At 43.5% G+C, this 71,445-nt stretch overlaps 2 protein-coding genes and 1 long non-coding RNA gene across 9 annotated transcripts in view; 1 reads left to right on the top strand and 2 right to left on the bottom strand.

Moving 5' to 3' along the window:
* Window positions 1-28,129: 28,129 nt before the first annotated feature.
* Window positions 28,130-45,671, bottom strand: F2R (coagulation factor II thrombin receptor). 3 transcript variants are annotated; one of them, XM_035014680.1, is made up of 2 exons: window positions 45,407-45,671; window positions 28,130-31,272 (listed from the first exon to the last, which is right to left on the bottom strand). In XM_035014680.1, exons 1-2 carry the CDS (start codon window positions 45,492-45,494, stop codon window positions 30,077-30,079), a joined length of 1,284 nt encoding a protein of 427 aa, XP_034870571.1. In that variant the 5' UTR covers window positions 45,495-45,671; the 3' UTR covers window positions 28,130-30,076. The 3 variants fall into 3 exon arrangements, with proteins under 3 accessions (XP_034870571.1, XP_034870572.1, XP_034870573.1); XM_035014681.1 differs by lacking the exon at window positions 45,407-45,671 and adding an exon at window positions 43,226-44,800; XM_035014682.1 differs by lacking the exon at window positions 45,407-45,671 and adding an exon at window positions 41,029-41,116.
* Window positions 32,191-43,956, top strand: LOC118016917. Of its 2 annotated transcripts, none has more exons than XR_004680975.1 (3): window positions 32,191-32,352; window positions 41,008-41,142; window positions 43,906-43,956. It is a non-coding gene; the product is annotated as an uncharacterized LOC118016917 (long non-coding RNA). The 2 variants fall into 2 exon arrangements; XR_004680974.1 differs by lacking the exon at window positions 32,191-32,352 and adding an exon at window positions 34,635-34,707.
* Window positions 45,672-54,745: 9,074 nt separating the features above from the next.
* The window catches only part of IQGAP2 (IQ motif containing GTPase activating protein 2), a 289,919-nt gene continuing 273,219 nt past the window's right edge, over window positions 54,746-71,445 (bottom strand). For 2 of the 4 annotated variants that reach the window (XM_035014677.1, XM_035014676.1), the window contains exons 30-35: window positions 68,183-68,270; window positions 65,659-65,871; window positions 63,464-63,624; window positions 61,290-61,427; window positions 60,013-60,121; window positions 54,746-55,813 (exon numbers count right to left, since the gene is read on the bottom strand). In XM_035014677.1, the coding sequence (XP_034870568.1) occupies window positions 55,700-55,813; window positions 60,013-60,121; window positions 61,290-61,427; window positions 63,464-63,624; window positions 65,659-65,871; window positions 68,183-68,270 (823 nt within the window). In that variant the 3' untranslated portion in view covers window positions 54,746-55,699. The remainder of the gene's footprint in view (window positions 55,814-60,012; window positions 60,122-61,289; window positions 61,428-63,463; window positions 63,625-65,658; window positions 65,872-68,182; window positions 68,271-71,445) is intronic. The other 2 variants (XM_035014674.1, XM_035014675.1) reach the window with 1 other exon arrangement.

The raw sequence follows: 71,445 nt of genomic DNA, 5'->3' as shown, positions 1-71,445 counted from the left end.
TTCAATTTCCTTAGTAGTTATAGGTCTGTTCAGGTTTTCTATTTCTTCCTGGTTCAGTTTTGATAGTTGATACATCTCTAGGAATGCATCCATTTCTTCCAGGTTATCTAATTTGCTGGCATAGAGTTGCTCATAATATGTTCTTATAATTGTTTGTATTTCTTTGGTGTTGGTTGTGATCTCTCCTCTTTCATTCATGATTTTGTTGATTTGGGTCCTTTCTCTTTTTTTTTTTTTGATAAGTCTGGCCAGGGGTTTATCAATCTTGTTCATTTTTTCAAAGAACCAGCTCCTAGTTTCATTGATCTGTTCTACTGTTCTTTTAGTTTCTATTTCATTGATTTCTGCCCTGATCTTTATTATTTCTCTTCTCCTGCTGGGTTTAGGCTTTATTTGCTGTTCTTTCTCCAGCTCCTTTAGGTGTAGGGTTAGGTTGTATACTTGAAACCTTTCTTGTTTCTGGAGAAAGGCTTGTATTGCTATATACTTTCCTCTTAGGACTGCCTTTGCTGCATCCCAAAGATTTTGAACAGTTGTGTTTTCATTTTCATTGGTTTCCATGTATTTTTTAATTCTTCTTTAATTTCCTGGTTGACCCATTCATTCTTCAGTAGGATGCTCTTTAGCCTCCATGTATTTGAGTTCTTTCCGACTTTCCTCTTGTGATTGAGTTCTAGTTTCAAAGCATTGTGGTCTGAAAATAGGCAGGGAATGATCCCAATCTTTTGGTACCGGTTGAGACCTGATTTATGACCTAGGATGTGATCTATTCTGGAAAATGTTCCATGGGGACTAGAGAAGAATGTGTATTCTGTTGCTTTGGGATGGAATGTTCTGAATATGTCTGTGAAGTCCATTTGGTCCAGTGTGTCATTTAAAGTCTTTATTTCCTTTTTGATCTTTTGCTTAGATGGTCTGTCCATTTCAGTGAGGGGGGTGTTAAAGTCCCCCACTATTATTGTATTGTTCCTGATGTGTTTCTTTGCTTTTGTTATTAATTGCCTTACATAATTGGCTGCTCCCATGTTAGGGGCATAGATATTTACAATTGTTAGATCTTCTTGTTGGATAGACCCTTTAAATAGGATATAGTGTCCTTCCTCATCTCTTATTACAGTCTTTGGCTTAAAATCTAATTTGTCTGATATAAGGATTGCCACCCCAGCTTTCTTTTGGTGTCCATTAGCATGGTAAATGGTTTTCCACCCCCTCACTTTCAATCTGGGGGTGTCTTTGGGTCTAAAATGAGTCTCTTGCAGACAGCATATCGATGGGTCTTGTTTTTTATCCAATCTGATAGCCTGTGTCTTTTGATTGGGGCATTTAGCCCATTTACATTCAGGGTAACTACTGAAAGATATGAATTTAGTACCATTGTATTGCCTGTAAGGTGACTGTTACTGCATATTGTCTGTGTTCCTTCCTGGTCTATGTTGCTTTTAGGCTCTCTCTTTGTTTAGAGGACCCCTTTCAAGATTTCTTGTAGGGCTGGTTTCGTGTTTGCAAATTCCTTTAGTTTTTGTTTGTCCTGGAAGCTTTTTATCTCTCCTTCTATTGTCAATGACAGCCTAGCTGGATATAGTATTCTTGGCTGCATATTTTTCTCATTTAGTGCTCTGAATATATCATGCCAGTCCTTTCTGGCCTGCCAGGTCTCTGTGGATAGGTCTGTTGCCAATCTAATGTTTCTACCATTGTAGGTTACAGATCTCTTCTCCCGAGCTGCTTTCAGGATTTTCTCTTTGTCTATGAGACTCGAAAGTTTTACTATTAGATGTCGGGTGTTTGTTTGTTTTTTAAAGATTTTATTTATTTATTTGACAGAGAGAGAGCTCGCACAAGCCGGGAGGAGCAGGAGAGGGAGAAGCAGGCTCCCTGCTCAGCAGGGAGCCCCACATGGGGCTGGATCCCAGGACCCTGGGATCATGACCTGAGCTGAAGGCAGATGCTTAACGGACTGAGCCACCCAGGTGCCCCTGAGTATCATGTTTTTACATTGATAATAATCTTAACATAGTGTACACCCATTGTAAATTGTTGGAATGACCACATTTTAATTGAGTTCTACCCAGAGGCTGCTGGTCCCACCTTTCCTTCTGTGTTTTGATTCCTTGGGCTCCCAACTGTACTTCGAGTGGATTAGAGAGGAGCCAGGGGGATTTCATAGGTAAATGATGGGATTCTGCCACGTGATGCCAGGGCAAGCTGCCCAAGTGTGGGCTTGGACAGGGTTCCAGTAGAGGAAAAAGGGTAGGAGAACAAAGTCATTACATGGCCTGTGGTGGGACAGACGTGCTGAACTCAAACAAGAACCTGCCTTATGGCAGTCAGTGCCCAGAATACTTCAGTTTGTCCAGAAGAGAAGCCCTGGGTTAGGCTTCCTGGTATCAAAGCTGGTCCCCCATCCCCTTGAAACCTGTCTCCTTAGCAAGTGTATTAACTTTTCTGGGCCCACTGTCCTTCTCCGCACTATGGGAATAGTAACAGTACTTATACTCTGGGCTGTTGTGGGGTTGAACGAAGTCATGTGAAGCCCTTGAGCCAGTACTCTGTTATTCTTTTAACCAGATCCTTCTCGCCTTAGCAATCTCACCCATAAATTAATTGGGATTGGCACCCTTAGAGGGTATGAGTGGGGTAGAAACGCATGTCACTTTTTGAGGAATGTGGACATTGCATTGCGAGGAAAGGAAAGAAAAATTGGGCTAAGTGATGTAGACAATTTTTGAATTGCCTCTATCAGTGGAAGGTACAAGCCCTTTCAGAGGCTGGTTAAGGAAGACCACGGATATCAGCTTCACTAAACCCTTCTAGGCTCCGTCTCGGACTGAAGACTAAAAATCTGAAAATGCCTTGCTGGTTCCTAGGTTATAATACCTCTGGTACACTCCTGTCTCTCTCCTTTTATAGAGTTCTGTTCTGCTCTGTGGAAGGGGAAACTGGTCCTTCCATAGTCAGTCACTCTTCCATTTTGGTCATTTGTGAGGTATCTTAGGTACTGCTCAGGTCTTAATCCTGGAACAAGGGGCCATTTTTTAAAGGCTGTGCTCATGACACCAGTCTCCTCAGACAAGAATCACCCCTCCGCACACCCACTGTGGCTCCCGGCCAACTCTAGGAAGGTACCATGTATGAGGAAAGAAAACCAAGCAAGTGAACATAAATCACCCCCTCACCCTAGACCCATGCAATGAACAAACCCAGGTTCTGGCTAGTTGCCAACACTTGCAAATTCTACAGTCTGGCACTCTTTGGCCAAAAATTTTGCCTTCTGTCATTTCATCTGGGTGGGTGGGGGGGGGGGGGGTAGGGGCACAATGGTGCTTGCACACTTGCAGTTTTCAGCAGCCAGAGTGTGCAGGGAGGCAGAGAGCCCCAGGATTCCGCACCCATCCTGAGAACCTAACAGAGGGCCTCCAAGGTTAGACTAACACCCTGAACAACCCAGAGTCCAGAACAGACCAGAGGCCAATGTTAAACCACTGCCCCTCCTGGGAAGCCAGCTCATTCAAATGCTAAGTAAATGTTCCCTGAAAGAAACTGACCCCAGGCATGAGATTCTTTCCTACGTTAGGTCATCAGCAAAGTGGTTTAGAGAAAGCCAAGTGGCCTCTGGACATGAATGGATGACCTTTTGAATAATATGCAGTTTGTGCGACAGAAACCCGTTCCTTTAAAAACGAATTTTGGCAGAGCTTTCCGTGTTAGCGCTATCTTACCTTGGCCTGAGTCGTCAGATGCGCAACCAGAAACCCCATCCTTATCCTACCACAGAGCAGGTGGACCTCTCCGGAGAACTCAGGAGATCACTTTCTTTTTATTTTAAGAATTTATTTGACAGAGAGAGACACAGCGAGGGAGGGAACACAAGCAGGGGGAGTGGGAGAGGGAGAAGCGGGCTTCCTGCTGAGCAGGGAGCCGGATGTGGGACTCGATCCCAGGACCCCAGGATCACGACCTGAGCTGAAGGCAGACGCTCAACAACTGAGCCATCCAGGCGCCCCTAAGAGATCACTTTCAACGACAGCTAAGCTGCAACTGGATGTCGAGCTCTTTGTGGATGTCAAAAAGTAAATCAGATTTTAGGTGCTTCTGATGCTTGGTCCTTTGTTTTACTTGACAGTTTGCCAAGTGCAAAGTGTGTGAAGTGTTATGTGAAACTAAACCTACATACCAGGTCCTATCTGTCAGGGGTTTACAGTCTCACTAACAAAAGTTGCTATCTTCCCGCTCTTGCTTCCTCCCAGGTGGTTTTACTAAGTCTTAGTGGAAGCAGGAAGGAGGATGAAATAAATCACATTCTTTAATGTGTGGTTCTTTTTAAAAAAAATTTATTTATTTATTTGAGAGAGAGAAAAGAGAGCATGACTGGGGGGAGGGGAGAAGGGAGGAGAAGCAGATTCCCCGATGAGCAGGGAACCGGATATGGGACTTGATCCCAGGACCCTGAGATCAGGACCTGAGCCGAAGGCAGATGCCTAATCAACTGAGCCACCCAGGTGCCCCTGGATTCAGTCTTTAAAAAGAAGAAACTGAGGGCCCGGGGTGTCGGGGTGGCTCAGTCATTAAGCGTCTGCCTTTGGCTCAGGTCATGGTCCCAGGGTCCTGGGATCAAGCCCTGCATCGGGCTCCCTGCTCATCGGGGAGCCTGCTTCTCCCTCTCCCACTCCCCCTGCTCGTGGGTGCTCTCTCTGTGTCACATCAATAAATAAAATCTTAAAAAAAAATGAAGAAACTGAAAGCAGTTTATGAAAGTACAGCCTTTACATCCACATAATCTGGAGGAAGAGAAAATCTCTCTTCCTTTTAAAATCCAGGAAACTTCTTTCCCAGAAATTTCTAGGACACCTCCCTTGTATATCATTGGCCTGAATCAGGGCACACACCTATTCCTGAATAGCTCCTGGGTCCAGGGGACTGGATTACTTTCAGGTTTACCAGGCCCACTTCTGGGTCTGGGGGTGGAGGGAATCAGTCTTCCTTAAAACACACAGGCTGTGTGCGGTGGGGAGAGCTTTGTGAAACTTGGTAAGAATCAGACAACTATTAGGAAGGAAAAGAAGATGAACAGATGTGGGGCTGGTGACCAAAACTGTCCACCACGGTTTTCTTAGATAACTTTTCCGAACATTTTATCTGGTGTTTCTTAGGCGATGGGGCAGGGAAAGGAAGCCCACACTACCAGCAGTATTTATCACATCTGACTATTGGCTAGGTGCTGTGTATTACAGATACCTTCTCATTTTAATCCTCAAAGCAGTGGGCAGGAAGCACTTACTGTGCTCCCTTTTTTTAAAAAAATTATTTATTTATTTATTCATGAGAGACAGAGAGAGAGAGGCAGAGGGAGAAGCAGGCTCCCTGCTGAGCAGAGAGCCCGATGTGGGACTCGATCCCAGGACCCTGGGATCATGACCTGAGCCGAAGGCAGACGCTTAACCATCTGAGCCACCCAGGCGCCCTGTGCTCCCATTTTATAGATGAGGAAGCCAAGGCCCAGTGAACTTCAGTGACTTGCCTGAAGACTCAGGACTAGTCAAAATGGAGATGAAATTCACAGTGTGGGCCCTGTGGGTGTGAAGAACGTTTAACTACCACCCGCACTGTTTTCCTGTGCACCCACCGCTGGGTGCACAGCCTTCTGGTCCTTCCCTGCTTCTGGCCTTTCACCTCAGCTCCCCTCAATATCCCACTCCTGGGTCCACCATGCCGCCTTGTTGTGTCCCCGACAGCCCCACCTCTGAAACATGGGACTCCTCCTTCTGCCTTTGTTGTTCGCACTGTCCTTCTTCCCCATCAAATCCCCTCTTTGACCCTGCAGTTACCACGTGTCCCTTGCCTCCTGCCCATCCTCCTAGTCTGTCAGCCCTCCTGCTTCATTCCCTTGTCCAACTGGTTCAGACTCCGTGGCAACTCTCTCACTGACCCCTCTCACGCACCCCTCCATTTCCTCACACCCGCTTGGCCCAGGGCCCTGGCCTTGCTAATCCCCACCCATGAAGGCCTCCCACCTGAAATTCCTGCCCTCGAGTGTCTTTCTTCATGCCGTGGGAGAAGAGTCAAAATTCCTGCTTCCAGGTCCAGCTGGACGCTTGGGGCGCTGGATGGAGGATCCCTGGTCGGGAGGCTCTCCATAAGCCCCTTCCCCGCCGCTGTCCCTCCCAGCACAGAGGGGAACACTGGGCCTTCTGCTTTAGTGAGAAGCGGGGCCCTCAGGGGTGAAGACACCCGGAGCAAATGTGCCCCCCGGGCACACACACCTTCACTTCAGGCAGGAGCTGGGTGCCCGCAGGCTTGACTGAGAAAAGGCCTGGGGCTGTGATGTTGGGGTGCTGCCCACTTAGGAACCAGGCAAGCAGATTCTAAGGTGTACAGTTCCCAAGAGAAACAACAAAAATAAAAGCCCAGAGAGCACCTCCTCCACTAGGTCACTAATCCTTGTGGCTGGGCAGGTGGTGAGAGCTGAGGCCTGGAGCCAAAATGGGGTCGGGGCGGTGGGGGGGGGGGGGGGGGGGGGGGGCGGCACAGCACCAGAACAGCCAAGCAGGGCGAGTATTAGGGGCGGGGAGGGTTGGTGGAGCAGAGTGGGGACGCCTGCAGCATTTTCCAGGGCCCGGGCTTGTGCCACAGGTTGGTTTAAGGGCAGCGCAGACGGTCTTCCTCAGGTCCATTCTGTGTTCTCCTCAGGGCATGTCCTCCCTCCTCGGAGGAAGCCACAGTCTTCCACCCGATTTCCTCACTCCTTCAAAGCTTCCTCCTTCCCTTGGTCCGCGTTCTTTTTCTTTTCACAGACGTGTTCAGAGCTTTTTCACGCTGAAGTATGTTATGATCTCAATTCAACTGTCTCTTTTCCAGCACCTTCTCTCCTTCCCGTGAGAGTGGTCACCAGGAGCTGCTGACCGTCCCTCCCCCAGGGCCTCCCCATGCCTACCTCGCTTTCACTCCTCTCACAGGTCCAGCGGACGGCACACCCCAAGTCCCGTGGCCCAACCCAGTGCCTCTTCCTGGATGGCGTCCTACCTGAATCTTCTAGAGTGTCTGACATCCTCTCTTGGAAACTTGTCTGTCTTGGCTTTATCACTGCCCTGCCTTCTGGAAGTTTTCTTCCTTCCTCGCTGACTACAGGTCTCCCTTATGGATTTTCTTTTTCCTTCTGCTCTTCTACTGACTCTTAAATGCACATGTCCCCCACCAAATTCTGGCCTGATACTCTCTCTCTTCTACTCTACATCCCCTCCCCCTGCAATCTCATTCACATCTATGGTTTCAACTCACCCGTAAGCTGAGGACTCCCTACATCTATTTCCTTCAGCCCCAGGGTTGGGATCAGCATGCAAAATTTAAGGGAGTGCTAAAAAACTCAGTAATCACACTAAATATGTCAATATAACGTAAAAAATCCAAAAAAAAATCACAATGGGCAAAATAACAGCATTTAAATAGTGACAGGATCACTTAGTATGAAGCCACATCAGAGCCCGAGGCAGAAAGAAAAATCAGTATACTGATCCCCAGTCACCCTAGTAATCCCCCAGATTAGTGGGTCTCAACCACGGTGGTGCATTAGGATCTCTTGGAGAGCTTTTTCTGGGGAAGATAAAATTCACACCACATAAATGTCACCATTTGCAAGTATATAGTTCAGTGGTTTTTAGTATAGTCGTAACATTGTGCAGTCATCACCACTAGTTTCAGAATGTGTGTGGTAGTCTTTTTTGGTGCTTTTCCTAGCTTTCGTTTTAGAACTCAGACTAGAGAGTAAACTAACACCCTGCCCACCTACTTACTGATCTTGTTTGTCACCACCACTGTCTTTCTTGTTGCAAGAGGTTGCCGCTGATGGCTAGCTGTGGTGTGGGAGACCGTGGCTGACAAGACTCACACTAGCCCATGACTCGCCCTGTCTTCTGAGCAGTGTGACACTGGGCTAGTGTCGGGGCTGCAGTTTGCAGCTTTGACTCTTAACCTTCAATATGACTGATGACTTTGTTCCAAAAGAAAATAACCACGTCAATTCTGAGTTAGAACATGGCCAACCCTTATTCTATTTTTATGAGTAAAACCCTATCTGCTCTTTCTTAATTACTTCTTTTTTTTTTTTTTAAGATTTTGTTTATTTGAGAGAGAAAAATTAAGATTTTGTTTATTTGAGTAGGGGGGAGGGGTAGAAGAGAAGCAGCCTCCTTGCTGAGCAGGGAGCCTGATGTGGGACTCGATCCCAGGACCCTGAGATCATGACCTGAGTCGAAGGCATACACTTAATCGACTGAGCACCCCCCAGCCCAGGTGCCCCTTTCTTGATTACTTCTAACAAAGCTTGAGTTCCTCAGATTTGCTATTCCTTATAAATTAATCTAATGATATTCTGTAGTCTAAACTTTAAAATTTCAAGTCTTCTTAATTAACTACTAAACCAAAAAAAAAAAAAAGTGTCAGAAAGAGAATGAGATGATATTGCCGATTCTCTATAGTTGTAGAGAGATACCAATTCTGTATCTTCAAACTAATTCCAAGAATATTCTCCAATAAATCATTCAATTGACAGCATTTACAGAAAATCCATCTTGTTCTCCTGTTCAGTGTAGACATGTAGTGATTGTTTATAATTATTACCAAGTTGTGTTTGGATATATTATTTGAACAGTGGAGTCTTATGCGATACTGTGACTTCAGAAATTTCTGTCATGGCCTTTCACCTCTAAATTGAGGCTTGTAATAGGTTGTCTTACTTGATAATTTGCTGCCCTGGTAATGAGGTTGTAATTGACATGTGTTTTCCTAAATGGTCTGAAGATGCTTGTAAGATTTATTTGCCACATTTGAGCAGTCTCAGGGCATGTCCTTCTTCAACATGAGTGGGGGTAGTGGAAACCCATGATTCTAACATTCTTATGTAAATAAAGAGTTTGAGAGCCTAGGTCTCATTTAAATGTTTTCTTCCTGTGGCTACCTGTGGAGTGGGCTCCAGGATTTGCCAGGAGTCTACATTACACCAGGTGCCTTGAGAGCCAACTCCAGGGATTCTCCAAGATGTGACCTCATAACTTAGGAGTCACCGTCCCACTCTGCCTGTAATAAAGCCAGCCTCTCTTTATGTGGCCCTCTTTGGCTCTGTCACCTGTCTCTGCAGTGATCCCATGTGGTAGCTGCTTCTGTCTAGGCCTCAGTCAAGAAGGCAAATGCATTTTTGTACAAGGAATCCCTATGGTCACTTCCGAAGTGAGACCCTCTACTTGTCCCAAAGTCCTTTCTTCAACAAAGTCATAACCTGAAGCCAAGTTTTAAGGAAGAGGCAGAAATGGCTTCTGATGAGCCAGAGGACCTGAAACTTTTCAGAACACTCACAGGAGATCGCCTGGCCCTGTTGCCATCTTTCCCCCTTTTTCCCCATCATACTTGCAACAAGCTTGATTATGCCTCTGCTTTCCAGCTCCCCCACAGACCAGTCAGGGGCTGAGAAGGAGCAGTGCGGCTGCAGGCAGGCCCTCGACCTCACCCGCAGGTGAAGGAGGAGGAGACAGGAGAACTAGGAAAAGCAGAGCAAGAGCTCCCAAGTGTCAAGAGGCGGACAACCGTGCTGCTGAAGCAAATCATTCTACCGCCTCAACAGCGGCTAGGCCAGAGGGGACTGATAGCTGAGCTCTTTAACCACGAAGAAAGGGTTAAACTGTGTTCCACGTACCGGGTGAAAACATTTCAGGAGGGCTCCAGTGAGTTTGGGGATTAACAGACTCGGTCGATGCTCTCAGTGCCCTGCCTGCCTTCCTCCGACCTTGCTGATTCATTCTCCTCTGGCTGCCTGCCAACCCTCCATCTCCGCTCTGAGGCTTTTTTCTGAAACCAGAACATCGCTTTCCTAAATGTGGTCCTGCGCAGAGGTCCAGCAGTGCCAGGGAATGAATACCCTCGACCCTAGGAGCAATGCTCAGCCCATACCCTGCAGATATTGTTGTATAAATACATCTGCTCCCTTGCCCAAGTAGGGTCATTGTAAGATTTTATTTTTAAGTAATCTCTGCACCCAACATGGGGCTTGAACTCACAAGCCTAAGATCAAGAGTCACGTGCTCTACAGAATGCTCCAGGCAGGTGGCCCCACAAGTGGATCATTTCACAGGCTCCCAGAGTTGCCCCACTAGGTTAGGCTCCAGTCACCCGCCCCCCCCCCAGGCTAACTAGGTGAATAGGGTACCTTCTGGCAGCTGCTGTACCATCCCGTAGCATTTCCCCACTTCCCTAGAGGTGTTCCCTGTACTTCCAAGATAAACTCTTTGTACCCACATCCTGTGTCGGGATCTGCCTGTGGAAAACTTTACACTAATGTGGGAAGGCAAGCTTCAACTACATGAACACTTACATATTTGAAACAAGACTTTTTCTCCAGTGTTGCTCAAAGATGAGGTGCACGTGCAAAAGCAAAACGCTCTTCCTACCATGCCCTTCTCCTTGGGTAGGCTCTTATAGAGAGTTCTTCCCTCCGCACCCTGCTTCTCCCCTTCCCTCCTTCCCTCTACCAGCAGGTCAGTTCATAGATTCCTTAGGGACAACCAGGCATTTCCCTTTGAATTCTCCCAGGTCCCAGAATTGAACAATCTTAAACAATAGCTAGGTCCACAGCATTCTCTTAAGGTTTAGCTAAATGGCCCCAAACCCTCTAGCTCCCTTTACAAGAAAAGCTGAACAAACCTTTCCAGGGCAGAGTTTTCTTCTCTTGGCTGTTGGATCTTGGTTTCCAGGAGTCCATGGATGGAGATCAGTGTCCCATTGGCTCCTGGGGCTGAGCTGCTGGGGGCGCGGACCGGCCGGGGGGTGGTTGACAGCAGGAGGCTGCGGTGGGGGAGCACCCAGGCCCGCCCCACGCCTCCCCGCGCTGCCGAAGCTTCTGTGGGGCTGAGCAGCAGAATGCATAGCACGCTCGGGCATCTGCTGTGCTGTGAACCCCTTCCCCTTCTCAGGGTAACAGCCACGGCTACCAGCAGGGCCGGCAGAGTCTTCGAGGCCTTTCTCAAACTTACCTGGTCATAAGAATCACCTGGGGTGCTTGTGAAGCATACACATTCCAGGTGCCAGTGCCAGTTCCCAAATCGCCATCTCCCGAGACAGGCCTGGGGATCTCTGTGCTTTACAAGCCTCCCAGGTGATTCTTATGACTGGACACACTATGGAATGAGGAGGGAGGCGGGAGCATCCTTATAGCAGACAAGACTCAGCTCAGCTGTTCAGGTATGTTCCTTCACGGTTGGCAGGTATGTCTCTTATAATCAGAATGAATCGAAGGGAAGTCTTTCCATTTTTTTTTCTTTCTTTTTTTTTTTTTTTAGGAAGTCATTCCTAACATGGGGGCCTGCCAGGGCCTAGTACGGTTCTGAGAGCCCAAGGATGCTCTGGTCTAAATAAGACTTGTTTAAAGTAACTCTCATAGCCCAGGCTGACCTTACATGTGACCCTTCTTCTGAAGTTTGCTACTGAACAGCAATTCCCAGCTGAGTAGGGAGCCGGAGTGAGGAGGAAGAGAGGGATGGTGTAGCAGAGATTTGAAAAGCTAGAGTTGAAAGCATATTCTTTTTTTTAATGAAAAAATATTCTTTATTTTTTTTAAAGATTTTATTTATTTTTCAACAGAGAGAGAGAGAGAGACAGTGAGAGAGGGAACCCAAGCAGGGGGAGGGGGAGAGGGAGAAGCAGGCTTCCCGGGGAGCAGGCAGCCCGATGCAGGGCTCGATCCCAGGACCCTGGGATCATGACCTGAGCCGAAGGCAGACGCTTAACGACTGAGCCACCCAGGCGCCCCAATGAAAAAATATTCTTAATTAGGAATTGTTTTTATTTTTGTTTCTTATTTATTTTAAAGTAGGTTCACACCCAGCATGGAGCCCAATGTGGGGCTTGAACCCACAACCCTGAGATCAAGACCAGAACTGAGATCAAGAATCGGATACTCAAACAACTGAGCCACCCAGGCTCCCCTGCTTTGGTTTGTTTTTAGTGAAAAGTAATTTGTTTTGAAATTTCTGACATGTTAAAGGGTATGAGAATTTAATATTTTTCAGAATGATACATGCACGTAAGACATCTGCAGTTGAGTGGGATAAAGCAAGAGCTACAGGTCAGATTGGCTGGGGCAGCTCTGGAAGAGCAGGGCCCTCCACCCTCCGTGGAGCCTGATTCTTTCCATCCAGCCCATCTCTCCTCAGCCATCTTTCAATAACTCACATCCCCTTAAGTCAGTGCCCTGCTTGAAGTCACTGGAAGAAGGTTCACTGCTACTCATGAGACCAAGTCAAACAACTATAAGTATGACCCTCAAGATCCCCCTTTGTTGGCCCCAACCCACTTTTCTGGTTTCATTTCCTGACTGCTCAGCATGTGCACTTTGTTCTTCTGATATCAGGCTACTGGAGTTCTCTGAACCTTAGGGCATGATCGATCATACCTCTGGAACTTTGCTCATGCTGTGCCTTTCCTCCATTTGTTATTTTCTTCTTGTTTGATTATGACTATTCTAATGGGTAGGACATGATATCTCACTATAGTTTTCATTAGAATTTTATTAATGATTAGTGCTGTCAAATCTCTCTTTTTTGAAAACATCCATTTTATTGAGGTATAATTTATGTACAATAGACTGCATCCACATTAACTGAATAGTTGAAAGGACTTTGACAAATGTATGCACCATGTAACCACCACCACGATCAAAATACATAACATTTCTATCATCTCTTCTTGACCCTTTACAGTCAATTGTCCCCTCCACTCCCAACCCCAGGCAACCTCTGATCTGCTTTCTGTCAGTATAGATTGATTTGTATTTTCTGGAATTCCATATAAATGGAATCATACAGTTTATACTCTTGTATTTGCCTTCTTCCACTCAGCATATTTGAGATTCATCCATGTTGGTGAGTATATCACTAGTTTCTTCCTTTTTATTGCCAAGTAGTATTCACTATATGAATACATCACAATTTTATTATCCATTCATTTATGAGAGTCATTTGGGTTGTTTCCAGTTTTAAGGCTCTTATGAATACAAGCTGTTATAACCATTCTTATATAAGTCTTTTGTGGAATATGTTTTCATTTTTCTTGAGAAAACACCTAAGGGTAGAATAGCTAGGTTATAAGACAATAACGTATATGTTTAACTTTATAAGAAACTGCCGCCAGATGGCCTCCTAGCAGAATTCTACCAAACATTTAATTAAAAAAAATTTTTAAAAATATTTTATTTATTTGACAGAAAGGGAGCACAAGCAGGGGGAGCCGCCAGCAGAGGGAGAGGGAGAAGCAGACTCTCCGTTGAGCAGGGAGCCCGATGCGGGGCTCAATCCCAGGAACCTGGGATCATGACCTGAGCCAAAGGCAGAAACTTAACCAACTAAGCCACCCAGGCGCACCTCTACCAAACATTTAAAGAAGAATTAATACCTATTCTTCTGAAGCTGTTTCAAAAAATAGAAATGGAAGGAAAACTTCCAAACTCATTCTATGACATCAGCATTACCTTGATCCCAAAACCAAAGACCCCACCAAAAAGGAGAATTACAGACCAATATCCCTGATGAACACAGATGCAAAAATTCTCACCAAAATACTAGCCAATACGATCCAACAGTACATTAAAAGGATTATTCACCACGACCAAGTGGGATTTATTCCTGGGTTGCAAGGTTGGTTCAACATCCACAAATCAATCAATGTGATATACCACATTAATAAAAGAAAGGACAAGAACCATATGATTCTCTCAGTAGATTCAGAAAAAGCATTTGACAAAAGTACAGCATCCTTTCTTGATCAAAACTCTCTGCTGGCGGCGCCTAGGGGGCTCAATCATTAAGCGTCTGCCTTCGGCTCAGGTCATGATCCCAGGGTCCTGGGATCGAGCCCCGCATCGGGCTCCCTGCTCGGCGGGAAGCCTGCTTCTTCCTCTCCCACTCCCCCTGCTTGTGTTCCCTCTCTCGCTGTCTCTCTCTGTCAAAAAAATAAAATCTTACAAAAAAAAACCCCTCTCTGCAGTATAGGGATAAAAGGAACATACGTCAACATCATAAAAGCCATCTATGAAAAACCCACAGCGAATATCATCTGCAATGGGGAAAGATTGACACCTTTTCCCCTAAGGTCAGGAACACGACAGGGATGTCCTCTCACCACTGTTGTCCAACACAGTCCTGGAAGTCCTAGCTTCAGCAATCAGACAACAAAAAGAAATAAAAAGCATCTGAATTAGCAAAGAAGAAGTCAAACTCTTACTCTTCACAGATGACATGATACTCTATATGGAAAACCCAAAAGACTCCACCCCAAAATTGCTAGAACTCATACAGGAATTCAGTAAAGTTGCAGGATATAAGATCAAGGCACAGAAGTCAGTTGCATTTCTATACACTAACAATGAGGCAGAAGAAAGAGAAATCAAGGAATCAATCTCATTTACAATTGCACCAAAACCCATAAGATACCTAGGAATAAACCTAACCAAAGATGTAAAGGATCTGTACCCTGAAAACTATAGAATACTTATTTTTTTTAAAGATTTTATTTATTTATTTGACAGAGAGAGAAGGAGAGAGAGAGAGGGATCACAAGTAGGCAGACAGGCAGGCAGAGGCAGAGGGAAAAGCAGACTCCCTGCTGAGCAGGGACCCAGATGCGGGGCTTGATCCCAGGACTCCAAGATCATGACCTGAGCTGAAGGCAGATGCTTAACTCACTGAGCCACCCAGGAACCCCTAAAAACTATAGAACACTTGTGAAAGAAATTGAGGAAGACACAAAGAAATGGAAAAACATTCCATGCTCATGGATTGGAAGAAAAAATGTTATTAAAATGTCTATGCTACCCAAAGCAATCTACACATTCAATGCCATCCCTATCAAAATACCATCAACATTTTTCACAGAGCTGGAACAAACAATCCTAAAATTTGTGTGGAACCAGAAAAGACCCCGAATAGCCAGAGGAATGTGGAAAAAGAAAAGCAAAACTGGTAGCCTCACAATTCTGGACTTCAAGCTCTATTACAAAGCTATCATCATCAAGACAGTATGGTACTGGCACAAAAACACACACATAGATCAATGGAACAGAATAGGGAACCCAGAAATGGACCCTCAACTCTATGGTCAACTAATCTTCGACAAAGCAGGAAAGAATGTCCAACGGAAAAAGGACAGTCTCTTCAACAAATGGTGTTGGGAAAATTGGACAGCCACTTGGCAGAAGAATGAAACTGGACCATTTCCTTATACCGCATACAAAAATAGACTCAAAATGGATGAAAGACCTAAATGTGAGACAGGAAACCATCAAAATCCTGGAGGAGAACACAGCCAGCAACCTCTGTGACCTCAGCTGCAGCAACTTCTCCCTAGACACGTCTCCAAAGGCAAGGGAAACAAAAACAAAAACGAGGACTTCATCAAGATAAAAAGCTTTTGCACAGCAAAGGAAACAGTCGACAAAACTAAAAGTCAGCCTACGGAATGGGAGAAGATATTTGCAAATGTCTTATCAGATAAGGGGCTAGTATCCAAAATCTATAAAGAACTTATCAAACTCAACATTCAAAAAACAAAAAAATCCAGTCAAGAAATGGGAAGAAGACATGAAGACATTTCTCCAAAGAAGACATACAAATGGCCAAGAGACACACGAAAAAATGCTCAACATCACTTGACATCAGGGAAATACAAATCAAAACCTCACACCCATCAGAATGGCTAAACTTAACAAGTCAGGAAACGACAGATGTTGGTGAGGATGCAGAGAAAGGGGAACCCTCTTACACTGTTGGTGGGAACACAAGCGGGTGCAGCCAGTCTGGAAGACAGTATGGAAGTTCCTCAAAAAGTTAAAAATAGAGCTACCCTATGACCCAGCAATTGCACTATTAGGTATTTACCCAAGGGATACAAACATAGTGATTTGAAGGGGCACATGTGCCCCAATATTTACAGCAGCAATGTCCACAATAGCCAAACTATGGAAAAAGCCCAGATGTCCATCGACAGATGAATGGATAAAGAAGATGTGGTGTATATATATTACTCAGCCATCAAAAAGAATGAAATCTTGCCATCTGCAATGATGTGGATGGAACTAGAGGGTATTATGCTAAGCGAAGTAAGTCAATCAGAGAAAGACAATATCATATGATTTTACTCATATGTGGAATTTAAGAAACAAAACAGATGAACATAGGTTAAGGGAAGGAAAAATAAAATAAGATGAAAACAGAGAGGGAGATAAACTATAAGAGATGCTGGACTCTAGGAAACAAACTGAGGTTGCTGGAGGGGGGGTTGTGAGGGATGGGGTAACTGGGTGATGGGCCTTAAGGAGGACACTTGATGTAATGAGTACTGGGTGTTATATGCAACTGATGAATCATTAAATTCTACCTCTGAAACTAATAATAAAGTATATGTTGATTAAATTGAAGTGAAATAAATTTAAAAAAGAAACAAATGAGTAAAGAAAAAAAGAAAGTGGCAAACCAAAAAAGAAAGAAAGAAAAAGAAACTGCCAAGCCTTTTTCAAAAGAGGTTGTGCCATTTTTAAAACAATTTTTATTTATTTATTAATTTGAGAGAGAGAGAGAGAGCCCACACCTGTGAGTGGGGGGAGAGGCAGAGGGAGAGAGAGAATCCCAAGCAGACCCTGAGCCAAGCACGGAGCCCGACATGGGGCCCCATCCCACGACGCTGAGATCATGACCCGAGCCGACATCAAGAATAGAATGCTTTGACTGACTGAGCCACCCAGGCGCCCTTGAGGTTGTGCCGTTTTAAATATATGTGCCACCAGCAATGTAGGCGAGTTTCAGTTGCTTCCCATCTATGCCAGGGCGTGCTTCCATCCTTTTTTTGTCAGAAAGTTTCTCTGACTTCCTCTGACTGAGCTCAGAGGGCCACCAATAATGGGTCCTACACTATGCCCGCGGGCACCAGTGGCAAGTGCAAAGGGAAAGGACGAAGTGGAGAAGGCACGTGTCTCCGTACGACGACGCTGTGTGCAGTTTGTATGTGTCTCACTCAGCACAGGCGTAGCTCCAATCTGATATCAGCGGGGCCGTGTCCACAGGAAATGCCTGCTGCCTCCAGGGCTGCTCTATGCCCCAACCCCATCTCCAAACCTGCAGAGCAGGCTTCGAGCTGGGAAGTGTATGTCTAGACCCCCTGAACTATGTGTGCCCTGATCCCTGTGTGTCCCCGAGTCCTGCGTCTCACCTATTATCAGAGGGAAATGCTCCATTTCTAGAGTCAGCACGCGAGCCAGTGGTACTGAGTGTGGTCGGGTCCACAAATGTTAAGTGTCTAAATAATTCCACAGGCAGATTAGAGTATTTGAAAATTCTAGTTAAAAGGTTATTACTATTATTATTTTAACATCTGGATGAGGCTACCGATAGCATCTGAGGCACTGTTATCTTAAGAAAGAGTTTATTAAAATCAGCAAAATAGCAAATTGAAATTAAGTCAAATGGGAAGCAGAAGCCAGTATTAACTCTGACATTTGTTTCATGAACCTTTCTTAAGGGTCACTTTGTGAGCATGGCTATTCTGATTTTAAACAGGCCAAGATTTGAATCAGTACTGAAGCACTAAAAATAATCTTTTTTTTTAAATTTATTTTTTAAAGATTTTATTTATTTATTCATGAGAGACAGAGAGAGAGAGAGAAAGGCAGAGGGAGAAGCAGGCTCCCAAGGAGCAGAGAGCCCGATGCAGGGCTCGATCCCAGGACCCTGGGATCATGACCTGAGCCGAAGGCAGACACTTAACCATCTGAGCCACCCAGGCGCCCCACACTAAAAATAATCTTAAAAAACATGTTGACAAAGAAGGGTGAAAACTGTACGTGATCACACCACTTTCCCCTAAGTGGCTTGTTAGGACGTCAGCACCCTTGTCCAAGGAAGTCAGAGAGTTGAGAGCAAATCTTCCATTAAAATCCTCACTTTTCTTTGGTCGGACTTAAAGCGTTATACTTCATGTCTCCTCAACGACTCCCCGGGGTCAGGACTCGTCGTTTCCTCTCGCACACAGGACATGGTAACACATGCGCTGGCTGAGCTGAGTCTGGGACCCAGCGCTTTGACATGAGTTTTTATAGTCTTTCTGTTGACATTAAAAACTATCTAAACAATGAAAAAATCTTCAGCGATCATAGCCATGTTGTTATGAAAGTACGATATCTGAATGCTAAGCCATTTCTTTAAGGATCATGGTTAAGGGCGCCTGGGTGGCTCAGTTGGTTGAGCGACTGCCTTCGGCTCAGGTCGTGATCCTGGAGTCCCGGGATCGAGTCCCGCATCGGGCTCCCTGCTCGGCAGGGAGTCTGCTTCTCCCTCTGACCCTCCTCCCTCTCATGCTCTCTGTCTCTCATTCTCTCTCTCGCAAATAATAAAATCTTAAAAAAAAAAAAAAAGGATCATGGTTAAGTTCTCAGACGTTGTGTACAAATTTCAATGGTGACATCAATTCTTCACCATTCTTTATAGACATGCCTTTGCCATGTGGCTTTGAAATTCCTTTTACTAAAGAGGCAGTGTCGATTTCTCCGTTCCCTTGAATCTGGGACTGGCTTGTGTCTTGCTTTGGCCAAAAGAATATGACTGTAGTGAGGATAGGCCACTTCCAATTCCAGACCTCAAGATGTCCTGCACGTTTCCTCCTTTTTTGCTTCTCTGCCGTTGCCACGAGAATGTCAGGATTAGTTGGCTTGAAGATGAGAGACCTATGGAGCATGGTCAAGTCACCCCAGTCATCCCAGTGCAGGCCTTCCTCAGTCAGCTAACAGATGCCCAGAATATGTCAGCACAACTATCTACCCGACTATCCCAGAGCATGAGTAATAAACACTTATTGGTACACCTCTGGGGTTTTGTGTGGTTGTTATGCAGCAATGCCTGATTGATATCTGTATGTCAACGGGGGTTGTGGCTGTTTTTAAGTAGGGCTCCATGCCCAACGTGGGGTAACTCAGGACCCTGGGATTAAGAGTTGCATGCTCCACCAACTGAGCTAGCCCAGCACCCCATTTCCAGATTTTTTTTTTAAAGATTTTATTTATTTATTTGAGAGAGAGAATGAGATAGAGAGAGAGAGCATGAGAGGGGGGAGGGTCAGAGAGAGAGGCAGACTCCCTGATGAGCAGGGAGCCCGACATGGGACTCGATCCCGGGACTCCAGGATCATGACCTGAGCCGAAGGCAGTCGCTTAACCAACTGAGCCACCCAGGCGCCCTCCAGATTATTTTTTAAATACATCCAGCACCATATTCAAGAAGTTGTTAAGTGTGGTTGCCTCTGAGGAAATAATAGGAGTATGAGGGGAAATTTTCACTGTACATCCTTTTGTTCTGAACCATGAGTGTTACATATTCAAAAATTACATTTAAAATCTTACACGAATGCAGAGCATTGAGTTGTATCTCTAGAGGAGAAGGTGTCCATTTCTATACATAAAAGGTAAAGTAAATGATAGAGACAATTATTTGTAAGGCTAAATCTTTCAACAGATATAGTTAGATAATTAGGAACAGTATCTAGGGAGAAATATCTACAAAATCTTAATACTCTAATAGCTTTGCAGATAGACACGATAATCTAAAGGGTAATGAAAAATGTTAGCATTTTAACAGAAATTGTGGTTTTGTACTTTCCGACCACAAAATATACTAGATCAGAGATTTCTTTTAAAAATTAGTTCCGGGGCGCCTGGGTGGCTCAGTCGTTAAGCGTCTGCCTTCGGCTCAGGTCATGATCCCAGAGTCCTGAGATCGAGCCCCGCATCGGGCTCTCTGCTCCTTGGGAGCCTGCTTCTCCCTCTCCTACTCTGCCTGCTTGTGTTCCCTCTCTCACTGTCTCTCTCTGTCAAATAAATAAATAAAATCTTTAAAAAAAAAAAAAATTAGTTCCAGGGAGGCCTGGGTGGTTCAGTTGGTTAAACGTCTGCCTTCGGCTCAGGTCATGATCCCAGGGTCCTGGGATCAAGTCCCGCATCAGGCTCCTTGCTCAGCAAGGAGACTGCTTCTTCCTCTGCCGGCTGTTCCCCCTGCTTGTATGCGCTCTCTCTCTGACAAATAAATAAACAAAACCTTAAATAAGTAAATAAATAAATAAATATTAGTTCCATTGATCTCAAAGTTTGGCCTTTGAGATCTGCCCCTCTGTTAAACCTCTGCCCCTTGTTAAAAATGTGGATGGTCCAGTCCCCATTGCAGAGATTCTGATTATAGGTGTGGGATAGAGCCCAGAAATCTGCATTATCACAAGCAGTTCAAATAATTTTCATGGATTCCGTTTTGAGACATACTCGGTGTAGTCACTTCTGTGTGGTTCTATCAAGTACCCATGTTGCCTTCACTATAGAGAAATAACGAATCTGTGCTTGATTCACTCTCAGCAAATAGATAATTTAATGTGTAACTATAACAAAAGGAGTAAGTGAAATTAAGTACCCAAAAACACGGGTCAAGTAAGGTAGAAGTTAAAGAAATAAAGCTCTAGGACTTTTGTAAAGATTGACTGATTGATTGATTTTGGGGGGTAGGACAGAAGGAGAGGAAGAGAGTTTCAAGCAGACCCTGCGCCCAATGTGGGGCTTGATTTCATAACCCTGAGATCATGACCCTGAGACTATGACCTGAGCTGAAACCAACCGTCAGATGCTTAACCAAGTGAGCCACCCAGGTGCCCCACTCTAGAAGTTTTTTTAAAGGAGCTTATGGTGTCTGCCTTCGGCTCAAGTCATGGTCCCAGGGTCTTGGAATCAAGCCCCGCTTCGGGCTCCCTACTTAGTGGGGAGTCTGCTTGTCCCTCCCCCAATTCGTGCTCTCTCTCTCAAATAAATAAATAGAATCTCTCTCTCTCTTTTTAAAGATTTTATTTGACAGAGAAACAGAGCACAAGCATGGGGAGTGGCAGGCAGAGGGAAAAGCTGGCTCCCCGCTGAGCAGGGAGCCCGATGCGGGACTCGATCCCAGGACCTGGGGTCATGACCTGAGCCGAAGGCAGACGCTCAACTGACTGAGCCACCTTGGCACCCCTAAAATCTTTAAAAAATAAATAAATAAAGGAGCTTATGGAATAATTAATTAGATTCTTCAAATACTAAATAGTATGTGGGTTAATACATAAATAAGAAGAAGACTAATATAATTAGGCAATCAGTCAAAATAAAGCTTCAGTTTTGAGAAAATAATGTTTACTACTTGATGAGGAAAGATGAATTCCACAGGAAAATAAGTGACCAGCCCTTTTGGTGTAAGTATAGAGTTTATTAGAGGAAAAAGTCCAGCTCTGGTTACATATGTTGATAAAATGCTGTGCTGAACATTCTGGTAGATATGGGAACAAGTAGAGATGTTTCTGGTTTTAGAGTCTGGCTGGTTCAAGACATTTTTATGTCTTCAGAAAGTTTTGGAGAATTTCATTGTTCCACAAGATGATTTTGGAATAACTGTGAAGATGTCAAATGTGGGTCAAATTCTAAAATTAGAATTTTCTAACATTTTTATCCCCTGCTTGAATAACACAGTGAGGCAGGAAGAACTAATTCGACTCAAGAGTGTCTGGTAAAAAATCATAGCAGGGGTAGCACCACGCACCTTTGCACTTTGGGAGGAGAAGAATGTAGTGACAGAGTTTTTGTTCTTGCTTTTTCCTATTTGTTTGATTATTTGATTTTTGCTTTGTTTTGATGTGATTGCTTTTTTGTTAGAGAAGTAGCACCTACTCAGGAAAGAGGCAGGAAAAAACATAAAAGGAAAAAAGTAGTCCTACTCTCCAAACACAAGTTTAAACAGGTTGGTATATTTCCCATTAGCTTTTGTTAATCAATCCCACAGAGACCTATTTTTCCCCCTCATATTGTGGGTTTCATACCATATATACATCATTGCATCTTGCTTTATAAAAGATTAAATATTATAAGCACTTCTCAGTGCCATTATATGCACATCATTCACGCCTTTTAAATGGGTATAATTGTCTAGGGTTGAACACATGAAGGGTTTCCAGACTTTTACTAATACACAAATAAGGATGCTATTAAAATGTGTAAGTCTATCGTGGGTTTTTTTGTTACTTAAAATGATCTCTTGAGGACTGATTTCCAAAAGTCATGCAACTGGGCCCAAGGTTATGGACATCTAAAGGGTGATGACATTTTGTCAAACTGCTTTCCTAAAGCATGCCCACCAGCTTTCTCTTACTCTCACTGTTTTTTTTTTTTTTTTAAAGTTTTATCTACTTATTTGAGAGAGAGCATGAGCAAGTGGGGGTAGGGGAGGGGCAGAGGGAGAGGGAGAGTCTCAAGGGGACTCTGGACCGAGTGTGGAGCCAGATGTGGGACTCCATCTCACAACCCCAGATCATGACCTGGGCTGAAACCAAGAATCTGACGCTTACCTGACTGGGCCACCCAGGCGCCCCACTCTCACCGGTTTTTATATTTTCCTTCTTGCCTTCCTTCCTTAGGAACTGCTTATAGCCATCATAGAAAAAATCCACAGCTAATTAGACAGGAGCCAGAGCTCCCTGGTGTTAAATTGCAGATAAATGATTACTGCCGAGATACAATATTTTTTCCATACAACTTACAGTTCTTCTTTTACCATTTAGTAGTTTTTTCATCAGCTTGTAAAAGGGCTTCCAGAATGAAGAATTTACCCCAGAATGTATGGCACGTGTACATGCTGCAAATGCAGGTTCCGAGACTTGACCTCCTAAACTTTTGTTTTCTCCCAGGCATAGGGAGCCATGTATCCCTTCAGGATGACCCATGGGCTGACTCATTTGCCTGAGGGTTTCCATAGCCATTCATTCCAGCACCATCAAGACTGAAGCTCCTGATGCTGACTAGTATCCCCAGCATGTCCCTGAGGCCAGACCCAGAAACAAGAAACACATCTGCTTTCTGGTAACCAGGCCCTGCTGCTATCTGCCGGGCACTATCATTACAAACGAGAGGCGGGAGTCGCCACTCTAAATCCCCAGCCTCCTGTGAATTGGTTTTATGTAGGAGATTAGAACCTTTTAAGCTATCTCTCCCCCCAGAAGAGAATCCAAGAGTGGAGGAAAAAAATACAGCAAGATAGATATCACATAAAACAAACTTTGATTAAGCACCTCTGCTCCTGCTACATTAAAAATCGCCCTAATTTTACTACAGTTAAAAACAATGCCTCGGAAAATGATTTTAAGGATATGAGAATTGAATTTTTTGAGGGCCTGGACCTTAAGCATGGCTGAAGTTTGCCTCAGGGCCATCCCTTAGGGCCCTGGTACTCAAAGTGTGGTCCAAGGAACTGCCACGTCAACGGCCGTGTCAACATCGCCTGGGAACTGGTTAGACATGCAGACCCCACCCCACACCCACTGCGGTTAAGAAGATCCCCAGATAATTTGAATGCATGTTACATTTGAGAAGTTTTTTTTTTTTTTTAAGATTTTATTTATTTATTTGAGAGAGAGAATGAGATAGAGCATGAGAGGGGGGAGGGTCAGAGGGAGAAGCAGATTCCCTGCTGAACAGGGAGCCCGATGCGGGACTCGATCCCGGGACTCCAGGATCATGACCTGAGCCGAAGGCAGTCGCTTAACCAATTGAGCCACCCAGGTGCCCGAGAAGTTTTTTTTTTTTTTTCAGTGTAAGCTCTATGCCCAATGTGGGGTTTGAACTCATGACTCTGAGATCGAGAGTCACATGCTCTATCGAGCGAGCCGGCCAGGTGCCCCAAGAATCACTCTCTTCAAGCTGTGGTGTGAACTCTGGTTTACACATTAGAATGTCCTGAGGACCTTGAAAACAACATGGATGTCCAGGTCCCACCCCAAAGATGCTGACTCATAGTGGTTGAGAGTGGGGACTGGACACTGGAATTGTTTAGCAGCTCTACAAGGACTCTATGTGCAGCCAGAGATGAGAACTGACCTAAAGTTTCCAAAACCTCCTTCTAACCAGGCAGAGTTGCTAAAACTCTAAGATGAGGTCTCCAAATTCCATGCTTCTTAACAAAGTATTCTATATTATGATTAAATTCCAACCCTCTTTAGCTCCTGGAAAACAGGGGTACATTAAAAAATAAAAAAATAAAAAAAAAATAAATACACACACACACACACATATATATATCACGCAGACCAGTTTCAAGAACAATCTTGGGATAAGAAACAAAAAAAACATGCAGAACAGTTGAGGTCTTTTTTTTTTTTTTCCCTAAGTAAGCTCTAGGCCCAATGTAGGATTTGAACTCAAGACCCAGAGATCAAGAGTCTCTACTGATTGAACCAGCCAGGCATTCTGGGGTCTTATTTATTTATTTATTTATTTTTTAAGATTTATTTATTTATGAGAGAGAGCTTACCGAGTGCAGGGAGAAGGAGAGGGAGGAGAGAGAGAATCTTCAGCAGACTCCCCGATGAGCACAGAGCCCCAAGCCACCCTGAAATCATGAGTTGAGCCAAAATCAAGAGCTGGACGCTTAACCGACTGACCCCCTCCCTCCCCATACGCCCCCCAGGCTCTTATTCTTACATGCGTCACAGTATTGGCTATGCCACCCTCGGTCATGTTCTCACTTCCCTACATGGGTCACACAGCAGCATGCTAAAAAGGCCCAATACTGCGGTTATTAAAATGAGCAAAACAGGCAGACTGGTCCTGCCACCACCTGATGCCCTCAGGCTCCAAATGCAGCTTTCCAAGCTAATCTCCACAGTGCTTATGAGTCACTTCCTGAAGTGATGAGCATACAGCCCCCTGGTTAAAAACATACTGTGTTATCTGAATTCCGAGATGCTGCCGAATCTGACCTCTGGTTTTCTGTGTTTCTGGAAGACCAGCATGCAGCCGACAGTCCCCATGACGAGAGGTGTGGAGCCTGATGTTCACATCAGTGAGGCTGCCCTGGGTGGCTGGCTGCAAGACAGGCCTCACACGAAACTTGCCGACTTCCAAGCCGCACTGGACCTGCTTGAATCCGTCGCTATTGCTGTTAAGGGACTGATCCTTTCAGCTGTGAGGCTGCCAGAAATTCAATGTGGTGGCTTGCAGCTGTGAGCCAAGTGTTTACCCTTATAACTGCTTTCTAAGTATGACTGATTTCTATGTCTTCTTGAAGGCAATAAAGTTGGGAAATCTTACATAAGAGCAGGTTTGTCAAACTTTTTCGACTGAGGAGACCTTAATACACTTAAAAATTACAGAGGACCCTAAAGATTTTTCCTTTATGTAAGTTATATCCAGTGGTGTGTTGGAGTCAGCTTGTATCAGAATTCGATATTCAGGAATTTTTCAAGCCCAATGTCGAACCATTGAAAGCTTGAAATTGGCAGCCGAGAAGGGTATTTACACTATGGAAATTTTTGAAGGCTCCGTACAGGGGCCTTTTTCTTTCTCTGGAGATCACAGCAAACCACACTGATTATATCCACCATTTACCATGTTAGACATTAAAATGGAGAACTTTTGAAAATATCTCTTTCACTTAAAAGTAACAATAAATCCATGACATGTTAACATAAATACCTTATTTTTTCACAAAAAAATTTTTCTTCCCAAAACAATGATTTCTTGAGGAGAGTTGCACTGTTTTCTATTTTTGCAAATTTCTGTAATGGCTGGCTTTGAGAGAAGACAGATTTTCCTATCTCCGGCATTCAGTCTGTTGCAATATCACATGTCATGCAGCCACTGGAAAACTCTACTATCTGGTCGTGAGAGAATCAGACCAAGAAAAGGCAAATAACACGTCAGTGTTTTAAGATAGTTTTGACCTCATACATCTCCCACAATGGTCTCAAGGACTCAGAATCACTGCATTGGAACATTTCTTCTCTGTTCAGACTGCAGCTTGCTCAACCACACTTCCTTCATGAAACACAATTAGATTTATCCTGTGCTCACTCTCCATACACACATCTGGTCTAGTAGTTTTGAAAGGAATAGCCACACAGTGATGCCAATTCTGCCAGGAAATTACTGTTGGTGACTGTTTTCCCCCTTAATTTTTACTATGACACCTGGGCGAAGATAAGCTTCTAGTGAAGGGTCCAGGCCTCACACACTTAAAAAGCTTGGTCATAAACACCGCTTAACTTTTTCCACTTGATCTCAGAGCTCAAAGATATCCCTGAAAGATATGCCCACACTTTTCTTAATTTCTTACATTTACAAGTATAACCTAAAAATTTCAACATTTATCAACAACCAAATATTCTATTTTCTTAAAAATTCTATTTTTGACTTGGTCAGAAAAACAAGCATTTTTGTGTTAAGGAAATTCAAGTGTGTGTGTGTTTTAAAGATTTTATTTATTTGAGAGGGAGCACAAGCAGGAGGGAGGGGTAGAGGGAGAAGCAGACTCCCCGCTGAGCAGGGAGCCCGACATGGGGCTCGATCCCAGGACCCTGGGATCATGACCTGAGCCGAAAGCAGCCGCTTAACTGACTGAGCCACCCAGGTGCCCCTCAAGTGTGGTTTATTTATTTTATTATTATTATTTTTTAAGATTTTATTTATTTATTTGAGAGAGAGAATGAGAGAGCACATGAGAGGGGGGAGGGTCAGAAGGAGAAGCAGGCTCCCTGCCGAGCAGGGAGCCCGATGCGGGACTTGATCCCGGGACTCCAGGATCATGACCTGAGCCGAAGGCAGTCGCTTAACCAACTGAGCCACCCAGGCGCCCAAGTGTGGTTTATTTTTTAAAGATTTTATTTATTTGACAGAGACAGAGATAGCGAGAGCAGGAACACAAGCGGGGGGAGTGGGAGAGGGAGAAGCAGGTTTCCTGCTGAGCAGGGAGCTCGACATGGGGCTCCATCCCAGGACTCTGGGATGATGACCTGAGCTGAAGGCAGACGCTTAACAACTGAGCCACCCAGGTGCCCCAAGTGTGGTTTATTTTTTAACTTCAAACATATTTTGAAAAATAACAATAGAAGAGTCGAAAGGTCACTTTCTGATTAGGGCAGAGATCCTATTTCTGGCGGCCACAAGCTGGGCATCCTTTAATATACCCAATCCTGAAACACCTTCTGAGTGTCCAGGCCTCAGAAACTTAAGCTTGTGTATTAACTTAAAAATACTCTGTGTTCACAGAATTCTTCTTCAACTGAAAACAGTTTTTCTGTTGACTATGAATCTGGAAATATATTAGGATATTTCTTACTGATTTTCAAATCTCAGAGGTACTTATCATTTTACTTTTAATTTGCTCTCCTCCTCCCTGCCCCAGGGAGCACTGGACGACAAAGGGCTGTCCCTCAAAGGACAGTCCTCCTTGGGCTTTCATCATAGGCTCTTGGCTCTGACATGTAATTTGTTTTCTCTCTTCCCAAGCAAAGAACTGCAGACTGTTCATGATGCCTACAATCCAGGAATCTGAACATATTCTCAATGACACAACCTCTAGTTTTCTTAAGAGGGGATTAAACAAACAAAGAGACACAGAAAGCTCATCACCCAATCCCTTTGTTCTTCTTCCAGATCCATTCTACATGTCCCAAGATGCAGACCTTTATGGACTAAGCCAACCCAGGTTCCCTTGACCTCTGAGTTTGGGAGCAAGACCAGGAGACACCAGCGGGAGGTTAGAGGGTTACAGGAGAGGAGGTATTCCTTCCTCCACCCCTTTGGGCCTGGGGTGGTAATGGCTTCCCTAATTGCTAGCCCGTGGGGTGCTTCACCATCCCCTGGTGGTTCCCTCGACCCTGTCAGTGTCTGCACATTGCCTCTTCATCAAACACTCTTCAGCTAAACCCTAAGACCTGGCCTTCCTCCAGTGGCTCTGAAAGACAGTCTATTTATTTATTTATTCCAAACAGATACCAAGCAAACTTCCATCTTTATTAATATAGGTTACATACATTTTTTATTTATTTATTTTTATTTTTTTTAAGATTTTATTTATTTATTTGACAGAGAGAGACACAGTGAGAGAGGGAACACTAGCAGGGGGAGTAGAAGAGGGAGAAGCAGGCTTCCCACTGAGCAGGGAGCCTGATGCGGGGCTCAATCCCATGACCCTGGGATCATGACCTGAGCTGAAGGCAGACACTTAATGACTGAGCCACCCAGGCGCCCAGGTTACACACATTTTTTAAAAAGAGAGAACATAAAAACAATCACATAAGTACAGACTAATAATATAGTAATGATAGTCATATTAAGTCAGAGGTATTTTAATATTTCAGATTGAATAAAGAAGTAAATCTCCACTGAGTTGGATAAAATACAGTAACTAAGTTAATAAAATCAATGCTAAAAAAAATAAAATCAATGCTAGCTTATACTTACATTATGTTATTTGATGTACATTATTCTATGGCATTTGGAAATAGTTTGCTCTTTTAAATAGGTTAAGCATTTGCCTTGCAACTTTTCACTTTTTTCGTTTGTGTAAAAGGCCAACATTGCTTCATAAGAAAAAAATATACCTTTCAACCTAGTTTTCAAATTATTTTGTGAAATCCATGAGGATTTTCTGTACTTGATACTAATCCGGGGGTTAAAAATTGCTTTTAAAATCATCTCATTAACTCTTAACAAAAGTGAATGGAAAATACAGAATCATTTTCCTAGATTTCAAAGTCCGTTTCATTTTCTTCTGTTATTTCTCATCAAACCAGCATAATGGATTCTTTTTTTAAAAATCTGATTTAAAAAAAAGATTTAATTTATTGAAACCATTTGTAAATAAATCATGTCCAATCAATATAGACTGGAGGACTTGTTTTTAAAATATGCTTCCTGTATTGTGTTATGTTTTCATCTCAAGTTATAACCAGAGGAAGCAGTAACACAAACGTTCTATGTTCTTCACTGACAATCCTTGCTTGTATGAAACTTGCACAGTGACATCTGGCTAAAAAAACTTCTTATAGAAGGACATATTTATTTATTATACACATGCCACACTCTGTATTGGTCTACTTTGTTTTCCTTGAAGGCAGGTTTCAGTCTTAGTCAACTCTGTATGCCCAGCACCCATCCTTGTGACCAGAGCACAAAATGTGTGTTCATGTTTGCTCCGTGAGTGTCCCCATTCCAGAATGCTCCTTGGGGGATAATTGTTGGAAGTGAGTGGGCCTTCTTTCTCTATTCTTAAAATGGGCAGAGAAGTCTTTTATATCTCCTGGGATAGCACAACCTACTTTGCCAATTTCTAATAAACAAGGTAGTTCACACCCACCCCTTGAGGGAACCTCAGGAGGAGAGAGCAACTGTGGTGGTCCCAGTCCTGACCTCCGGGAGGCTCAGCTGGAGGGTTTCTGGCCAGTCCATGTCTGAAACGGCCCTGTTTTGTATCTATTGTTTGGAGTCCTCCATCGAGGGCAGGTTACTTTGAAAGCCAACCTAAGGTCATTCGTGGGACCTACGCTCATTCTTGGTTTACAGACACAGAGTGTAAAACATCAAAAATGCTACCCATATCATCTGTTTTCATAATTTAAAGAATTCAAACCTTGGTATGTTTAAAATGAAAAACAGTAGAACTTCTTCCACACACAGATAGTACTAAGTCTTATCCCTTAATAACTTAAACATTGCTGTTGAACAATTTCAAAATACACTTATTTGCAAAAGCTATATAAGTCCAAACCACAGAATCCCTCCCAAATGATGAACATCTTCAGATGTTCAGGGCTAAACTCCACCAACCTAAACGTTTCTTTCCTTAATCTCTGGTGGAAAAAAAGGGAGGGTTCCAAAGTGCCTATTCTATACTGCACTGCAAATGATACAAGTATGTGTATACACACCTACACACACACACACACACATAGATACAGTAAGTCACCTAAGTATCAAAAAATGACATTCAGTTATTATTGTAGCATTGGCGATACTCTCTTGGAATGATACTGTTTTCTATTCTTGTTATCTTTTCCTGTAACTAACAAATAGATATGATCAATGGCTCTCGTAAGAAAGAGACATGCAAATCATAGACTTGTCGTTTTTGATCGTAAATACCTTTTTGGCAGGGACTAATAGAATCCTCAGGCTATTCACTTTTTTAACCTCTTCCTTTTATCTCACCAGCAGTCCCGTGTCCTAAGTTAAGAGCTTTTTGTATATGCTGTTATTCAGGTTACTAGAGCAGGTATCCATTTTACTTGCCATCAAATGACCGCTGCTGTTGTAGCTGCTGGGATCAGAACTTTCTTTGCAGCATAAGATGCTGTAGAGGTACCTCTGGCACTCAGAAGAAGCATAATAGTAAATCAAGGGATCAATGCAACAGCTTATGCTGCTGACACAGACACAGAGGAGGTAGGCAAAGTAGGCGGCCTCTGTCGTGGACTCTTGAGAAAGGAATGAGTAATGCAGAATCAGAAGGACATTTGTGGGCCCAAAGCAGATGATGAAGATGCAGAAAACAGCAAGCGACAAGAACAAAGCCCGGGACTTCTTGCTCCGGTTGGCTACTGCGGAGGAGCTAAGGCATCGAATGATAGACACATAACAGATGGTGGAAACGATCAGGGGCACAAAGAAGAAGACAGCAGAGAAGGCTGAGAAGTAATAGGCATAATAGCCTTCGAGCAGGGTTTCATTGAGCACGTCATGGCAGGTGGTGATGTTGAGCCCCGACACCTGGGTGGTTTGCTCCTTGAGGAGGAGAGGCACCACCCCCGCGATGGCCATAGCCCAGATGGCCAGACAAGTGAAGGAAGCCCTCCCCAGAGTACGCCAGGAGAGGGACTGGATGGGGTATACCACGGCCAAAAACCGGTCAATGCTTATGACTGTCATGAGCATGATGGAGGCGTACATGTTACAGTAAAAGGCCGCGGTGACAAAGCGACACATTTCAGAACCAAATTTCCAATCACTGCCGGAAAAGTAATAGCTGATCTTGAACGGGAGCACCGACACGAAGAGCACATCCGCCGTGGCCAGATGCAGCATGTACACCACAGCGGGCTTCTTGATCTTCATCTTCAAGATGAACACAAGGATGGCCATGACATTCAGAGGAAGGCTTACTACAAACACGCCAGTGTAGACAGAGGGGACAAAAAGCGTCAGCCAGGCACTGGTCAGATATCCTGAGGCATCTTCCGTGATAGACCCAGGGGGCCGTTTTTGAAGAGGATGGCTTATATTGATGGAACTTAGTCTGTCTTCAGGGAACTCACTCCCGTTTCTCTCCTCATTGTCCTCCAGTGGGAATGGTTCAAATATATCATTGGTATTCTTGAGAAAAAATGACCGGGGATCCACAGTAGCATTGGTTGCTTTTGACTCTTAAAAAAAAATAAAAAATTAAAAAGTCAAAAAGACAAAAAGAATACATTTTATTTTTAGTGCTCTTACTAGAAGAGTGGGTGGGAAAGAGCAAGTAATGTACAAATGGATTACAGATCTTATCAGGGAATTAGCTCACTCAAAATACTGTACAGCATTTTTTGTTGGCATAAGCAAACACTTAAAACTCTGCTCCTTAGAAGGACAGAAGCAAATGATACACTTTCAGAGATGTACCCTGAAGACATCAGAAAAGGCTGAGTGGCTGACATAAAGGAAAAAATCAGTGACTTCTTTTCCATTCTAGCCATGGTCTCTATAAACAAATCCCTCCCAGACTCTATGACTTGGCTTTCCTCCATAGGCCTTCATTTCCTCCATTGAGTTTGCAGACACCCCTGGAAACCCGTGGTTCCCAATGGAAACATCTACACAGAAAGGTGAGGGGACTTCTTAAGTTACGGAGCTAGAGGCAAATTCGGAGTAGGACAGAGGGCTTCCATTTCCATGGCCATTGTCTATGTGACAGTAGTTTTCCTCTACTATCTTTAGTTTGTTTATACTGTAGGATGTTCCAAATCTTTCACCATATTTGGACCCAAACAACAGTCCCTCGGGTTATCTTTTAACATAACCACCAGGTGCACACCCTCTCAGTCATCTTCCTGTCTCCTTCCTGAGCAGGCTTGTGGAGGAGCAGGTGTTCTAGGCTGATGCCAGGCCAGTCAGGCTTTCCTGAGTGTCAACCAGAAGTCAAAATAAAGGCTCAGTTGCAAACTTCCTCCTTTCATCACCCTCTTCCACCAAAAGCATCCACTTAAAATGTTCATCAGAGAAAGGCAACACTTAGCTGCTGTAATTCAACCAGCTTTTCCTGCTGAGGAGCTTTTGCTCAAGTTTTGTCATTGAGGAGAGTTGGACGAAGAGCTTTGGTGGGCCCTGGGAAGCTGAGGACCAGGGAGAGAAAGCACAGAGGAAGAGGGGCGAAGCCTCCATCACTGGGGGTGCCGCAACAAACACTGGATGTGCAGGTCACTCAGAAGTGATGTTAGAGGATTTAAAATCTGGCTAGAAACTGGGTAAGTACAGTGGATTTTCAAACTTTTGGTCTTAATTTTCAGTGGTGAATCCTTTGTGCAAACAAAAGCTTACACAGAGAGGCATAATGCAATACAAGAGATAGTTCTCGTTCTGGAATGGCTCTGTAAGGACACCGGACCCAACCATCCCTGAGATGAAAATTAAAAACCCTTGACCTCCTTCCTCCCCCCGAATCAATGACCTGAAGGCATTTAGGTTCCCAAGGTGGTACTGGGGTGAGGAGAAATGATTCTTGGAAGGAAAGGAAGGCGCCCGGTGACTTTGTTTTCTTGACTTTCATGGTAAGCTCAAGAGAAGGCTAGAATCAATGCCACAAAGGATGGCTAAAACTCAGATAGAAAACCCACAGTTTCCGGCCTGAAGAACCAGAGGACAGAGTTCAGGGCAACCATAGTCACTGGAAAGTGAGAAGACAATCCCAGGGAGGAAAAGTCAGAGAAGGGAGCCAGCCCTAAATTCTAACGTGAATTTGCCACAGGCTTTGGTTGACTCTGGAACGATGCACATGTAAGGGACGATGTGAAGTAGCTCTGCTAAAGATAGAAGAACTGAAGTGATATTTTTTGCTCAAGATGGAGAGTTTGCACTTTGAGTCCAACCAAATTAATTGCCTGCTAAACAAAAACACCAAAATCCTTTGGAGAAATAAAACAAAATCTTAAGTCTTTACAGTATGGCCAGGGTGCAATCCCAAATCATTTGATACAAAAAGAAACAGAAAAATGTGACCCAGTCTCAAGAAAAAAAGATAATCAGTGGAAACCAATCCCAAGAAGACCCAGATGTTGGATTTAGCAGATAAGGATTTTGAAGAATGTGTTGCAATGAAGTAAAGGGAAATACCTTGTTGAAATGGATGAAAAAAAAATAGAAACTATCAGCAAAGAAACCGATCAATGGAAATCGTAGAACTAGAAAGTAAAATACAATAAGGTGGCATCTATTTCCAAAATAAGGAGAGTAGAATAGAACAGGGTGCCTGGTGGTGAAAGGTGGAGGTATGGCTCTCTCAGAAAGGTCATAACTGGGCTCCTGAGGGTGAAGGGGTGGCTTGGCAGGACATCTGTCACAGGGAAGGTCAAATGTCTCCAGTAATGAGCTTCTGAGAAAATAGTCTATATTGTTCCTCAAGGGTAAGAAACAAGAAACCATTCCTATGAATCTCTGAATCTCCAGCGCCCTGTACATGGTAGGTGCTCCTTAAATTGGCTTTTTTTTTTTTTTTTAAGATTTTATTTATTTATCTATTTGACAAGCAGAGAGACAGTGAGAGAGGGAACACAAGCAGGGGGAATGGGAGAGGGAGAAGCAGGCCTCCCGCAGAGCAGGGAGCCCGACGTGGGGCTCGATCCCAGGACCCTGGGATCATGACCCGAGCCAAAGGCAGATGCTTAACGACTAAGCCACCCAGGCACCCCCTTAAATTGGCTTTTAATCACAGATTTGCATTTTAATATTGCTGCCAGGAGTCACTTAACCCCTCTGAACGCAGTTTCAGAATCTTTAAAGTGGGATTCCAATACCTGTCTGACCTACAAATCTGGCAGCCAGGTGTATCCCTTTTGAGCTTACTTTGTAAACTATACAAACTAATCAATGTAATAAATTAATCTTATCCTTATCACTTCAGTGCAACTTGCTTTTAGACTCAATTATTCGCTTACTCTCATTTATTTTATTTTTTTTAAAGAATTTATTTATTTATTTGACAGAGAGAGACACAGCCAGAGAGGGAACACAAGCAGGGGGAGAAGCAGGCTTCCCGCGGAGCAGGGAGCCCAATGCGGGGCTCGATCCCAGGACCTTGAGATCATGACCTGAGCCGAACGAAGGCAGATGCTTAACTGACTGAGTCACCCAGGCGCCCGTACTCTCATTTATTTTAAATTAAAATGGAATCTATGCGTCTCTTTCCTCCTACTCAGCAATATTTAGTTTTTCAGGATGACGAGGAACACGAACAGGCTGAAGAGTAGCTAGCCCCAGATTCAAAGATGTCTATCAAAGTTTAAATTCACAGCCTTTTCCAGAAGTATCCCTTTCTTCCCTCTGTGATGCATCTAACTTACTCAGGAAAGAATGAATGGGTTCTGACATTTTATTTTATTTCATTTTTTAAACAGATTTTATTTATTTATTTGAGAGAGTGAGCAAGAGAGACCATGAGCAGGGGGAGAGGCAGAGGGAAAAGGAGAAGCAGGCTCCTCACTGAGCAGGGAGCCCGACGCAGGACTCGATCCCAGGACCCTGGGATCGTGACCTGAGCCGAAGGCAGATGCTTAACCAACTGAGCCACTCAGGCACCCCGGTTCTGGCATTTTAATACCACAAAGGTAAGTGTCCTTAAAAATGCTGACCCAGAAGAACCTGAAGATAACACAACTTTTCTCTGCACTTTGGGAACCTGGCTAGATAGATTAAGGACTTCTGTCATGCAGGGAAGGGTAAAAGTACACACACAGGCGTGCACAGACAGGTATGAATCCAGGCATTACCTAGAGGAACGCTGTAATTTGAAAACTACTGGACACTCATAACTAAGCCTCTTAGATTCTATCATTTTGTCCGAAAATAAAACTGTCACTGGATTTTACTCTGTATTTAGTACTTTGGCATTAAGTATTTGTTTTAAAAAATGTCTTCCCGGGGCGCCTGGGTGGCTCAGTCGTTAAGCGTCTGCCTTCGGCTCAGGTCATGGTCCCGGGGTCCTGGGATCGAGCCCCGCATCGGGCTCTCTGCTCCACGGAAAGCCTGCTTCTCCCTCTCCCACTCCCCCTGCTTGTGTTCCCTCTCTGCCTGTCTCTCTCTGTCAAATAAATAAAATCTTAAAAAAAAAAAAAAAAGATTTTAAAAATGGCTTCCCTGGCTAGGCCTTTTTAGGCAGTACGGTGTTTGTAACAGAAACATTATACCCACTGAAACATGAAATTTTTATAGGCTGGAACCCAGGAGGAATGCATAATCCCTTGATTAAATATCATCACCTAAGGTGTCACCTTTTCTTGTTCTTTTTTTGTTTAAAAAAGATTTTATTTATTTATTTGACAGAGAGAGGCACAGCGAGAGAGGGAACACAAGCAGGAGGAGTGGGAGAGGGAGAAGCAGGCTCCCTGTAGAGCAGGGAGCCCGATGTGGGGCTCGATCCCAGGACTCTGGGTTCATGACCTGAGCAGAAGGCAGACACCTAACGACTGAGCCACCCAGGCACCCCACCTTTTCTTGTTCTTATAGGTTTGATATTTTGGCTTTTGTGGAATTAAAAAATGTCAGCAAAAAAATTTTTTTAATTTAAGTATATACCAGCATCAAGGAAATAAACAAAACCAATTCCAAGTAACTAGACACATCCAACTAGCTCAAGCACCTTAGGCTGCAATTTGAGTTTGCGTATCTCCCTTTTCCTCCCATCCTGGCACAGCTCAGAGGTCAAGGAGAAAATGCCTGTCAGTGTGCCAAAAGCTCTTGTAATTCATCTGCGGTTTTGTTGTTAAGCTATGATTTCACACACACAAAAAAGCAGCTCAGGTCCTAAAATCAGTTCTCATGCTTCTTGCTAATTTTTACTCAATTTACGTTTCTCTTAAATGGCTCTAGAGTAGTTTTGTGATTCAATGTAGCACACTGCTAAATGCTTCAATATGGACTCTCTAACTCTGGAGAGTTTTAAAAATTAGAAAGTCAGGCAAGGCTTCCTCTATCTTTGATGAGCTCTGGCTGGGAAGCAGAGCGGTGACAAGATGCATTATCAAGGTCCCATGTGATCCTGGGATTTATACTATGCCAGCCTCCCCCGAAGCACCAGCCTTGGTTCTGACTCAGAGCTCTGCCCTACAGGGTTCACAAATTAACAAAGCAGAAGTGCCAGGACCTTGCCCACATTCCCACATGGCGCAGAATAGCTGTACCCTGCACTTCTCCACTAGGGGATCAACGCTACAGGCTAAAGAGAAATAAAGAAGAGAATGATGGAAAATTAATAGAAACATATTAATTCCATCAAGTGGAAAATAGCAGTATTACTGTAATACTCCACTGCCTCAAAGGCCTATGCACACCATTTTCTTTTTTTTAAGATTTTATTTATTTATTTGACAGAGAGAGAGACACACACAGCAAGAGAGGGAACACTAGCAGGGGGAGCGGGAGGGGGAGAAGCAGACTTCCCACTGAGCAGGGAGCCAGATGCGGGGCTCAATCCCAGGACCCTGGGATCATGACCTGAGCCGAAGGCAGAGGCTTAATGACTGAGCCACCCAGGCGCCCCCTGCACACCATTTTTTAATGCAAAGAACCAGTGTACCTGAAAGAAATGGCTGTTTTTAGATCCGGGGTAGGAAATGTACAAAATGAGCCTTGAACATCTTTAAAGAATATTAGGGTCAGGTCAGAAAGACTCTGGAGTCAATCTGAAGGGGGGCCCACTGGCCAAGGTGTGACACTGATCACCAAAAGAATAAGGACAAAAGTGGACTAAAACATTTGAAACATGTCATATATGTTAAGATCCATGAGTTCATCATGATACTCGAAGGAAAATGATGCATCATTTTTGGTCACCTTTGGAGGAAATTAGGGGGCCCTGTATGAAACCTGGTAAATAAAAGCAAGATTCAAGCACTTATCCTGTCTTTTCTACATAAATGATATTTCAGGGAAGCAAAACAGTCAGTGACAGAAAGTTCTTCTTTGTAAAATAATTCCAGCTCCTAAACGCAGAGACAATGACAGATTTAGGAAAGCATCATTTGGAAGCTCTTGGTGAACTAATGGACTGAGTCTGATCACCAGTGGTCACTAAAACCACTGGGTGAAAGGTTGATGGGGAATTTCATAACAGCTGGAGCAAGTGGATAACGCCTGAATCCCCTGAGTAATCAATCTTAAGAGCACGAAAACAGAGTCCTGAGATGCATCAGGAAGTACACACAGCACCACTGCTGATGCGGTCTTGCAAAAAACCAAACCCGAATCTGAACAGGCCTCCCGCTGTACCTACCACGTGACAGAAAACGCCAAGGACAGATGGGCATGCTACGTGCCCTACTGAACATCCCTACATGACGCAGCTGGCTGGATCCAGGGTGCAGGGGAGTCTCTACAACAAATGACCCAGTTTCTTTGAAAAATACACAGCCACGAGAAAGGAGGAGATGGGAAACAGTTACAGATTAAAAGAGAGTTAAGAGACACACCAACCAAATGCAGTGGTTGGCCTTGTTTGATCCTGATTCGAATAAAACAACTGTAAAAAGGCATTTATGAGACAATCAGCGAAATCTGAATGCTGCTGACTCAACAGTGCAAAATGTTAAGAAATCGACAGTCATATTTTTAGGTGATACAATGGTATTATGGTTATATATTTAAAAAAGAGGGTCACCTGGGTGGCTCAATCAGTTAAGTGTCTGCTTTCGGCTCAGGTCATGATCTTGGGGTACTGGGATTGAGCCCTGCTGAGCAGGGAGCCTGCTTCTCCCTCTCCCTCTGCCCCCCCCAGCCCCCCACTTCTGTGCACTCTCTCTCTCTCTCAAATAAATTCTTAAAAAAATAATAAAAAATAAAAAGAGTTCTTGGGGTGCCTGGGTGGCCCAGTTCGTTAGGTGTTGGACTTCCACTCGGGTCATGATCTCAGGGTCCTGGGGTGGAGCCCTGAGTGGGGCTCCCTGCTGAATGGGAAGTCTGCCTGTCTCTCTCCCTCCGCTCCTCACCCTACTCATGCTCTCTCTCCAATGAATAAATAAAATCTTTAAGAAGAAAGAGTTCTTGGGCGCCTGGGTGGCTCAGTTGGTTAAGCGACTGCCTTCAGCTCAGGTCATGTTCCCAGGGTCCTGGGATCGAGTCCCACATCAGGCTCCCTGCTCTGCGGGAAGCCTGCTTCTCCCTCTCCCACTCCCCCTGCTTGTGTTCCTGCTCTCGCTGTCTCTCTCTCTGTCAAATAAATAAATAAAATCTTTAAAAAAAAAAAAAAAGAAAGTTCTTATCTCTGAGGATATGTATCAATGTATTTACAGACGAAATGACATATATGTCTGGGATTTGCTTTTTTTTTCTCCCAGTTGGGGGAGAAGAAAAGTGAGGTGTAGATAAAACAAGATATGGGGAGTAATTATACAGTTTATTTTTGAGTATATTTGAAAATTTTCATAATTAAAGGTAAAAAAAAACCCCCAAATATTATATGCAGATTTACTTGCTACTAGAAACTAAGGACAAAGGTTTTTGCTTTTCTTTTGCTTTTGTCTCAGTCTTGATGGAATAAAAGTTCTTGAATGTTTGCATGAAAAGTTGGGTTTTTTTTGTTTTTTGAGAGAGAGAGAGAGAGAGAACATGCACGAGCAGGGGGAGGAGCTGAGGGGGAGAGAGAAAATCTCAAGCAGCTCCAGGGTCAGCGCAGAGCCAGATGCAAGGCTTGATCGCTGGACCCTGAGACCATGACCTGAGCTGAAATCAGGAGTCGGACGCTTAACCGACTGAGCCACCCAGGCGCCCTCAGGAACACAGTTTTACATTTAATAAATTCATGTTATACCAACTCCTCAAAGGCCTTTCTGGAATATGGAGGAATTGTTATGAAAAACACTTAACATTTGTTGAATACCTACTATGTGCTAGGTACTTCATATCTTACCTCATGTAACTCTAACATTTCTACAAAATAAGCATTATAATCCTTGTATTATGGCCAACATGCAGAGGCACAGATAGGCTAAGTAACTAATCCAAAGACAGAATTAGTAAGTGGAGGGGCCAGGATTTGAATCTTGATCTTCTGGCTCCAAAGCTCATACCCTTTGAACCACACCTCATGACCCTGTCTCTTTAAAAGAGTTGAGATTGGGGGCGCCTGGGTGGCTCAGTCGGTTAAATGTCTGCCTTCGGCTCAGGTCATGATCCCGGATCCTGGGATCAAGCCTTGCGTCAGGCTCCCTCTATGCCTCCCCCTTGCTCATTCTCTCTCTCAAAATAAATAAATAAAATCTTTAAAAATAAATAAATAAAAGACTTGAGATATATGACCTACTCCTGAAATACTACACTTATTTTCCTCTAACCTTTTCACCAAATAAATGAATCTGTCTACCCTCGTAACTATAGCAGGCAGTACACGACCATATGATTATGTAACTTAAGTTGACGATGCCCACAGCTATTGCTTGGGAATTCAGGAGTCCTGCGGCCCTTGGCTACACACCAATCACATGCTAACAACCCAGCGCTCACAGACACATCAGCTGTGGCCATTCAAGGACAAAACAGAAAAATAAATTTTTAAAACAGCGTTCAAGATGGGGCAGAAGCAAAAGCAGTAAGTGAACAAAAATCTCTGCTATGGAAAAACCAGAACTAAAGGTAGAATAAGGTAAACACTGACTGCAGGGTTAAGAAAAGGCGGCCAGCATCAGAGGCCGCTTCCCCTCCTAGCCCACATCCTGGAGCCGGGACTCGGCTGGAAGCATAGGAGAGCAAGCCTAACTGGGAGAGGGGCGACAGGGGACAGGGGAACGTAAGATAAAGACAACCAGAAAATTTAAATGTCAGCACACTCAGGTAGAACAGGCACAAGGATGACAGAAGAGAAGCATGTGGGGCCCCGGCCTGGAGCTTCCTGGAGGCCAGGGCCTGATGGGTGGTGTTAGGGCCGTAGCAGGCCTCTCTGGGAACCATTCTGATTCCCTGGCTTTTCCCATTCTTCCAGGCCTGTTTTGCACCAAAAGTTACAGGCCCTGAGCTCCGTGTCCTGGGAATGTTGCTCTTAAAACAACAAGGTAAAACGAAAACTAATTCACTGTAAAGGATGTTAATAATCAGCAGTTACTCCCAGTACCAAGCTGTCTGTTTCTAACCCCGCCCAAGTCCCACTGCAGTTTGTAAACCTGAACTCAAACGAAGTAGATTCTAGGCTGTGATAGAAACTGTCATAAACGGCACTTCCTGAAAAGCAAACTCCTCTCGTAAAGCTAGTAAGGCCATCAACTGAGTTAACCCTGGGATGATTTACTGTGCCTCTACAGTAGGTTTTAAAAGACCATGGAGACTTCATAGTGCTTATGACATCAATTTACAGGATTTAACAAGCATTTAAAAAAACAGAATAGTGTAGGGGTGCCTGGGTGATTCAGTCGTTAAGCGTTTGCCTTCGGCTCAGGTCGTGATCCCAGGGTCCTGGGATCGAGCCCCACATCCAGCTCCCTGCTCAGCGGGAAGCCTGCTTCTCCCTTTCCCACTCCCTCTGCTGTGTTCCCTCTCTTGCTGTCTCTCTCTGTCAAATAAATCAGTAAATAAAATCTTTTAAAAAAATAGAATAGTGTAGAAAATATTGGAATGCATAGTACGCGATAAAGGTGAGTACGGTTTGGTAGAACTTTTGTTTCAAATCTACGTATACACAACAATTACCCATACATATTTACTGCAGACACACACAACTACTGTGTCACAATGTAAAGTATATTCCTCACAGTTCTGTCTGTTGGCTAGCAAAAAAAGAAAATACGGGAAAACACTATTCTACAATACTATAATACCTGATTTCTAATTCATCACGGACTTGAAATATTGATGATATAATGTCCTTTCTTAAAGTTAAATAAATTTGCACATGAAAATTACTGGTTATTCCTGTTATTTCAAAGGGCAGATTATTTTCAACCTACATGAAGAATGCATAAAGGATGCGATGGCCTTTTATGTGACAAAACTTCACTGGATGTCTTGGGATGGAGAAGGAGGCTGTAACTTCAGTGGGTTTCTGCAAGTACCATCACAAGGTCAGTGTGGGAGAGAGTATTTGAACGAAGTGGAAGCTCATACCCAGAAAAAACAATCTCAGCCTTCAGAGAGAGCTATTTGCTCTGACAGTTCCAGTCATAAGCAAGAGATGGCAAAAGGCAGAATGAAAGAAACCTCAAAATAGGGAAATAAACAGAAAATTCTGAATGTTGAAACTGTGGAGCCCCCAATACCAGCATCATAGTTAAAAAAAAACAAAACCAGGGCCGTGGTTCCTAATGACTCTCCCAGGGTGTTTTTCTAAGTATTCATAGCAAAGGGGGCACCCACACACTCATGAAAACTAGTGAAAGGGGAGTCCTCCAGACCCAAAAGGCCACATACTGTTTGCTGCCATTTATAGGAAATGCAGAGAAGAGGTAAACTCACATAGAAATAAAAAGCAAATCTGTGGTTGCCAGAGACTGGCGGCAGGGAGAATGGGGGTTAAGTGCTTAAGGGATACAGGGCTTGTTTTGGGGTGATGAAAATATTCTGGAACTAGACAGAGGTGGTGATTACACAACATTGTAAGTGCACCAAATACCACTAAAGATGGTATACTTTAAAATGGTTAATTTAATAGAATGTAAATTTTGCCTCGATTTAAAAATCCAGGAAAGAAAGGAGTTCCGACGGAAAAGAGGGATGTGTGTCTAAGTGGAGGAGGGGGGATGATTAGAAGCCTAGGGTTGTGGGGACTCCATTGTCCCTGTGGAACTCCACCCAGCTCAAGGTTCAGCTGAGTTCTGGTGTGTGATGGTGACAAAGATAAAGATGAACTGGCTGAGGGAGGGGAAGGGGTAGAAAGGGCACGGGGACAAAGACTGGCCAGAAGCGTTTTGGAAAAGGAGCAAATGCAGAGCTGCTGAGAAAGTGCAAGTTAGGGTTCACAGAATGCTGATCCATTTAGGCATAAAGGGCCGAGAAGTGCTGAATTAGAAAGATGGAGGGGGAGGAAGAGGACAGCAGAGAGGACCTGAGAGTATTCCTGAGAAAGGGCTAATTAACCCATGCCTCCAAAATATTCTCTCATACAAAGGAAGACTGGACTAATTTAGGGGGGAATATGTCCTATAAAAGTAAAGTCGAAGGCACTAGGGAATGAAAACAATGAATGAGTAAGGGAGAGAGAGAGAAGGAAGAAATTAATTTAGATAGATATTAGAGTAGAAATTTACTTCTTGCTATTTCCTAAGAAATTTGGCTTTCAGGCTTTATAGAGGTTTCTGGTCCCCTTAGGGCAGAATCATTGTCCTGTTTGTGTCTTTTGTTTAGGCTTAGGACCACAGTCTCTCGGTAACAGCCAATTAATTAGCATATTCATGAGTAGGGATCTATTTATAGCCTGCCTTATCATGTGTTTGCAAAAGTAAACAGCAGGAGACCACGACCCAAGCACAAATGTTCACTAAACACCTCCCTGTGCTAGGCCAGGGCTACACACCAACGGGGTGCAGACTTGGTCCTCTAGGGGTCCTGGGGAGCACAGGAGAGTTACTCTTCTCTACTGCTGGGCATCTGGACGGCTTCCTCTCTATAGGGGTGGATAGAGAAAGCCTGCGCTTCGGAAAAACAGGCCAGTTCTACTTCTTGCCAGACCTGTGACGTAACCATTTTGGGCCTATTTACCTACCTGTGATATGGGGATGACATCATCTACTCAAAGGATTGTTGTGAGGAATAAACAAGATAGTATATGCAAAGTACCTAAGCAGGATGCTGCTGTAGTAGGTGCTTGATATAGAGTGGCTGTTTTTAATTAAATATGAACATGTGGGGTGTAAGGGAGGGCATTTTGGCCAGAGGGAGTGGCAGGGGGACAGATGTCACAGAAAGCATAGCTCCTTGGAGGAGGAACTGGAAGGTAGGGCTGGGTGGAGTACAGGTAATCTAACAGGTTATGTAACAGAGGAGGGTGGATAGAGGGGCACCTCGCTCTATGCTAAGGAATGGGGCTCGGGCTGGTGGGCGGCCGGGCAGCACGGGGCATCTCCCACCCAATCCCCTGTGCCACTGTCATCGTCAGCGATTCTTGGACCCTTTCAGCCATCAGATCCTTAAAAAATTTACAAACGTCACCTCGTGGATGCTGGCGCTCTTTGATGAAGATGAGTCATCTCACTTACACTGTCTGGACAAAGGAAAGGAAACTGGTTAATTGAACTTAAGAATTTCTCAACAGCCATTTGCTGTTGCTGAGTGGACCAGGACACTGGTTCTAGACTTCTGGGGATAAATGGAAGTTTATAATCTTGGCCGGGGAGATGAGATACCCACATAGTGACGGTGCAGCAAATGCCAAAATGAGTGGGGACAAAAAAGTCCCGAGAGCTTCAGGAAAGCTCAAACTGGTGGGCAGGGCAGCCTGGAGGGTCTTCCCACGCCTGGGGTCTTACAGTTCCGCCCAGCACATACAGCTTGTTATGACAGATACTCTTTAGAACTGCCTGTGAACGGTGATTAAAAAAAAAAGCAGACCTATTTTTAGTTGATTTTATTAGTGATTTAAATCTCTGAAGACAAGGCCCCACTTAACTTCCTGCATGCAGGGCGCCCTCCTCCATCTGGAATTTTGGTATATTGTCTCTGAGCCTTCGTTTCAGGATGCCAATGAGGGATAAACACCTGCCTTAACAGTGTCTCTGAGAGGGTGAAATCAGATCATCCGAGGGGCAAACGCCTCCCAGGCCAGGGTTTGACACAGACGAGGACACTCAGCACTTCCTCTCTCATCCTCCTTTCTTCTTTCCCTCCCAAAGTGGTTCCAGAATCCAGTGTAGGTAAATTAGCCAATGTCTGCTCAGTTACTGTCTACACTGCCTTGTCCATCTCAGCATGCACCTTCTCCGTTCACAAGGATGAAAGCAGAGCACAAACAGCAGCCTAAACTTCACTCCCTAACCTGCACCAAGATCTTCCTGGGGGCCGCTGTGAGGAAGGTGACTACAGGGGATCAGGCTTGTATAAACTTACTACTCCCGACCTCACCATCCAAATCTCAAACAACACTTTGTATTCTCAAGAGCTTGGCCCAAAATAAAAGTACAAAGTCACATAACACCATACAGTTTTCAGGAGTTCTCTATGTTTCCTCAAACACCCCAGGAGACAATGTGAATGTTACCCACAGCAGCCCTGGGAGCTGGGGCAAAACTGGGCCCCTATCTGGAGCTTGGAGTTTTCCCAAAACGCCCCCGACAAACTCACCCAGAGCAAAGATGGAGAGCAAACACTATCTTCGTCACCTCTTATTCTTGATGCATCTACACTAGGTCCAGTGTGAAAACAATGTAAAGGACACAATCTGTCCCCGATAAGAAAACCAGCTAGAATCTGTTTCTACGTGGGGAAAAGAAAACGGGCTAAAAGCTTATAAAGCACTATCGCTATAAAGAAATTGAAACTTTTTTTTCCCCCTCAGTTTCTAACTAGTGTCTTTACCAGTTAAAAACAACTTCTCTGTCCTGCTTTTATGGGGGGAAAGTTTGGAAAATATATTTATTTGGCCAAGTAGCCAGATACTTACAAATACACTACGGGTGGGAATTGTATTCTAGGTGCGGCAACCTCCTCCTTGCAGCAGGCCAGAAAGAGAAATACTGAAATCCCAGAGTGTCTAAGGGAGCCGGGTTCTGGGGAGGAATCTCTTTCCTTAACTCAGCTTGGAAGACTGGGTTCTGGGTAACAAAACCTCCCGCCCGCCACCACCACCGCCTCCCTCGCCGTGGCCACCTCTGTAAAATGTGCAAAAAACCCAATTTTCCAACAAAACAAAACTCCAACGGCAGCCCTTCTCCACTTTATATTGCAAGGGCCAGAACGCTGACTGGTGGAGCAACGTGAGACCAGTTCTTTGTGGGGTGGTCCTGGGAGAAACAGGTCACACTGCAACAAATGCAACGAGGGGCCAGGCGCCTCAGGCTTCCGCAGGAAAACGTGACCCCTTCCTCCTCCTCCCCATCCAACACCACTTCTCAGGAAGGCTGCACGCTTCGAAACCAAGCCCAAAGGAGCAGGGGTCCTAATCCCCGCTTGGATTTGACTGGGGGAGACTCTGGATCTCAGCTCAAATACCTGCTTGGGTTCTGGAGGAACCTGAGGCAGAGGGTGAGGCCAGGAGCACCCCCCACCCCCACCCCCCGTCGAGGAGGAGGCGCAGCCTGTAGCCTTGCGGTCCCTTCTCCCGCCCGCCCCAGTCCCGCGGGGGCCTCGGCTGCGGGGCCGACAGCGGGCCGGAGGGAATACCGGGGCAGCTCTCACCGGGCTTGCGGCCTCGGGCGCGGGCCGACAGCAGGGGGCCGCACAGACTGAGTCCCGCGGCGACCAGCAGCAGCCGCCGGGGCCCCATTGTCCGGAGGCTCGGCGCGGCTCGGGCAGACGGCCCCGCCTCCCAGCCGCTCGCGCTCCGCGCGCTCTCCCTCCGGCCGCGGGCTCCAGCCGCCGGCCGCGGCGCACGTGCGGGCCGGCAGAGCGCTCGCTGGCCGCGCACAGGAGGAGGACGCTCGCGTCGCCGCGCGGGCTGGCGTGTCTGCGGGCGTGTCCGGCGGCTCTCTGAGAGGGCAGGCGGAGGCGGGGGCGGAACCCCGGCGCACGGGAGCCGAGCGGCGCGAGCGGGGAAGGGCGCCCCCCGGCGCCGAGTGTGCGCCTTGAGGCGCGGGCCGCCCGCCGCGCTCTCCCCTCCCCCTCCCCCGCCCCGCGAGCCCCTCGGCCGCCGCTCCGCGGTCCCGGGCTTCGGCGAGCCCCGCCCCTCCGCCCGCCGGGTCCCGGCAGCCGGCCGCTGCCCCGCGAGGGGAATCCGAACGAGACAGCTTTGCCTCTGGGCGCCTCTGACCCGCGAAGCTCAGTGACTCAGACTGCCGGGGGCCTGGAACAGGGCCGCGCGGCCCGGGCGGCTGCTCCCTTCTCTTCTCATTACTCCCCTGGGGAGCAAAGGCGCTCGCAGGGAAGCTCCGAGCAGGGATGCGCCCCGGGGCGCCGGCCCCCACGGCCCCGGGCTAGACCTTACCGCCCGCGTGCCAAGCGCCTCACCTCAGGCGCAGCGCGGCTGCCCCTTCGGAAATGGGGTATTTAGCTGGCAGCTTCAAAGCGACTCGTGCTTTTTTTTAACTTAGGGAGAGTGGACTAGAAAGTTTATCCTCTAGGCATAAGGTGGCCCCTAACGAGAAGGAGCCCTTCTGTGTGGGAAGATTTCGTGACCTTTTTTACCTCGTTTCTCTGTATTTGGTGAAGTTAGCACTTCCTGTTTCGCGGGTGGGCTGCCGGCGGGGGGAAGTAACCGGCCGCGGCCAAGCGCAGCTGCCCCCGCTCCCGCCCCGCGCGACCGCGACCTTTCGTCCTCCGCCGCCAGCGCTCAGCCCGGCCGCGCGCCGGGGCACCTGCGCAGCCTTGCCCGGGGGCCCCGCGGCTGCGCGTTCCCTGCGCGCGGGCGCTGCCCCGGCGCCTGCGGCCGGAGGGCTGCCCGGTGTCCCCGAGCGCGTCCCTCACGCTCTCTGGGACGGTAGTACGGGAGCTTGGTTCAGTGTGGCCAAATTCGAGGCGCAGGGCGGCGGACCCTGGGGGACGTCGCGGCAGGGGCTGGGCGGGGAGGGGAGCTCGCAGTTCCTTTGGCTCAGGGAGCTTATCTGCTGAGTCTCGCAGACCGCATGGGGAAATGGGTCCCCTCCATCGGCCTTTCCCAGAAAAGCTCACCCGCAGCCGCGTCTCCTCTCATTTGTGCGGGCCTGTTTTGCACCCTGCGGCTGATAAACTGTACTTGAGAGCCACTGGTCAGGTTTAAGCTTTTTATTTATTTATTTTTAAAGATTTTATTTATTTATTTATTTGAGAGAGAGAGAATGAGAGACAGCATGAGAGGGAGGAGGGTCAGAGGGAGAAGCAGACTCCCCGCCGAGCAGGGAGCCTGATGCGGGACTCGATCCTGGGACTCCAGGATCATGACCTGAGCCGAAGGCAGTCGCTTAACCAACTGAGCCACCCAGGCGCCCAGGTTTAAGCTTTTTAAAAGGGGAATTTCACTTTGAGAGTGTCATTCCCCAGGGAGAGCCCTGACACTTAACTTGGGAGAAAATACAGCAGAGACTGTCTCTATATTCCCCCCATCGTCCTCAGAGCACAGGGCCTAGTGTGTAGAAGCTGCTCAATAAATTACTGAATAACTGTTATATAAGGTTACTTAAATTTTTTCCCTATTCAGTTCTCCGAGGAAAACATATCCAAGAGACGTGAACCACTAACAGTATTATTACATCACTCTCTAAGCTACACTATTTTTCATCAATCCTACGATGCCATCGATTTTAAGACTCAATTTATGTACTACAAGCACACACAGAAATCCTGCCAATTAAACTGCGGCATACCGTTGATTGTAAGAAACATCTCAATTTCAGGATTGTTTAAACACGAATACAGACCATCTGAGACTCAATGAAATAGTGTAAAATGTAAAAGTAATTAATACATGTGGCAAAAAATTCTAACAGTTCAAGGATATTCAATGAAAAGTAAAAGTATCTTCAGCCTCATCTTCTAAGAATCACTTATCCATGATGATTATGGATATGGAAAAGTTTCTGTCCATCATTCAAGAATTTGTATCCACATACAAGTATATATATGTATGTATCTCCTTAAAATATGAATGGGATAATACTATAAGGATACTTTTAAGTTTTAACTATTTCAGCGGTGGAAGATGTTAACCATTTTACAAAACTGAAGTTTAAAGAACACTTTTTTGCTTAGTTATTAGAACAATGCACAGAGAGCAGCTGAAATGCATGCTTCATTCTTTGTGCATATTAGCTAGATTAAAGCATCCTTAAGAGTGGGGCTGAGATACAGTGAACAAGGGTGGAGAGTGGAACAGAATGAGGCATGTCTTCCTCACTTTAGTGTTTCTGTAAGTTGGGGATTGCTCATTGAGCAGCCACCAAAAACCTACCTTCAGGAACAGTGGTTTTTTTTTTTTTTTTTTAAAGGTTTTATTTATTTATTCATGAGAGACAGACAGAGAGAGAGGCAGAGGGAGAAGCAGGGTCCCAAGGAGCAGGGAGCCCGATGTGGGACTCGATCCCAGGACCCTGGGATCATGACCTGAGCCGAAGGCAGACGCTTAACCATCTGAGCCACCCAGGTGCCCCAGAAACAGTGGTTTTAACTTTTATCACACACAGTGCAGATTCCTGAACCTCATCCCAGAACTATGAAATCAGATTCTGTATTTTTGACAAGCAACCCCAGGTGACGGTGATGTTTGAGGGTTCCCAAAGTTTAGAGAAATATTATTCTAAGACAGTGGTTCTCAAACTTTAGCATGGATCAGTTATCTGGAAGACTTGTTAAACTAAAGTGCCGGACCTCATCTTCAGAGTTTGATTCTGGAGGTCCGGGGTGTGGTCTGAAAATTTGCATTTTTTAACAAGTTCCCCAGTGATGCAGATGCTGAAGATGATGGGGCAGGGGTGGGTAGGATGGACACACTTTGAAAACTGCGTTGAGAGGTCAAAAGAATTGAACATATAGTTTGTGTGACCTTCTTTAAATTACACATTTCAAGCATAGAAAAGTACAGAGCCTAATATCACGCCCATGAGCCTACAACCTGGCATTAACATATATATGTAAATATATATTCTTATATTGATTAAGCTTTTTTGGTACCCTTTTCTGATTTCATTTTTTCCTGCCCAGAAGAATAACTTTCTTATTCATGTTTTTGTGCTTTTACATTTGTTTCCAAAAAATTAGTATTGTTTTGTATGATCTAAATACTTACACAGAGTAACATACTCAGAATACTTCTGTAGTTTTCATTTTTCTAGATTTACCTGATTGGTATACATATATCTAATTGTTTTTTTTTTTTTTTTTAAGATTTTATTTATTTATTTGACAGAGAGAGACACAGTGAGAGAGGGAACACAAGCAGGGGGAGTGGGAGAAGGAGAAGCAGGCTTCCCACGGAGCAGGGAGCCTGATGCGGGGCTCGATCCCAGGACCCTGGGATCAGGACCTGAGCCGAAGGCAGACGCTTAACGACTGAGCCACCCAGGCGCCCCTCTAATTTTTTTTTTTTATATCTAATTGTTTTTAAACTCTTTATGGTATACCTTTGTATGTATATATGGCATTTTGTTCTTCTAACACTATTTTATCTGAAGTTTTGTCCAATTTATTTCACCTAACATAGTCTATTTTTACTTTTTCTCTTCTCTTTTTAAAATATTTTTATTTTTATTTTTAAAGATTTTATTTGAGAGAGAGAGAGAGGGAGGGAGAGAGAGGGAGAGAGAGAAAGCACGAGGCGGGGAAGGGGCAAAGGGAAAGCGAGAAGCAGGCTCCCTTCTAAGCAGGGAGCCCAACCCAGGGCTCTATCCCAGGACCCCAGGATCAGGACTTGAGCCGAAGACAGATGCCCAACCGACTGAGCCACCCAAGTGCCCCAGAGATTTTTATTTTTTTAAAAGTAATCTCTACACCCAATGTGGTGCTTGAACTCACAACCCTGAGATCAAGAGGGGCATGCTCTTCTGACTGAGCCAGCCAGGCACCACTGCTTTTCTTTTCTTGATTAATCAAGTCAGAGGTTGGAAATGGCCATTTTCCAATGCCCATCTTTTTGTTTTGTTGCTTTTATCATTTATTTCAATAATAATTGTTTCAATAATAATTATTCAACAATAATTTTCACATAGGGTTTTTATCATTTTCTTTTTTTCTACTTTCTTTGGATTTACTCTTATTCTCCTTTTTTTTTTTTTTTAAAGATTTTATTTATTTATATGGCAGGGAGAGAGAGACAACAAGAGAGAGAACACAAACAGGGTGAGTGGGAGAGGAAGAAGCAGGCTTCCCACTGAGCAGGGAGCTCGACCCGGGGTTCCATCTGGGGTTCGATCCCAGGACCCTGGGATCATGACCTGAGCTGAAGGCAGAAGCTTAACGACTTAGGCGCCCCTTATTCTCCTAACTTTTGAACCAATTGCTTAGTTTAATTTTCACTCTTTCTCCCTCAAATGAACACTTCAGCTGCATTCTGTAAGTTTTGATTTGTATATATATGCAATTCAGCCAAAAATACTTTTGTCAACTTCACTAACTCTTCTTACGCATACATTATTGGAAGTTTTGACTGGCTTTGTGATTAATTTCTAACATTATATTATGGTCTGTTGGTAATGTTCTGTTTTTTTTTTTTTTTGCATACTCTACAAAATTCCTGTAATATTTGTGTGCTCGTTAGAGCTTTTGAAAGAGATCTCTAGTTCATTTGTTCTATATCACTCATACCAAAATCCCTTTGTTGACAGTTTCACAGCAAATGTGTATAGGTTCCCCAGAGTAGAAAATCTACCTAACCAGACATTCCTGGAGGTTACCTAACATGTCGATATTCCTCAGAAGTGAAATCTCAACATTGCAGCATCATTCATACTGAAATCATCTGATACTGACTCCCCCTTTTCATTTTCTCTGTTTGAACTTACCTGGCACCAAAGAATATGAGCCATCAGCTGTCCTTTTATAGTGTTTGTGGTATTTAATACTGTTTTAAAACAAATGTGACATCAAAATGGTGAAAATTTTAATCCCAAGATGATGTGAAAGCCGTTTCTTTTAAACGTATTAGATGATCTACCTGCTTCTGGTATTCTGCTTACAGCTGCTCTGTTGGAAGCCTCCAAAGACAACAATATGTTCCAAGAACTTTCCAAGAACCTTTTGGAAGCTAATGGTGGTGATAGCAGGGCTCATATCTCATGTGAACTAATATTAAGTAGTATTCAAATTAGGTGTGAGATACTCCAGGTTCTGTGCAGATATCTCCACATTTGTTTTTGAAGCAAACATATCTGTAATCAAGTTACAAGCTAGTCCCTAGGAGACCTGTCTCTGCCTTTTGTTGTTACAAATCTGCTTTGGTATTTTGAGTTTGGAAATAAGTTAAGCTCAGGGTGCCTGGGTGGCACAGTTGGTTGAGCGCCAGACTCTTGGTTTTGGCTCAGGTTGTGATCTCATGGGTTATGAGAGATCGAGCCCCGAGTCAGGCTCTGCGCTCAGAGGGGAGTCTGCTTGAGGTTCTATTCCTCTGCCCCTCCCCCCACTCATACATGCGCTAAAATAAACCTTAAAAAAATAAGTAACATTAGTCTCTCATAATCGGTCAACGAATGTATTTTCACTAATTATATCATGGATAGAATGGTTAGACTCTCCCTGTGGTGGGGGTGCTAAGAAAAGGTCAAATTTAGTATCTGTTAAAGAAAACAACTACAAAAACTTTTGTTCCAGGTATATAAGGTGTTGAACTCAGTATCTTTCTCTTCTCGTATTCATTTCCCTTCTGTATTAGTCTGGGTTTTCTAGATAAAAAACCCAACAATCTCTATCATCTATCTGTATCATGTATATAGATATACATAAAAGAGAAGATTTATTACAGGAACTGGCTCACACAGAGAGGCTGAGAAGTTCCACGATCTGCTGTCTGCAAGCTGGAGAACCACACCAGCCGGTGATATAATTCAGTCCCAGTCCGAAGGCCTGAGAACCAGGGGGGGCTAAGGGCATAACTCCCAGTCAGAGACTGAAGGCCCGAGGAGGAGTAGGGGTGCTGCTGGTGTAAATTCCAGAGTTCAAAGGCCTAAGAACTGGGAACTTCAGTGTGTACAGGCAGGAGAAAATGGAAGTCTCAGCTCAAGGTCTGGTTCTATCTTAACCTGTTAACCAAATCCTGGTTTCAGTAACAGAGGCAATGGGTTTTCAAAAGCTGATCAGCAGTATAGGATCCAATGCTCACCAGAATCTCTTAAAATACAGGCAACTGTCAACATTCAGAGTTCCGTGGTTCACCTCTTGGAATGTTTGAGTAGTACCACAAATCCCCGCTTAACCACCGCCAAAGTCGTAAAAGTTGCATCATGAATAGCACCTCTAATTAGGGCCCAACCACCCACACACACTAACACAGACGTTATGGTTCTGGTCTTTCAACGACTTCATGTCAGACACTGGTCACATTGAGTTGGTCTCTATTTCACCACAAACTTCCAGAATATTAAAATATGCACAGGTTTTCTCTCTGTTGGAGATTACTAGAACACATCCTTTGAGAGTAGCTAGAATGCAGCTTAAGTCCTTTTTGCCTTTTTAATGTCTAGGTGCTTAAAAGTGGAGTTCACGGGAGCACGGATTCTCAACCTTCCAATGGAAGACGGTTTTCATAATATTGGAAAGATGGCTAGACATACATCAAAATAAAGGAGTCAGCTTTAGACTTAATCAAGTTAGAGTTTCAACTGCTAAGTGTTTCAAAAGCAAAAAAAAATTTTTTTCTTCTCACTGAATAAGGAGAGTTATGAGCTCTGGGGACGAGGCTGGTGAAGGGTAGCAGAATGTGCCATTCTAAAATAGGCCTCGGGGCGCCTGGGTGGCTCAGTTGGTTAAGCGACTGCCTTCAGCTCAGGTGATGATCCTGGAGTCCCGGGTTCGAGTCCCGCATCGGGCTCCCTGCTCGGCAGGGAGTCTGCTTCTCCCTCTGACCCTCCTCCCTCTCATTCTCTCTCTCTCAAATAAATAAATAAAATCTTTAAAAAATAAATAAATAAAATAGGCCTCTTTGGCATATGTCTTATTTTGAAGTGATTATTTTGTGAAACTGCTGACACAAGAGAAGCTCTGAAAATAAAAGTTATCCTTCTGTAATGGCAATTTACATTTATGAAGAAAATTTGCTTTAGAAAGGGAGGCTGTACCAGGAAGAGAGTTACTGCTGGACATCACTTACTCACCTGGCTTATCTTCCAGGCAAGGTCAATCTCACCAAACTCTTCCTCTTCTCATCATCTTCCCCTGAAGTGCAACGCCGTCCCTCCCCCGGCCCCCACTCCCCAACATCCTTCTAAGGCGGGGGCTTGGGCTGCTTTAAGGAGTTTTTCTCAGTGTTCCTGGGCATTTCCCATGTATACATGAGGCATGAATTTTAAACTGGTATTTGTTTTTCTCTTGATAATTTTTTATTACAGGGCGTCTCAGCCACGAACGCAGGAGGAGGGAGGGAAAATTTTTCCTCCCCTACAATGGTTAGGAGTCTTGAGTGGCTCAGGGTTATAAGGTACACCTGTCCCTGGCTTGGGGTTCAGTCCTTCTGGGAGGGGCATGCGCCTTGGCGGCAACCGTCTCTACATCCTTACCTCCACTGGCTTCTTCCTGTTCGCGCTTCTTCATCACGGTTCTCCTTCTCTGGGTTACTCATTCATTCATGTGCTTTAAAGATCTCAAGTAGCCATTGGTAGTATCTTCAACAACAGCCTTATACTGTGGGCCAACGGAGGGAAAATATTCACCCCATTCCTTGAGGGTACTGGCAGGGTACAAAGGTCTATATTAATACAGACAACATTCAAACATGACGCTCAGTGTTGCAATAAGACAAACTCCCTTCAGAGATACTGTGAAAGGTTAGCTTTTGCCTCCCAACATTTTCCCCTTAATTTTGGCTCCTCTGACACATTTCCATTAACAGTTTTTCCTGGAGCACAAGGGAGGAAGTTTAACCCACCTCCTACTGTCCCTGGCTCTTCTTGTTCCTCATGTCAGGTAGCTTCAGGGAGGACATGGTTTATTCACAAGATGACACCTAAGCAACCGTATGTTTATTTGATTCCTTTTAGGTATGAAGGTCTGTGTTAACGTTAACGTTAATGCATTAACACCCCCCACACATCCATGAACTGTTAAGATAGTGAGCACTATTTTGAGCATTGTTTTGACAAAGAGCATTTTCTCTTTGTTAAAAATATGTACAACTGGAAACAGTCACTAAAAGGGCAGATTCTACTTTTAAAAATTTGAACTTTCCAAATTCTGTTGGCCTCACACTTAAAGTTCATTCATGTCAAATGTGCATAAGTTACACTTTCTCAATGTTTTGCAAATCCCTGTGGAAAATAAAGTGTGTTGAATCAATGAACAGAATACAAGTGTCAGGGGGTTCCAGCCTGAGAGTCTGGATTACTGTGGTCATGTCTTGAGATAGCTAACCTGTCTCCAGCAATCACTCTTTCAGTAATAGCAGCCCCCTCTTACCCAGCTTTTTATTTTTTAAAGATTTTATTTGAGACAGAGAGAGACAGACAGACAGACAAGCTGGGTGGGGGAGCAACAGAGGGAGAGGGAGAAACAGGACTATGGGATCATGACCTCAGCGGAATGCAGACACTTAACGGACCGAGCCACCCAGGCACCCCTTACCCCAGCTTTTGATTGGGTACCTGTCTGCTTAGTTGGGGACCTTATTTCCCAGCCTCTATTGAAGCTAGCTGTGGCAGCATGACTAAGTTTTGCCCAATCGGATGTAAGCAGAAGTGACACGAGTGACTTAAAACAACACGCATGCCCTGGACTTCTTTCCCTCTTCTGTGGCTGGGAATCAGTGATAAGGAGAGAGCCAAATGGCCAGCCTGGGCCCTACATAATCTTGTGGGCCTGATCACTTACCTTTGAACTGCCGACTTTGACAATAACAAACTTCTCTCTTGTTCCAGCCACAGGGTTTTGGATTTCTTGGTCACAGCAGTTTACTCTGCACCTTACGAAGTACAGCTACAGGCATGTTGTTTCTTTTCCTGATAAGCCCCACCAAGAACCTTCTACCCACTCAACAGATTTAGATTAAGACAACTAAAAAGCCAAATTTGTGTAATTCAGTAACATTTATTTTACAGAAAACAATTTTCAAAGAATACATTTAAAAACCATCTAGATACTGATTTTTATCGCATTACAAAAAATTGAGAGGCGCAATTTAAGTATTCAAATAAACTGTGAGGGGTGGCGGTGGGGGCTTAGGGGGGATCGCTACCGTGGTGTTCCTTAGTCACTTAAAGGCTCTGGAACAAGAGTCTTTACCATGAGGCAGTAGTGCACTTCATTTAGTAGGAATAAATCACATAAAATATATACTTTTATACAGAAAGTGTTATTGTATTATCACTTTCAATTACCTATAAAAACTTCATATTGAATTGCACAAAACTTCTTTAAAATTGGTAACTCCCAGAAGGTAGGGCTTAGAACTAAATATCTGTGTAAATAATTCATTACAAATAATTAGGTTTCTATTTCTCCATAGACCAAAAAAAAAAAAAAAATCTATGAAGAATTACATTATTCAAATGGGACATTTAAAATTTTTTTCATAGGAAAATAGGTTTACAGATTTGTCTCTAGTCAACTAAACTTATTTTCTCCCTACTTTAAAACAAATCACAGAAGGTCCAAAGTTTTAAATCAGAGTCCCTATACCACAGTATAATGTGGAAGTGTTTACATTAATTCATTTTTTTGGATTATTCTACCATAGTATTAAATTATCAAAAAGGCACATGGGTACATTCTTCAGAACAGTTTTGGTCTCTTTTGTTTTGTTTTGTTTTTAAAAAACCACACATTTATAAGCAGTGATTTCAATCATGTTTAACAACAAAAATATTAAACAGATTCATTTCTTAATCCAGATGATACAGATTCCATGAAATTTCTGTAGGCACTTCACTTTCCATAGAATTTCTTGTTCAGTAGGTATATGAGAAGGTTCACATTCACTTTAACCTTATCAAACATTTTCATTACAGCTACTCCTTCATACTGCATCTGAAGTAAATCCTGAAATTGTGAAGATCATCATTAAATCTCAAATTTGTCATTTTGCACATTTACAAAACATTCTAGAAGAATCTGTCAACAAAAATAAGATTCAGTTGACCTAACTACGGAGTGTGCATCAAAATCATCCCGTTAAAAACACAAGCTAGTTACAGCACAGATCGCTGGGCCCCATCCACCAGAAGTTCTGACTTTGTAGCTTTGGGGTGAGGCCCAAGAATATGCATTTTAACAAGTTCCCATGTGATGATGGCATGGTTGGTCTGAGTGCCATACTTTGAGAATCACTTACCTAAGTGAAAGAAAACAGATTTTTAGAATTGATAAGCACTGTATAACAGAAAACCATCATCAAATTAATATCAGATATGTAATTATACTTTTTAATCGAAAAATTCAAAATATAAATATTCAAGCGAGATGGGTTCTAGCCTTTAGAACAGTGGTGTTTTCTAAAGTGGAGCAAGAGGGACGCCTGGGTGGCTCAGTTGTTGAGCGTCTGCCTTCGGCCCAGGTCATGATCCCAGGGTCCTGGGATCGAGCCCCACGTTGGGCTCCCTGCTCAGCGGGAAGCCTGCTTCTCCCTCTCCCACTCCCCCTGCTTGTGTTCCCTCTCTCGCTGTGTCTCTCTCTGTCAAATAAATAAAATCTTTAAAAAAAAAAAGTGGAGCAAGAAAGGCAATTCCTTGGGAAGCAAAAAGAATATGAGAACTCCTATTTATTCTTATTTTTTATCATTCTTTAAACGTTTACATTCTGTATATATATTTTATAGAGTATAAGGGCATGTATACTTTATAAATAAGTATGTACAAATGGGCATTAATGATCATGTTATGTACTGAAGTTGTGTGATAGAAATTTGGAGACCCCTGTATAAAGCAAATCCTTCCTGATTCAAATTACTTCTGTTCCTGTATTGAGAACAAGTCCTTATTCTCAAGTCAATCATTCTGCCACCACATAAACAAAGGAAATCACCTCTTGCTAAAGTTAGTAAATGTGTCACACCAGTCATATGCATGAGATAAGCAGCAATGTTTCCTAACACCACAGGACAGGAAGGTCTTTCCCAAATAGAAGATATCATTCTTGAACTCCCACAGACTAATACCCAAGACCTCATTTTCTTGTTTCTAGCTCTGGAAACTTCTTGGTTCTTAATGATAATGTCTTGTATCTACATTAAGCAAGGCCACTTGCTTAACTTCCATTAAGAAGTTGGAATCATCTTTGAGAGAACTTCGGCTGTTCCCAGCTTCCTTCTCCACTTCTTCAATTACCTCCAACTGTACTCAGCTCTAAGTAAGAGACACCTGCAGGTGTCTGCAGGGGAATCAGATGGTCCCCCAACATGGAGAGCAAAGGAAATGACCGAACTTGTGGATGGAAGGTCAGATTTGAGACTTAACCCCACCATTTGCTATCTTATGACCTTGCAACATCACACAATCTCTCTGAAGTTCTGTATTTTGTGTGTGTGCAAATTGTGAGAACACTGCCTACTTCACAGGCGTGCTGTTGGGCACAGGAGATCAAGGTCCACAAGCTCTTTGTAAGCCACCCATGCCTTGTCAGGATTAACTGGAATCCTGTGAGAGGGGCAATGGAGCCGAGTGATGAAGAACTTGGACTCCAGCTGCCTCTTGTATAACGAGCTCTCTGAACCTCTCAGTTCTTCATCTGGGAAAGGAAGCGAGTCAACCTTGTAGCCCTTGATGAACACTGGCCATTATCTGTGACAGGAGAACATCTTCACTTAGGTCGCACCCTTTTGTTAGGTATACTGCCAATACATATAGGATTTAATTAGGATATAATCTTTAGGAACTGAGGAAAGAGTGGGAGAAGAAGACCTAGAAATAATGTTAGAAGCGATCTCCCTTAATTCTCTTACAAATTTCTGTCCTGTTGCCAGGCCTTGTCTCACACTAATGACCTGGCCATCATGTCCTCTTTGGTAATTCATGTGATAATGTAATTGTCTGAAGGCCTTCTGTATAAACAGAAGTCTGACTTTATTAGCTATTAGATGCAGGGCTGGCTACTGGGGCATTTAACCTGCGCAGGGTCCCATGATCAGTAGGGCCCTGCACTTCGTTTAATGCTCTCCTGTTACTATTTTGAAATTCTCAATAATTCTGAGTAAGGGGCTGTACATTTTCATTTTGCATCAAGCCCTGCAAATTATGTAGGTAGCCTGGTGATATGTTAATGACTTTCAAAATCTGGGGCAGCTAAGCAGTAACATTTCGCAATCAATTACGTGTATAGATGAACGGCGTGAATAGCTAATCCTACTGCATACTGAATCCTTAACAAAGGAGCATGTGAAGCTTGGTATCTGCTCCACTGTTCAAAGGAAGTCCCATGGAATTCTTGAGGCCTGTCTGAACAGGTGTCTCCTGGTCACTTGGAATTCGTCTGTCCAGTTGATGTTGATTGGCCTTGGGTCATTTCCTTCTTGACAAACACATGATATGTCTTTGCCACTTCTAGAGAAGAAGGACTAACCAAGACAATCCACTTTGGAGCAGATGGTTTTCTCTTCCCATATTTATCTAAGTGGTACATAGGGTCACTCAAGCTTTTCAGTTAAATAGTTAGACGGATACATTTAGTGACATTTAAAATAAGGTAGAAAACAATACTGTGTACTTATATATACTTTTCATAATTACACATTATCTTTCATTTTCTCTCTAGACTCTAATTTACTCCATTATCTCAATGGCCTTATCATATTCACTTCTAATTTTTCCTTTTAAGCTACAAGGAATGCTAGACAGAAAAGAAGGGATTGGCATCTGCTCCTAGGAGGGGGAAGTCATTTCAGGGTTCTCGGCCACTGGCTCCACGGGCGGTGAGGCTAGAACTTGTCACTTGCAGGGGCTCATCAAGATGGTTTGTGTAGATACACACAGAGTACCTGGGAACCATTTTACAAGTAATTTGGGACCCAGGTAATTAGGTGTTATTTCCATTTAAAACCTCTTATGTGAAAAAGAAAAACTCAAATACTTGTTCTTTTTTTTTTTTTTTTTTTTGAGAGACGGAGACAGAGACAGCGAGAGAGAGCGCAAGTGGGGAGGAGAGGGAGAAGCAGATTCCCTTGCTGAGCAGAGAGACAGACGCGGGGCTCGATCCCAGGACTCTGGGATCATGACCTGAGCTGAAGGCAGATGCCCAATGACTGAGCCACTCAGGGGCCCCCCAGATACTTCTTTTAGCCGATCGTACACTAAGGATTAAGAAGAGGTTGGGAGTAAACATTTGGTTGCACACTCCCTTCATTTTCTGTTGTTGTGGTGGTTTTCTGGACACAGAAATTGGATGTCTCAGTTTTTGTTCAAGTATATTTAGCTTAAATGTGGTTCTTATGAGTAAAAGGCAATAATTCAGACTGCAGACACCATTTTTCTACTTATAGATAACTATTTTGCACAGTGTCTTTCATTCTTATCATCCTAAGCATTTAACAGATATTTTTAAAAAGATATATTTATTTTAGAGAGAAAGAGAAAGAGAAGGATAGAGTGAGAGAGCATGCATGTGTGAGTGGGCGGAGGGGGAGAGAATTTTTAAAAAGATTTTATTTATCCATTTATCTGAGAGAGCGAGAGCACACAAGCAGGAGGGAGAGAGAATCTGAAGCAAACTCAGTGTGCAGAGCTCTATCCCATGACTGACCACAAGACTAGGACCTGAGCCCAAACCAAGAGTTGGATGCTCAACAGATGAGCTACCCAGGTGCCCCCTAAGCATTTAATTGATTTAATACACTAATGTAAAAATGATTCTAAGAAGGAGAAAGAAGGAGAAATGAGGTCAGGAAAGTTCCAATCCTGGGCATATGTAGTCTTAGAAAGAAATCCAAGTTCCTAATAAAAGAAAACTTGCCAGCCTTCATATAGCTCTCAATACTTTTATACTATGTTTACCCTCTAAGCTTCAAAATGGAAACATGCCTTAGAAATACTGACCACTATGGTTTGCCATCTAAAAGCATTTTAAGTTCTAATATTTTGAAAAATCAGAGCTTTTTAAAAAACCATCAATGCTTAAAAAGCTAATATTGGCAAATAAGGCTTGCAGGGGTCTTCCGGTGAACCTCACTGTTATGAAGGGTGGAAGCCAGGGGAGGCACAAATGCCCCACATTATAAAACTCACCCCCACTTTGCAGAAATCCCAGCTTACCTGAATATTGAGCTGTACCTTTTCCATCTCGACACCAAGGAATTTGGATCTGACATCAAAGATGCCCACATCTTCAGTAGATACGATATCAAATGTAACATTTTTAAACCTAGTGAAGAAAGGGATACTCACACATGTGGAACTGCAAATTTATGTGTAAAGCTGACACCAGTTAATGGAATCCTTAGTTAGCAGGCTTAGTGCAAGGTCCACTGGGAAAATCCTAATCCCCCAAACCTCCTATCATACCCCTTCCCCACTCTGCTCACTAACCTAGGTTTAATGGTTCTTGTTGGGACTGTAGCTGAGAGCACTGAAGTAGGTCCTTTATTATAAAAGAAATGCTATTAAAATGTCATCCTTGTTCTTAAAGATCATAAAATATAGTTGGAAATAGGAGGTTCACAGAATGTGAGGATTAAATGTTGACTTGTACCGCTGAGAGGTCGGTTGAATTTTATTTTATTCTACTTTACTTTATTTCATTTTAAAGTAGGCTCCACGCCCAATGTGGAGCCCAACGTGTGGCTTGAACTCACGACCCTGAGATCAAGACCTGAGCCGAGATCAAGAGAGTCAGACGCTCAACCGACTGAACCACCCAGTTGAATATTATGGATGGTTTCTTTTATAGAAACTATAAAGATGAGGAAGCATGTTCTCTGAGTGGGTGGAGTCAAGAGAAGCTTTGCTGGGATAAGTGGAATAGAGCCCAGTTCTGGAGAGAAGGCAGGAGTTGGAGAGGAGGGCACATGGGGAGTCTGGCTCCCCCCCAACGGTGATGGGACACAAGGCTCATGGTCCCTTTAACACAGAGAACCCACTGGCACGTGGTACGTGGCTGCAGCGGAGGGTTTCCATTTTCCCCTCTAGGTCAAATACACACACCAACAGCACACCGCAGATGGCCCTGACCCGGGTGTTGGCACACAATCTGTGGCTTTGAAATGAGAAAGGTACTATTTTGCACTTGTAAATAATTCTTATCATTCAAGACCAAAAGGCAGCTTTTCATTCTCACTGATATGACTCAGTCCTTTTGGTGGGAAAGGGGAGGCGGGCAAATCCAAACACACCGGGCCAGCCATGGGAAACACAGTGACCCGCTCAGCACTTCCTACAACCCACAGCACCAGATGTTTGGGGTCTGATGGGAAGACTAGAGACCAAATGAAGCTCTCTTCAAAGGCCACAAGAAACCTAAGAGAAGGGAGTCGGATTTTATGGGAGTGATTAGAGGGCGCTTGTGCTCTGTGTAGATTCTGGGTCACACTCACTGGTTTGTTTGAAGGTCGTCTATCCCCAGGAGGACACCTTTCTCATGCAGCTTTGCTGCCGTGTACCTCACCGGCTTGGATCTTTTCGCCCCTTTGGGTTCTCCTTTTCCATCTAGTTTAATTGATCTTCGAGAATTTCTGACAAAAGAATAAACTGTCTGTTGTCATGATGGCAAAGTCAGAGGTTTCTGGTGGTGCAATAACCTTGTCAGGGTGCCCACCACTGCTCACACTGGGCCCCACTGCCCTGAATACGAAACTTTTTATTTTGCAACAGTTAAGGTGAGATTTTTCCGAGATTTTGCGATAGTAGGTGACAATTTTCCCTAGACCATAAAACCTCACTACTGAAATATAAGAGAAAGCTATTTTCAAAGTGACTGAAGTTTGAATTACAGACTAACATTTTTCATAAAACTTGTCCTCTATTTTCTCAGGCATGTCGAAATTCGTAGCTATATTAAGTCATTCTGCAAGCAGCTTTGGTTCATTAATCTGAACTGCATACTTCTTTTTTTTTTTTTTGAAGATTTTATTTATTTATTTGACAGAGAGAGACACAGCGAGAGAGGAAACACAAGCAGGGGGAGTGGGAGAGGGAGAAGCAGGCTCCCCGCAGAGCAGGGAGCCCGATGCGGGACTCGATCCCAGGACCCTGGGATCATGACCTGAGCTGAAGGCAGTCACTTAACCAACTGAGCTACCCAGGCGCCCTGAACTGCATACTTCTTAAGTAAAGGTATTATTAAGACTTTTTTAGTTTATTTAATAAACACTATGTGGCCAGCAATGTTCTAAGTACTTTATGAATATTGCCTCACATTTGCAAAATTGACATTTCCGTAGTACTTTGAAATAAATAAATCCCTTTCTTATTGTTTCATTTAGCTCTCATAACAATGCTTGTGAAGCTGGTACTCCTGCCACCTTAAAGATGAGAAAATTGAAGTTCCAGAGACATTCAGTGGGCTGGGTCACAGATCACACAATCTAAGAGGAAATTAGAATGCAAATCCAGCTCACCCAACTGCAGAGCTTGTAAAATGCCTTCAAGTAGTTGCAATAAATATATTAAAAAAAACCCCTCTAACAACCCTATTTCTTCTGGGTATTATTAGCTTGATCAACTTCTTCTTCCCAGGAACAGAGTAAAAGTAATTTACAGGCTGCAAGCAAACGAATTAAAATTCAGAGCTAGTGGGGCCCAAATAGATGCGGTTTAAATTTGCTTATCTCCCTTCATCAAATCTTCTATGATTAATGCAGTTGATTTTTCTGTACAGCATCATTTCCTACTGTCAATTTGATTACATGGATTACATGAAAATATTGCATTACATATTTAAATGGGTAATTAAAATTCGACTAGTATCAATCTTAGTCTAGAAGTAAGAACAATTATGAGCAAAGAATACTCATTAAAAGTGGCTACATTGCGTATAAAAAATCTGTAATATGTATGCTAACGGATAATAGGCAACTGCCAAATTTTGTCTTTTATGTCAATAATATTTTTGTAAACCCATAAGCAATTTTAGAGGTTTTTAAAATTTATTTGAGAGCGAGCGAGCGAGCACGAGTGGGGGGGGTGGTTAGTGGAGGAAGGGCAGAGGAGAAAGAGAATCTCAAGCAGACTCCGTGCTGAGCGCAGAGCCCAATGTGGGCTCTACCTCACAACCCTGAGATCATGACCTGAGCCGAAATCAAGTCAGATGCTTAACTGACTGAGCCACCCAGGGGCCCCACTAAGCAATTTTAAATCATTAGGCTGTCTTCGCTGTTAGCAAACACCTGGAGTTATCTAACATTAATATCATTTACTGTAAACATTCAAAAAACAAGAGTAGCTTAATTTTTATCATAGTGTTCAGAGACACCTTTGACTAAAACAGACAAAAGGAAAAAGGAAAGTGCTTCCCCAGGTGTTAAAGCTACTTGCTTAAAATACAACAAATTGAGCTACTCGAATTCCAATGCTGATGGGCAATTCAAAAGTTCCTAAATGCACTTCTGACTTCTTAGATCACAGCAGCAAATCACAAGATTGAGATTCTAGTGTTTGGTTATAAAATAAAGCAAGCAGTTTGCTTCCAAGCCCCACTGTCCAGGATTGTAGAAGAATGGACACCCCTATACACCGGGACACCACAAACGGACATAGGAATTTAACTTACCTTCTTTTTAAGTTGTCTAAACAAGTCTTTATGTAGGTGTCATAATAATTAATCTGCTCTTCATAAAATGCCGCCTTCTCATTGAGTGCCTTCAGGGTCTGCTGAAGTTTGGCCAATTCAGCTTTTCGAAGCTTACGATGTATTCTTTGATTTCGAATGTCCTAAAAGAACAAATCAAGGCTATGATACGAGATTTAAGAAGCTGACTTTATGATATTGCCAATGTGGGACAAGAAGACTGTGGACTATTGAATCCCTATTTGTGACCATTAACCTGTAGCTTCCCTCAGTGACCTTCATCTCTGAACACTAAAGTGTCCCTCCTTCCTTGCTTATACTTCAGACTGGCAAGGGTCCATATTTCACTTTAACAGAGTTGCTAAGGTTTATTTTTTCCTTAATGGAAAAGCGGATAAGCATTTTTGGAATAACCATACAATTAATTTAAGGAAAAATAGTGTTTTAAGAGGGGCCTAAGGAAGACTTTCCTAGGAGACAGCAATTTCTTCAGAATGTGTTCAACATTCCACTTGGAAGAATACTTTACCTGGAAAGGTTTACACGTAATCAATGCATTCCTTTTAGAAATAAGTAAAACAAACAAACAAACAAACAAAAAACAATGTACTTTTTAATCTGAGAAGTATTTCTCACGGTTTCCAAAAACAACTGAGCTCTCAAGATTGATGGGAAAGATATAACTCTGGTAACTATTCCTTGGATTTAAATAGAGTTAGGAGAACATTAAGTTGTCCAAACTGCTTATAACTTACAGGAGCTAGGCTATATTTAAACTTATAGGCATAAGATTTATTTGTAATTCTAACGGGTAAATCATGAAAATGTTTCATTTAAGAAAATGGCGCTTGTTTACTATGATTTTCCTTATGTGGACAAATTAAAACACATTTACCTAGGAATCCAGATAGACATGCATACGTCCTTAAATAACAATTCTCCAGTAAACAGAATCTTTTGGAGGATACCTTCATGGTAGACCTTTTTTTTAAGGCAAAAGCGTTCATTTCTCTACTAATTATTCCCAGAGAGCAATATTCTCCACCCCAGAGCTATGGAAAGAAATGTGACTTCCCTTGAGTCACTTAGGCTAGGAGGACTAAGTCTACTGCTCTAAGTGACCATAACTTTCCATGGAAGAAAGAAGCGGAGTTGATTTTCCACCAAGAAGGTGAGAACATTTACTTTTTTCCTGATCATTTAACTGCCTTTAACCTCCAGACCCATTTTAATTTGCATATTTGGATAAAAAGAAGGAAATGTCCTTTTGACTCAAATATATACTTCCTTATCCTTGGCATACAGATCTTAGCCATTTCCTGTGATGCTTCCTCACACTAATTTGAGATCCCTTTCTCAGGAAGTTTCCCAACTGTAAAAATATGGGATGAGAAAACAGAAAGCACCCTTGAAGTCTTAACTGCATTTAGGCTCAACTGCTCAGCGGCACATTCTCAGGGACACAGAGTTAATATCTCAGTGGCAGGTCCTAAGAGCAACTGGGCTATATGACAACTAACAAGAGAGAACTCTCATTGAAGTACCATTTTTATTTTAAAACTAGTAAGTATTGGGGCGCCTGGCTGGCTCACTTGATAGAGCATGTGACTCGATCTTGGGGTTGTAGGTTTGAGCCTCATGTTGGGTGTAGAGATTACCAAAAAAATAAAATCTTAAAAAAACCCCCAAACTTAGTAGGTATTGCTTAAAGGTATAGATGAGACCTGTCAATTAAATTTCCTGAGCATTATTTCTGGTGTGTGTCAAATGTCCTAATGACTTGGGGAAGTTGTGAATTTTTTCTATTAAAAGTCATCAATGGGGTGCCTGGGTGGCTCAGTTGGTTAAGCGTCTGCCTTTGGCTCAGGTCATGATCCTAGGGTCCTGGGATCAAGCCCCGCATCGGGCTCCCTGCTCCATGGGAGGCCTGCTTCTCCCTCTCCCACTCCCCCTGCTTGTGTTCCCTCTCTCGCTGTCTCTCTCTCTGTCAAATAAATAAATAAAATCTTAAAGAAAAAAAAAGTCATCAGTGGCTTTGAAGCCTTTGAAAATCTATAATATTGATCATGGCAATACAACTATGAATCTGTTATGTCACCTCAGAGAGTGCCTAGCATGTGACCAAAGATTAGCAAATGTCTGCTAAGTGAAGAAGGAAGAATACTATTTCCAAAAACCTTGGCAATCTCATTGAGAATGTCTTGGTATTTATTCTTGGATGACACGTGTCCAGTTTGTTCCAAAGTCCTAAGATTCCTCTGGATTTTCCTCTTCTTCTGCTCCAGGGGTAGCTGTGCATCTTCAACCATAGACTGACTATGCTTCATTTCTTCTGGAGCCTGGGAATCTATAATTGCACGGCTCACCATATCTTTGGCATGATCTGTTTCCTGAAAAGGGAATATCAAGATGTTGACTGTTTTCTGATTCCCCAGTCTCACAAATTCATAAACTGTACAAGACAAGTTAATGTCAAAATAAAAGAAGTCTCAAGTCAGAGTCCAAAGACCAGAATCAGCTTATGTTCTTCATGGAATTTGAATAGGTCTTTGGGAAGGGATTATCTCATGTTTTTGAGAAATATAACAATGGTGGCAGGCCTACTTTGAGCAAGATTCTCAATGGCTACTTTAGTGCTAAGATGAGAAATCACCTTAGTAATGAATATATTATAGTGGATAACTGATATTTTTGAAGTCCCTGGATGGAAGGATTTCAATTCCTGGACAGTTCAGCTGAGGAAACTAAAACTACATTATTCATTAAAACACAGCTGTGAGAACACCCTAAACATCCAGAACCCAACTGAACTCTCACACATCAGCATATTTATGGAGATTGGTAAACCATGAGGGCAGAGACCTTTATTTTAATAAGGGAATAATTCTCAAACTATCAACTCTGAAAAGCCTGCAGGGTGTCTTTGAACCAAAGGGAATAAGAATATTTTAGTTCATCCTAAGTTTCCAAGTAATTGATTAGTAAATGAATGAATGAATAGAATTTGGACAGGTTATTAAAAAAAAAAAACAGTAATAAAAGGAGACTGGTGATCTTCCCAATTCATTTTATTAGACAACTGATTGACACAATATAAAGTCTAAGGATACAAATATTATTAGATGACAGATAGACTAACACAGGAATAGTTTACAGGTCAGCGGTCAACATTAACTGCAGCACTTAATATGTTATTGGACACCTAGTATGTGCCAGTTATTATTCTACCCGCTTAACATGTTTTAAATCATTTGTTCTTGCTATGAATTAAGCACCATTATTATTCCCTTTTATAGTTGGGGGAACTGAGGTAGAGAAATCCTTCTAAGTGCCTAGAATTACATAGTTAGGAGGTGCAGGACTATACTTGATCTTGGGAGTCTGCATTCTTGTGACTATGCTACATTTGGGGAAAAATTAAATATTCAATAAGGACTAAAATTCTCTTACTAAATTAGTAGGATATTCCACCCACATTGTTTAAAAATATTCACACATTAACAAACACCAGATAACTTGGTTTCATTCTTTGTGTTTTGTAAATTAGAAACAGTCATTTCTTGGCAACCAATTAAATGAAGAATGATTCAGGAATGGGGTGCCTGGGTGGTTCAGTCAGTTGGGCGTCCCACTCCTGATTTCCACTCAGGTCATGATTGCAGGGTCATGGGACTGAGCCCTACATCGGGCTCTGTGCTCAGCAGGGAATCTGCTTGAGGATTCCCTCTCTCTGCCCCTCTCCCCACTCACATGTGCGCACTCTCTCTCTCTCTCTCAAATAAATAAGTAAATCTTAAAGGAAAAAAAGAATGATTCAGGAAAATTATGTGCCGCTCTGCTAAGAAGTATCTAATTAGATAATTTTGTTAACTTTTGTTTAGCAAGTGGTAATTACTGATACAAAAGCAAGAGCAGTGAATTAACTTAATTCAGAATGAACTAAATAAACAATGAGGCATTTTAAAAGATGTTGATAACAACTTTAATGCAAGATTGTTAGGAACCTTTAGTTACTTACAGCACGATCATGGTGCTCTGACCTGATGGACTCAAGACATTCACTTCTGAAGCATTTGGAAAACAGTTTTAATGTGTGAGACATTTGTTTCAATTTAGCAAATACGTAAGATATGAAAGGTATTTTTCTACATCCTATTGACCAGAACTATCTTTTAATTGACTTATCTGCCCACCCACTATATGAGGTTTATTTTATTTTATTTTATTTTTAAGATTTTCATTTATTTGACAGAGAGAGACACAGCGAGAGAGGGCACACAAGCAGGGGGAGTGGGGGAGGGAGAAGCAGGCTTCCCGCCGAGCAGGGAGCCCGATGTGGGGCTCGATCCCAGGACCCTGGGATCACGACCGGAGCTGAAGGCAGACGCTTAACGACTGAGCCACCCAGGCGCCCCTATATGAGGTTTATGATGAACATTCAGAGGCTTTAAAATTATCTTCCTAGTCTAGGACAAATTTACATTTAGCATACATTTGGTGCTCATTTTATATTTCTTTCCCATTATAGGGATTTTATATTTATGACTGAACTCAGCTGGCCAGAGTAACACATAAATTTCCTTACTTCCAAACCATGTCAGTTACATGGTCTTTGCAGTAACAGTAAACACTGGACATTAAGATTAAGAAAGTCAACTCACATACATGGTACTTATTATTTTACACTCAAAGACCAATTACCTGTTGTGTCGTTGCTGGTGTCTCCAAGATTTCTGTCAATGTGTTCCCTGGTTGGTTCCGGATCACATCAATTATCAGCTTTTTGGTCCTTACAAAATTGAGAAGAGACAGACTTTCAGACGGCAGTCCTGACGTGCAACAATCTGCTTCTCCCCTATGCTTCTTTGTATGTGTTACACGATCGCATACAAAAATGAAGCTTCAAAGATAATCCCTTAAAACAGAACGGTCTTTCAGAAATTCACATCTGCTCTGAGGCTCCTGCAAGTTTGTGAGTGCTTGATAATCAAAGTCCGGGTTTTACATACTGGATGTTGTGGGATTATGCTGTCAGTAACAGGGGGACAAGTATGTCAGTAGATTCCTTCTCTAAGTACTTTTTCTTCTTTGTAGACAGAGACTACTTTTGATGAGCAGGAGGGATGTGCAGCTGATATGGCCTGCAACTGTGGAGGATGCAGGAATGATATCTAATACCCTCTCCCCTTTCCTGACTTTACTAACTTTAAGCTTCTGAGCCTCTTTAATACTTTATAAACCTTTAGGAGCTAGTCCAATGGTTACTCTTCCTGGTCTGAGAAAGGTATGGAACAGTTGGAAGGGCAGTGGGAGCAGTAGTCCCAGGTGGGCTGGGGCGGCGTTGGCTGCCGGCTGACACAACAGTGAGGCGGATGGTGTTCAAGAACCTCAGGTCTGGTGGACGAGCTAAGAGATGGGCTTGCGTCCTTGTCTTTAGATGGCAGAAAATAGAGGAGCTGCTCAATAAAATGTTAACAGCTAGGAAACTCCACTGAAAGCACTAAAACCACAATACTTTTTCTCATGTGTCCTTCATGGCAATCCTACTCAAAGATCAGGTTGTGTAATGATGTGAAAAGATTTCAGCATAAAAGGCAAAGGGTTGACCCTTTGTGTGTGTACTTTTACATGAGCGGGAAAATTATTATTGGATATAGCTTCCTTTCTAAAAAATAGAGACATAAAAAGAAGCTGCCTTAAATTATAAACAGGTCTAACTGATGATTGAAGTTTCACTGTTCTTGCTGCTCTGTTGTATTTAACATCGTTTCTTTCAAAGGCATTGTGTGCCATCACTGGATGATGTCTTTCTTCTTCATACAGCAGGAAATGTTCACATGGCATGAAAATGGGAAAATGAAAACAAAACACTGTTCATTTTTGAATCATCAGGGCAAATGACAGAGGAAGCCCTCAAAGTGAAGTCCAAATATCTTATTTTTGAAAATAGGATAAAATCCAATAAGCCATCTGTAAACATTATTTTTGTCATTTCTTACTTACTGCAGGTCTGTATGAGAAGAATGATTACAGCCATTTCCTCTGACCCATGACCTTTCACTGCTGGGGATTTACAGGCTGTCTGGGAATGTCCGAACACTCCCCTGAGAGTCCAAGGTGGACACACAGCTAATTATAGCCATGCGGGAGAGGGCACTGTTCCTAAGGTGGCTGTAGCTTAGCCAAGTCTCGTTTCCTCCTTACACCACTCCCTCTTCCAATCATCATTAATGTCTTCAACAGAAACATCAAGTTAAAAATAAAAGCACTGGATGATTTGAAAAATGTCAACACAATGACAGTTTCATATTTGAAAAAATATTCTAGGAACCACTTATGATCTATCTTTCCAGAAAACTCCCAGCTCATTTCTTTAGAGAGGATATCTGATGACCAAAATGACCCAGGTCACTAAAGCGTGCCCTGCCAGGGACAAAGAATGTTTGTTTGTTAAGGAGTCACTCAAGGACGAACTGCCTATACTGCATCTTTCTCAGGAATTCAACTTTATGTCAAGCCAGTGGAATCCACTTGCCAAAGTTCCACCCCAGACATCTTGCATGTAAGTAACCATCCTGTTTCAGGACAGGGAACTCACTATCTTCCCCTGCAGCATGCCTAATGGTTAAGGGCACTGGGATCAGATAGATCTAAGGTCCATTTGGGGCTCCTGTGGTTTACTAGTTGTGTGGACTTGTACAAATTATATAATCTCAATGAGTCTGTTTTCTCATTTATAGAATCGGAATCTCTCAGAGGACTTAGTGAGGACTCAATGAAAAGTCCCATGTAAAGCCACTCACTAGGGTCTGACGGGTGGTAAGCATTCACATGGTCATGAAAGCTTCGCCGCCCAAGATGGCAGCCACTGGCTACAGGTGGCAATGGACCACTTGAAACATGGCTAGTCCAAACTGAGATGTATTACAGGTGTAAAACACACACTGGATTATGAACGTTTAAGTATGAAAAAATTAACAATTTTTTACACAAATTACACAGTGAAGTAATGAAATTTTCAACATATTGGATTAAATAAAATATACTGGAATTAATTTCACCTGTTTCTTTTTAAAATGTAATTTCTAGAAAATTTAAAATTACTTGCGTGGCTCGTGTCGAATTTATTTTGGCAAGAGCAACACTGGAACATTCCATTCTTACACAGGCAGCTCACTCTGAGAGACCTGCCTTCCAGTGAATCCCACTCACTGGACCTGGTTAGTCATGGGACTTCAGCACTGAGGGGAACCTTTGGGGAACAGTCCAATCCCTGATTATACAAATGAAGCAACTAAGATGTAAGAGGTTCGAGAGTTACACAGAGGTCACACTATTTTCTAGAGTTGCAAAAAACAAGTTGAATTCACTTTCCATATCATCAGCTCCTCACAAACCTGCAGAGAGGGGCCCAGATTGTGTCCCCATCCCCCAGTCCTTTCTTTTTGCACCTGAAACCCCCAGTTCCTTAAGCCTCTTCACAATAGGATTAAAAAAAAGAGTTCATAGTTTTGCTCCCATCTGTTGTCAAAGATCTTAAGATGTGTCCCCTCCTCACCCCAATGCAAACACAATATTCTAGATATGGTCTAACCACCATAAATCAACTAACTGGGTGGAGAGGACTGGCTCCCTGGCTGTTCAAACAATAGGTAAGATAGGCCAATCAAACCAAGGACTTTAATTCTGAGGAAGAATTAAGAAGAAAAGAAATACAGTGGGGAGTTTGTTCATCGCAGCTGTGTTCAAATCCTATTGTTGATAAATGAGACCACGTGGTGCTTGTAAACCGGTGTGACCTCTTAGATTTGGCCATTCCGCTCATAAGGCATCTTTTATGATGCTCTGACCGGTAGCATCGCTGAGCCTCCCCCTCTGCCATCTGACTTACAGCTTGTCCAAGTTTGAAAAGGAATTCATGTTTGTGCAATCTAAGGAATATTTCCAGTTGTTTAAAATTCTTC

Source organism: Mirounga leonina, unplaced genomic scaffold, assembly GCF_011800145.1.
Source record: "Mirounga leonina isolate KUSES-001 unplaced genomic scaffold, KU_Mleo_1.0 Mir_168, whole genome shotgun sequence".
Taxonomy (NCBI): Eukaryota; Metazoa; Chordata; class Mammalia; order Carnivora; family Phocidae; genus Mirounga; species Mirounga leonina.
This window is presented reverse-complemented; position numbering and strand designations above follow the sequence as displayed.

Excerpts from the sequence above, each read along its gene's own strand:
- F2R (XM_035014680.1), bottom strand. The coding sequence starts at position 45,494 with ATGGGGCCCCGGCGGCTGCTGCTGGTCGCCGCGGGACTCAGTCTGTGC. Across the intron at positions 31,273-45,406 it reads CGCCCGAGGCCGCAAGCCCG|AGTCAAAAGCAACCAATGCT; the intron begins GTGAGAGCTGCC and ends TTTTTTTTTAAG.